Consider the following 72089-nt stretch of genomic DNA (forward strand, 5'->3'; position numbering starts at 1 on the left):
ATTGAAGACTGGATACTCTGTCATTTAGGATAGCCAGAGAAAAGGATTGCAAGTTCTTGGAAGGATTCAAGAGCCAATAACTCAAGTCAAGACCAGGAGCCTTTGAAGATGGAAAGTAAGTTCCGCTGTGCATTAGTTTTAATTTCTTACAAAGGAGTAGATCTTGGTTGGGGTTTTAAAGTAATTAGGAAAACTCTCAAGTTAAGTCCATCATGTGGTACAAGAAATAAGTAACGTGATAACGAAAAACAATGCTGACTATTTAAAGCCTTTAATATTGTTCTGAATACTCTCTCACTTTAGAGTTATAGCGTATCCTATCTCTCACATGCCCCAACATGCCCTCACAGTTTAAATGCCCATCGCTGTCCAAAATTATTGCTAGTTAAATTACCGGCACATCTGTGATTGTGATGCTTCTTCCCAAACAAAGCAATGTATAAAGATCAACATTCCCCGTTTTTTACGTGTAGAAAATTGGAGTTTATTTCACATTTAATTAATTTTTTATGTCATTGACAGTTGAAATAGTTTAATAAATTTGGTTGTTGAAATGTTTTTTTATGTTATTAAGAATTGAAATAGTTTGATAAATTTGATTATCTTTCTTTTCTTTTTTTTAACTCAAATTGTAGAATAATTTTGAGGACAATGAGCATTTATTTTTACATTGTCATAGATCTGTCAACTTTTGGAAACATTTCACAAACAAGAGGCAGATTCCATTCACCCGATTTAGTATAGTTGAGGAGTGTTTAAAATGGTGGAGCACTCAGAGTAAAATCAAGAGAATGCTTGCTTTGGTCATTTTTGGGAAATCTAGAAAGACCGGAATCATCTAATTTTTGGTCACAGCAGAGGGGAGGAAACTTAATCTATGAATCCATAGAACAGTGGGTGGTTTTAGAACAAAATGAGAATACCAAGGAAAGTAAAAAGAAGAAGACACAGAAGGGGAGAGTTCAGTTCTCAAACTATCCGGTGGGATTTTTTGACGGAGTAGCTCAAGGAGGTAGATGTGGGAGTGGCTTTTGCTTAAAATTGATAGAAGAGCAGGAATTTTGGAGTCACTAGTATGGGGGAGAAGGAACAAGTATGAAAGCAGAAGTTGTAGCTTTATGGGGTCTATTATGGTTTATCAAGTTCTTAGATATCCCTCAAGTACAAATTTTTGGGGATTCCAAATGTATAATAGACCATGTTAATGGGAAGAACAACATTCAACAAACTTCACTACAAGGTTGGCTGAGACGTATAAAATGTATTTGGAGTTCCTTTCAGAATTCTTCCATTGAGCACATCAACAGGGCACATAACAAATCAGCAAATGAATTATCAAAAAAGGGACTACAGGACACAGAAGAAGGCATGCACATCATGATGAAAATGGGAGCAGAGGAGACAGAAGTTGAAAATCTAAAAGTGTCAAGATAGATCACTGAAGCGGGATCAAAAAAGCAGATCCTCATAGCAGATAAGTCCATATTAAATTTCTGTCTCTTTTTGTTTTGAGTTTTGTATAAATTTTGTAGCTAATTTTGTATAGAAATCATATAATAAAAGAGTACATTAAGTATGTGATCTTTAGAAATGTAAAGAATCTAATCCACTTATTAGACTTTGTGTAAACTGCAAAAATGGATGAAAGCAAATAGTACCATTATGTTTTAACTTTTAGACAATAGTACTAATGAATGTAAGTGGAGAAGCTTTTTCCAAAGCAATTTATCAAGCTGTGTATATCTCAAGGTTTATGAGGATAATTTGCCCATCATAAGAATGTATTCTTTTATCCATAATATTAAAAACAGACGGTTTTTTTCCTGCTCAAAAATAAAAAATAAAAAATTGTAGAGCAAATTAACAATACTCAAGGCTCCACTCCACAGACAACTTCAACCGTACGAAACTACCCAAACCAGGGTTATAACATTAAAAAATGACACAGACAACTTCAACCGTACGAAACTATCCAAACCAGGGTTATAACATTAAAAAATGACACAGACAACTTCGTCCGTACGAAACTACCCAAACCAGGGTTATAACATTAACAAATGATATTTAAATATTAAATTTTTAATTAGATGATATTCAAATTTTAAACTACTACTTCAAAATAATTCTTTTATTTAATTATGAAATTTGAGATATTCCAAGTTTAGTTTAGTATACACTTTTATTTATATTTGAGAAAGAAAAAGTCTCAAATAATTATTTTCTTATAAACTTGATCAAAGTTAGAGTGGAATCCTCTCAACTTAAAAACTGATCTATCTTAACTTTCTAATTTTTTTATATAAACCGGTACTTCCACAATTTCTTAGACTTAGGAAATTAAATATATATATTATGTGATATATAAAAGATGCCCCTTCCAAAATTATGAGAGTTGAAAGACAAAGATTGTATTCATGTTAATAATATAATTTACGGTTAATAGTTTTTGGGTTCATAGTTTGAAAAAATCTACCATAAAATGCTTCACTACCAAATTAGATCCATGTATATTGTATATCATTTGGCAAGACTTAAAACTTGAATTTCATTGTTATTACTACAATCGCCAATTTTTACATAATATTTCATATTAGGACCAGTACCAATTTAATCGCACTAGTGATAAAATTAATTATTAATAATAACTTTAATGAACTATTAGTTTTTATTAATATTAATGTTATTATCAATATTAATAAATATAAAAATAGTAAGAGAAAATATTTATGAACGTATTGATGGTTATTAATAATATTAGGCTAATATATATTAATAAAGTATTATTATAATATTAATTAGTTCTAAAACACATCATTGTTTAGAAGAATATATTAATAATATTTCTATTATTTTTTTTTTATAAAATATTACTAATTTTAATGAGCAATAATAATAATTGTATTATTAATATCAATATTTCATTAAAGTGTTATTATTTATTAATACAAATTAATGCTAAAGTTTATCTTTCTTTATAACAATGAATTAATAATATTATTATTGATCCTTGTTTATAATGCATTAGTGATTTTAATAAGAAATAAAGTTAATATTAATGTTAATATTAATAAACATTAAAATTAAGTATTCATGAAATGTTTATAAAAATGTTGAAAGTTAATTAATAATATAAAGTCAAAATATCTTATTATTATTATTATTATAAAATCATAAGTAATAAAAATTTATAAGTAACGATATAATGAAAAACTACCCTCACAATTTGAAACATTTTAAAACATGACTTTTAATTTTGTTATGAATATTATATCATTAAAGATATCCAATGATCACCTTATAATTATAGGAGATTTTGCAATTATAAATCCTATTTCTCATGTGCCTCAATATCATTGATTTATTTGATCTAAAATTATCACCATTTAAATGTCTAACAATTTCAAAAATTATTGTGCCAAGGGGTGCTCTATAGCCCAGTATGATGCGGTGTTGTAGTAGTGTAAATGTTTGTTTGTAAACATTTACATGAAAAATAATAAAAGTTTAAATGTAATATAAAGCCCAATACAGGGGAGATATTGTAGTATAAATAAATGAGTGTAAACATTTAAATGTTTCCCCGATTAATAACAAGAGTTAGATGCATCCATAACCACCCTACTCCCATACTTACCCAGTTCACCGGTCCGTGGGGTAAATATGTGACGTGGAGATACTATGATATGAATCAACCTCCTAGATCACCTTAAGGAAGTGGAATCGATGAAACCAAAACCTTACTGACTTCCCTCGAGTGCTACAGGACCCCCAAGAGCTAAACCACCCTTCCAGGGGTCCAAACCCCGAGTTAAACCTCTTTTTCAGTGACCTGGACTCCTAGGCGATGCCACAACACTGCAAAAATTTGACTATAACCCTCCAGTTGCATACATGACACTGCAAGGGAGCGCCTGCAGTAGTTTTCACCTAGTTCTATGCCTGCGACCGCACGATCTGAGGCATTTTTCTAGGGCTAGTATCCAGAAAACTACCCAGAACTTAATGAAACGTTTCAGTTACATGAATGACACCAGGACAAAGCCATCAATACAAAAATTAGACAAGAACTTGACCGAGCAAAGCTTAACCATGACAAACATTTCGTCAAACACATCATGAACATGTAATCTACAGGCCATAATTACATATGTAAACATAGGGGTCTCATACTTATTTGAAACTCATCGAGAAGGTATGTTTCCCTCTCATAATAGCCGCAACAACATCTATTAGGTCATGCATTCAATAACCATTCATTTACCAATTAAAACATAATGAGAGCCATAACTAAAGTTTGTCATAAAACTATGCTTATAACCAACATATAAGAAAAATAATAAAAGAAATAGAACAACCATTAAAGCCACATAATAACAATTACAATTACTCATGAAATACAAGAGGAAAGAGCTCTCATTAAAATATGCAAAATCCAACCAAGGGACTTCATGTACCACCCAACCATAGATTGGGCTGAACCAAAACTCTCTTTCAGCCAATCACCCCCGTGCCATATTCCAAGCATGATTATGGGATTTTATGGAATAAACCAAGAAAAACCAAACGAGGGCTTCTAGAGGCCAAACCAACTCAACCCTCAACCAATGATTCCACCTCACGGTCGGACATCACTAGCCATCACTAGATCAATCTCTACCAAAACTATCTAGAGCTCTAGAGAATTTGTTCCAACCCAGCTCCAGGATTAGTAACTCAACCCACAACTGTCGTAGGGCTCCAAAATGTTTGTCCAACCAAGGCTCCAAGATTAGTAACTCAACCCACCAAGGGCTCCAAAGCGTTTGTCCAACCAAGACTTCCAGGACTAATAACTCAACCCAAGTTGTTCCAGGGCTTCTAAAGTGTTTGTCAAACCAAGGCTACAAGAACTAATAACTCAAACCACATCCATAACGAACATGAGCACCAATCAGAAAACGAAAGGTAAAACCCACAACACCATAGTTATCCACGAAATGGAAAAGGTAGGAAAAATCATTGTCAATCCAGGCAATCCTCCATGCCAATGACAGACAAAAACCAAACAACCACATGCATACACGATGCATGGCAAAAAATAGCAAGTAAACCATACATGCAACTTGGTACCTGCAAAGTAATCCAACTGTATCCATTGATCTTGTTGTCCCCTTGCGCTTTCCTGCTTTCCTGTGCCTTCTTTCTCCAAATCTTATATGCTCTAAGATTTCTCTAAGTGTACAAGAGTGTGTGAGAGAGAGAATAGAAGAGAGCTCCAAACTAAAACTAACAAAAGTATGTGAATTGATCATGAGAAACATTTTTATCATTGAAACCTCTATTTTCTTCATAATCCTCTACTTTTCTTCAAATTTCCTCACATGCAATTATGTGATGTTTCACCTTCCTTTTCTCCTATTTTCCATTATTTCATAAATAAAATGTCAATTAATGCCTCATTTCCTTTCCAAAGTCTTTTCCAATTCATTTTCGAATGTCCATAACCATTTATTTACCACTAGTGATCCCCATCACTATGTTTTTTCCCAACATTCAGCTTGGAATATGTGTCCCGTGACCTTGGTCTCCTTTTGCCTTTATTAACTTTATTAAATGGATTTTTAACCAAGGTTGTTACAGAACCCTCCCCCTTGGGGGAACACCGTCCTTGGTGTTCAATGAAACTTATAAACCAACAAAACACATGCTTCCCATGGAGCTTTATAACACAACTCAATGCAACATTTACATCATATCATACTCCTGAAAATAAAACCAACATATCATGAACACCATATCACTTATTGGAGCTTTATAACACAAATCGATGCAGTATTACATACATATACATATACATAGACAACACCAAAACGCAACACCAAAACATATACCAAAAGAATGCTTCTTAACTAGAGAATAAATAAGGATACGTAGCCGGCATATAATCAACCATCTCCCATGTAGCTTCATCGGGCCCAAAGTGCTTTCATTGCACTTTCACTTGCTCGATTGTTTGATTCCGAAGCATGAGCATCTTTTGTTGCAAAATGCACTCAGGTTCTGAATGGAATTTTCCTTTTGGTTCCACTTGTAATACAGACCAGTCAATCACATGATCATCATATTTCACATACTTCTTTAGCAATGACGCATGGAAAACATCGTGGACTTTCACTGTCGAAGATAGTGCAAGTCGATAGGGTTATGATCCAATCCTTTCAAGAATCTGGAAAGGCCCACAATACTGAGGCTTCAGTTTCTCACATGACCCAATCCTCAAGGAGCTCTTCTTGGGCTTGATGTGCAAGTACACCTATTATCCAACCTGAAATTCCTTAAATACCCTGCGTTGATCTGCATATCTCTTCTGCCTGTCTTGTGCTACCCTTAAATTCTTCTTGATAACCTCCATTTCATGTTCCAATTATGCCAACATGCCTGGTCCAATCAATAACCTATTCACTAGATCACTCCAGTTTATGGGAGTATTACAACTCCGCCCATAAAGTTCCTCAAACAGACTCATCCTCAGTGAATCTTGATAGCCATTGTTATAAGGAAACTCAACCAGTGGAAGATAATCTTCCCACTTCCGTTGTTGATGCATAACATACATTCTCAACATGTCTTCTGAAATCCTATTCACCCTCTTTGTCTGTCCATCTGTCTACGAATGATAAGTTGTACTGAAGGCCAACTTTGTACCCAAAACTGCAAATAACTCTTTCCAAAACGTAAAAATGAACTTTGCATCTCTGTCTGACACAATGTTCTTCGGAACACCCTATCGTCACTATCTCCCTGATGAATACTTGTGCTACCTCACTAGATGAATGAGTAGACTTCATTGAAATGAAGTGAACTACCTTAGTCAACTTGTCAACCCCAAACCATGATAAAATCATGTTGTCTAGATGTCCTCAGCAAACCTGTAAAGAAGTCCATAGAAATGACCACCCATTTCCACTCTGGAATAGAAATCGGTTGTAGTAAACCACTTGGATGCTTAAACTCTACCTTAACCTATTGACAATCCAAACATCTAGCCACAAACTCTGCCACCTCCTTCTTCATATTCGGTGAGTAGTATAACTTCTTCATCGTTGTCAATGTCTTAGGATATCCCAAATGACCTAAATACGACTTAACATGAAATTCCCGTAAGATAAGCTTCTTGATCTCAACAATGTAAACTTTGAAACGGGAACTCATATTGTTACCTGTTTTGTAGAGATAGCAAAATAGTGACCCGATTTTGAAAAGGGGTGATGCAGAACACACATGTTTTTTTTAGAGCATAGTTTTTGGCACTATAAATTTTTTTATGTACATTGCGTTTTAGAATGGTAGTGTTTTTTATACTGATTTAAAAAAGTGGTAATTCTACACCAGGCTCTTTTTTTAAAAGGATTTTTTTTTTTAATTTTTTGATTTTCTAATGTATGAAATGTAAATAATTATTTTGTAAATTTAATAATTTTTGAAGTGGTCTTTTCTTCATATTTTATTGTTTTTATTTTAATTTTAATTTTTTTGTAGTGAGGTTTTTATTGTTTTGCATATTTAAAGAAGAATGTCAATATTTTGAATTTTCAATATTCTACATATTTATACATCGTTAATTAATTTTTCAATCCACATGAAATAATTGTTTCTAAAAAACAATATTTTTTGACGATTGACATAAAAATAGCCATTTTTAACATAAATATAACTAAAAAACTACACGTTTTGATAATTTTTTGCTAGAAATGACATGTCAAAATCACAATTTTTATATGAAAATTTTAACTAAAAATGGTTAAATAATAATTTTTTTTTATGAATTTCATGTCAAAAAATAATAATAATCACATTATTTTTCAAAAAATAATGATTAACTTAAAAATTAATGCGAAAATCACATATTACAAATATTGAACGCATAACGACCTTAATTGAGTGTATATTCTTCTCATAAAATGTCAAAATCAAAACATTACAAGTATAACTATTTAATAGTTACAAAAAATAAGCTTGATTTCCAAGCATAACTTAAATTTAATCAACAATGTCACGTAATCCAAACTCTTCGTCCTCTAGAGTTTCATCATTGTCTTCTTCCACAATATTTTCTGCTTCATTTTGCTCATTTTCCTCTTCTAATGGATCTTTGATGTCTGTGAATCTCCCAATGTATGTCTTTCCAAACATTCCATGTAATGGTGGTTGGGGTTCTTTTGCCTTTTTTGCCACACGTGATTCACTAAAGTCCCCTTTCTTCAACCCAATTTCTTGCATTGCATCTGGAAGAAATTGAAGAGCATTAATTCTTTGCTAAATGAAATTGCACTGTATTGGATCTTTTTCAATTGCAATGAAATTTCTTCCTTTTTGAAGGCAACATGCTAGTGTTGTACCTAATTATCAAGCACAAAAGAAATAATGAAGTAAATTAGTACAATGACATATTAATTAAAAAATAACATATTGAAATTCAATCCCATATAATAAAACTTACCTGAGCCAAAAAATAAATCCAGAACCCAATCTCCTTCATTTGAACATATGTTTATAAGATAGTTAATCAATAATTGTGGTTTTTGATAAATGTTAACTATCTCTCCTTTTGCTTCTTTGTCTTCATATGTTAGTTTTCTCACAACAGCATTATAAGTCAGTATTTGGCTATGACACTTTCCGTCTACCCGATTGAAAATCATAGACATATAGCTATCATCTTTTGCCCAATTATCAATATGAATGAATTCACAATCATTTATAAATAGTTGATCTTCACGGTTAAGAATATTTTACTTTTTCCTGTAATATGAAATAGCAAAAGTTCAATTAATTTGTACATAAATGAATTTTTCAACATTAATCAAATATACATTTTAAACGTCTTACCATGTAAGCTGCATCCTTGAATTTGTTTTCCCCTTGAAGCTTGACAATACCATTGCCAATTGTGTGTCTGAATGAAATGTCACAAATCTCCATAATGGTGATGACGTGACTTCTAGAAATCCTGCAACCACTTTACTAAGAGCTTGATAAGTATAAGGGTCACTATCATAGTCAATGTTTGGAATATTGAAACCATGGGGAATATCTACAATAACTAGGGCATAATCCCTTTTAGGTATGAGTTTAGCAATGTCTTCACAGTCTCCTTGTCTTACTTGATATTGAATAGTGTCTAGCCCATTCCAAATGAAATGAGTAAGAGTTGGATCAAGTTCAACATTCTTAATATGTTGCTTCTTTAGTCTTTCGATCTTTATTTTTTCAATAAAGGTTCTGAAACTATCTGGTGCTCCATTATCATCCTTCTTTATCTTTTATAAAATAAACAAATATGTGTAAGTTATAAATTAAAAATAGTACACCGATGAATAAAAATGAATGTATAAATCAAGATACCTTTTTAAATGCAAGATAAAAAACTTTTAATGTTGATGTAGAACATGAATATGGATAGTAGCGTACAACATCATCCCAACTATCTTCATTCAACAATTTAACCATTTGTTCTTGAATTTTCCTGTAAACTTTGTGACTGCATAGATAAAGTAGCAAATAGTTAATATAATGATATGCATCACAAATACTACCAAGAACAATATGTTTTATTTAAAAGAAAATTATAATCTAGAAATAAATAAAAATAATTCAACAAACTTGCTTTTGAAATTCCTCAAACATTTCCTCCAATGATAATTCCCCTGACCTCACACGAGATAATATTGTTTTGACAATTTTTTCATCTTTCACTCCTTGCATTTCTCTCCAAGGTGTGATAGTCATATCTTCTGGAAGCTGCTTCATTTCAGGACCTGATTTACTGCTGCTACATATCAATGGCTTAGATTTTTTGACCTTCTGGTTTTTAATGCCAATGTTTTCCCACATGCTAAAAATCTCATTAATCAACTCCCATACATCTCCAGTTCTAAATGGCAATTGGAAAATGTTATCAACACCTCTGAATAAATCACTAATTTTGTCGCCTTTTCCACCTTTTGAATTGATTTTCTCTTCAATTTGATAGCCTATTTCTATACAACATTCCTTTCAGAAATCTACAGTAACATTTATCCTATCCCCACCACATTTTTCTTGAAATTCTCTATGAATAAATCTAACCCTTTGGATGAAAGTCATAGACATCCTATATTCATTATCTGAATTATGATCCCATGCCACTAACTTTGCTTCTATATCTGATAATCCAACATAAATGATACATTTCATTTTTTCAAAACGTGGGTTATTAGGATATTCCTCCATCAATTGTCTTTGAGCTTCTACAGAATGGTTCCCCCTAAGCACATAATAATTATATTCAAAACATTTTGACTTATCAAATGCTTCTTTGTTGGGAACTTGAACTGGGTCAACAAGAAGCACATAATTAACCACATGAGCATATGGATTGTACCTCATCAATGTCTTCAAGTTGTGAACATGCAGATGATGTGGCTTTCTCATTTGATATTGACATTGTCCTTCACTTGCCTTATAGGTTTGTCTGACATTAAACTGAAATGTACAGCCACCCTCAATTAAGTTTCTCTTTGTCAAATTCTATCGAATAGCATTTTGTTTTGTTTTGATAATGCCATCCTCTAAATTAGCTCCTGGTGTAATGATTTATCTGCTTTCTTTTGAAGTTTCAATAGGTTCTTGACTGTTGTAATGACTACTTCAAAATATTCAATTTTATTTTTCTTCTTCATAACATTCTCATCATTAACTGTAACATATTTATTCTTGGGCATTGTTACTTTTGGTCTTTTACGGCTCTTCTCAGTTCCAATGTCATCTTCAGTAATGACAACATATGCTTCACTGTCAGTTTCAACTTCATCGTCTTCAAAAGTAACTTGTCTACCTTTGCTAGATTTATCCACTAGAGGCCTTTTTTTCTGATCCCTTAGATGTAGTTTTGTAGCATCATCAATTACTACATTTTGCATGTTTTCCATATCTTCTTCTAACACTAAGTAGAAACTGCTGACAACTTTCATAATATCATGCTCTATGAAATGAATGTCTCCCAACCTAATTGAACAATTTTCAACAAAATTATGCCAAACAAAATATCATATGTCAATAAAAACAAAGTTAAAAAAATATAGTGAGACAGTTAGAAGAACGCAAAATACAAATATAAATAACAATACTTACGATATTTTGTTTCATCTCATTTACAATTTGTTTACACAACTTTGTAGATACCTCTCTCGTGTCATACAATGAATATGATAGCCGGTATTTAATCCTTTCATGTGACTTGGGCGGTTTTGTAAGTATGTAAACAACTTCACTGTCCGGTATATAACACATATCTATGACTCTTCCCATCACTTCATAAATTCCATTATCATTCGGTATATCAAAATATAGATATATATTCATATTTTGGCTTTCTCTTTCTTTCACATACTAGATTCTTGATGGAAATTTCACTTCTTTTGAATTCTTCTAGTATGAAATCATCTTCTTATCATTTGAGGCACTTGAAAGATTTGTAGCCATGAGCTCAAGTGGAGTTTGTTCACCAGTGTTTTTTGAAGATCCACCTTTATGAGTCTTTGGTCCAGAAAGATTCACAAAAATCTTCTTTGATGTCATTTTCCTGAAAAAAAGAAACACATAAATCAGTAAATAATGAAAACATATTAGCTTAAATTAACAATGAAAATATATCGTAAATTTTTAATTTGTATAATCAAATCATTGAAATTAAAAAAATATTAATACTAAGAAAATCACCCGCCACCCCGCGGGCGGGCGGGCCGCCGGGGTGGCGCGGGGGGAGGCTGTGGCAACAACTTCTACCATTTCTCCCCACATTGATCTCCTTCTCCATCTTTAATCTACCCCTCAGGGGGGGGGGGGCTGAGGGGTAGATTGAAGATGGAGAAGGAGATCAATGTGGCGAGAAATGGTAGAAGTTGTTGCCACAGCCTCCCCCCGCACCACCGCGGCGGCCCGCCCGCCCACAGGGTGGCCGCCAAGGTGGCATGGGGGGTTGCCACAGCCTTCCCCTACGCCACCCCGGTGGCCCGCCGGGCGGGGTGGCATGAGGGGGGCTGCGACAACAACTTCTACCATTTCTCCCCACATTGATCTCCTTCTCTGTCTTCAATCTACCCCTCAGCCTCCCCCTTGAGGGGTAGATTGAAGATGGAGAAGGAGATCAATATGGGGAGAAATGGTAGAAGCCCCCCGACACCACCACGCCGGTCCACCCGCCTGCGAGGTGCCCCACTGGCGGGCAGGCCACCAAGGTGGTGCGGGGGGGCTGTCACAACCCCCCCTGTGCCACCCCAGCGGTCCACCCGCCCGCTCGCGAGTGGGGTGTTGGGCGATTCCCGGGGTGGCGGGCCGCCGGGGTGACATCGGGTGGGCTGTCGCAGCCCCAACCGCGCCACCCCGGCGGCCCGCCCGCCCGCCCGCCGACGGGGTGTTGGATGATTCCCGAAATCACCCAACACCCCCGTGGGCAGGTGGGCGGCCGCCGGGGTGGCGCGAGGTGGGGCTTGGTGGCAGGCGATTCCAAGAATCACCCTGCCACCCCGCGGTCGGGCAGGCTAGCCATGCTCATTGCCCCTAACCTACGGGCCTGTTTGGCCGTTGTGAACTTTACCGGGCCCACCATGCTCATGACGGACGTATTGGTTAATTTGGCTCACAAAAAATTTTAATTTAAAAAAAAAAATCTACTTCATTGTGAGAAAAATTTAACTAACCTTTTAATTGCGAGAATTCTTCGTTGAATATGTTGTTGATAGTAATGTAGTTGCTCCACAAATTCGCTCCAAGTCTTTCAACGAACCTCAGAAAAACTTGATGTGATGTGAGTAATAGTGATAATGAAATTTATTATATAGATGAAATTACGGAGATGTTTTACCGTACGGTTAACGTGGGATTAATTTGTTTTAAAAAAATTTAACATGTTAATTTTTTTATGGCGACAAAAGAAAATATGATAAAGTGAGTATTATGGAATTGCTTTAAAGTGGGGTGAATGTGGGATTAATTTGTCTTAGAATGTATTATAAAAATTAAAAAAAAAAACATTCAATTGTTTAGTAAATATTATATACTTTAACTATTAAAATAATTTAGGTATAAGTTTTAGTTTACAATTTTAACTTTAATGATTGATTTTATAAAAAAAATTAGTTTACAATTTTGAATAAATTGTAGAATAAAATAATGAAGGGAAATAAATCTAACAAACTTTTTGGAGGGAAATATTTTCGCAAAACTTTTTGGAGGGAAAATTTCATTCTCTAAGCTATATAATATCTTTAGGAGACTCTCCATTTGTATCATTCAACATCTTCTATTTGTAAGGGATGGATTGTCTTGATAGTGAAGTTTCGATTTGTACAGCATCAACATCTTCATCGCGTAACAACTCTATTCATATTAATGAATATAGCGGGAATTCTTCCACTATGAATAGAAAGTCAATTCTTCCACTTAGTCCTGATCTTAAGGACTATGAGAGCAGCACTGATGAAAGAGGGGATGGAGAATTTCAAATAAATATAGAGTCACAGATTCTATTTAGTCCTAATTCTAAGGACTATGAAAGTAGCAGTGATGAAGAGCATGATGACAAATTTCAAAAGAATGGAGTGTCACGGTGTCCACTTAGCCCTAATTCTAATGACTATGAGAGCAACAGTGATGAAGAGCATGATGGTGAAGTTCAAAAGAATGGATTGTCACGGTGTCCACTTAGTCCTAATTCTAAGGACTATGAGAGCAGTACTGTTGAAGAGCATGATGACGAATTTCAGAAGAATGGAGTGTCACGGTGTCCACTTAGTCCTAATTCTAAGGACTATGAGAGCAACAGTGCTGAAGAGCGTGATAACGAATTTCAAAAGAATGGAGTGTCAAAGTGTCCACTTAGTCCTAATTCTAAGGACTATGAGAGCAGCAGTGATGAAGAGCATGATAACGAATTTCAAAAGAATGGAGTGTCAAAGTGTCCACTTAGTCCTAATTCTAAGGACTATGAGGGCAGCAGTGATGAAGAGTGGGATGATGAATTTCAAAAGAATGGAGTGTCACGGTGTCCACTTAGTCCTAATTCTAAGGACTATGAGAGCAACGATGATGAAGAGCGTGATGATGAATTTCAAAAGAATGGAGTGTCACAGTGTCCTCTTAGTCCTAATTCTAAGGACTATGAGAGCAGCAGTGATGAAAAGCGTGATGATGAATTTCAAAAGAATGGAGTGTCACGGTGTTCTCTTAGTCCTAATTCTAACGACTATGAGAGTAGCAATGATGAAGGACAGGATGATGCACTTAGTCCTAATTCTAATGAGTATAAAGGTAGCAGTGACAAAGGACAGGATGTAGTATTTTCAGTAAGTAAACAGTCACATTTTCGATGTAGTCCTAATTCTATGGACTATGAGAGCAGCACTGACAATGCACATGAGGAAGAATATCCAACAAACATCGAGTCAAATTTTCCATTCAGTTCGAATTCTAAGGACTATGACAGTAGCACTGAAGAATGGGAAAATGAAGAATATCCTCCAAGTCAGTATTTGAAAAGCACAACTGCTCATAGCGTGGATAACATTCCTCTTAATGATGATGAAAATCCTTATACAAATGATGATCCAATGATGGAGATGTTGCCAAGAAATATTGTATCGAGGAGTAGGAGCAAACCTTTTCGTATCAATGCAAGATGTTCTAGTTATACAAGGGGTAGAGCAGAATATCTGACGAGAAGAAGTTCTATCAGCGCTCTCATTTCAAGTGAATGTTGCCAAAAAGATTGCTTGAAACATATGGATTTCAAATTTGCATTAGAGAGCAGGAAGAGATATTTGTCAATGAATAAAAGCATGCAAAATTCATATTTAGTTGGGTGCATGCAATCTACATTGTCAGGTTATGATTATCATATTAGGACTTTATTTATCTGTAGAAAAGCTTTCAAAATGTTTCATTCGATTGGGAATTTTCGTCTCTCAAGAATTCAAGAAAATTTGGAAAATGATCCCACATTTTATTCAGAAGTACATCATAAAAGACAGTTTGGGCCATTATCAAACACTGCAATGTCATGGATGAAAGATTTCTTTTCAAAGCATGGAGAGTGTATGCCAAATAGAGAGACAATACATATTCCAAATATTTTTTCAAGACGAGAAATCTACAACTTATACAAAGAATATGCAGAAGGTGCTAAGGGACATGGCCGGTTTATTACATATCAATATTTTGTGAAAGTATGGAAGAAAGAATTCAACAATGTCTGTATTCCTAAGAAGACAAGGATGGGGATTTGCAGTACATGTGCTTCTCTTAAATAAAAAAGGGACAAATGTGAAGGTTCAGAAAGAGGTAAGCATTCATAACTTTAACTTTTAAAATTGTATAGTCATCAACTATGAAAACATATTTCTTAATGGATTTCTTTTATGTTGTGTAGATTCAATTGTCAAAGAACTTCAGGAGCATCGCGAACAACAAACAAATGAAAGGAAAAAGTTGTACAAACATCGAAAGAAGTGTTATGATAATCCGAATAAATATTTGGGTTTGATAATTGAAGGTATGGACCAGAAGAAAACACTTTTACCACATTTTGTTCGCACACTCAAAAATTTACAGGAGGAAAATTTTATTCAGTATCATTTGGTCGATTGTATGGTCTTCAATGGGAAAATGTTGCCAAGGGTGTACTTCACAGCTCCAAATATTCATAATGATGCAAATCTGACCATAATCATAATTCATGATGTGCTTTCTCATTGGTCTGGTAATCTTCCTGAAGTTTTGTATATACAATTGGACAACACTTGCCGTGAAAGCAAAAATCAGGTTGTTTTTGGATATCTAAACATGCTTGTTGAATTGAGAATTTTTCAGAAGGTAAAGGTTGGTTTCCTTCTTGTTAGGCACACTCATGACCATATTGATTAGATGTTCAGTCGTTTTTCAATCACATTGAGGAGGAAGGAAGTTGGGAGCTTGCCATCATTAATTGAATGTATTAAGAAATCATACATGCCAAAGCCTACTTTTGATGTGTTGGAAGAAACTGTTGACATGTGAAGGTTTATTCTGGGATCATATGGTGAAGGGAAATGCATTGAACAACTTAATGACATTAACTTCCAACATCAATTTCGCATAAAAAAAATTGATGGGAAAACACTAATATGGGGCAAGAAGTATTCAACTACTGTAGAATGGGCACCGTCATCAGGTTTGCAATTTTTGAAGTTCATTCCAGATCATCTAATATTTGCATCAAAAATATTGTTACTACAATCAGTTGGTGAAGTTCATAATGCACGCAGACAAAATAGAGATATAAATTATTCTGATTGCCTAGAAGAAATTAAAAAATGTATTAGATACACATATGAGTACTTTGACATTGCTGATTCAGTTTGGTGGGAGTCGTTTTTCAATAATCAAAGTGATATCATTTCAACAACAACAAATGAAGATATACCTTTGAAAAATCCATTTATTTGGCCACAAAATGTGTCGAATGAACATGAGAAAATAAACATTGTTAAACAGCAACAATCTCAAGGTATTATTAATTCTTCACAGGCAGAGGAAAGAGATATGTATATTGGTTCTAGAAGATCTCTGCACAACATGAAGCCATGGAAGACCTTTACAGGAGTTCAGTACAGGATATTAAGGAGGGTTGCATGATCGCAGTGCTAGCAGATGGAGATCCCAATGGCTATCTGTTCTAGGTTGCTAAAGTTATAAAGGTCTTTACAGAAAATGAGGATGTTACAGGTGTTGAAGTACATTGGTATGCCACAAATACACACCCATTCAATGGTGTGTATAAGCTAGAGATGGTAGTTGGCAAAAAAATGGCGAAAAGAGAAAAAGAAAAGGTAAAAATATAAATCGTCGCCGCACAGACATATTAAAATTGAAGGATGTTGACATACTTGTTTATGATTTCAATTTAACAAAGAGAGGAACTCTTCACTTCAAGACAATAGGGATTCTGAAAAGGTTGTTACCAGAAGGAACAGTGTTGAGATGGGAGTCTGCTGAAACCAGTCGTAGATCTAGAAGAATTTTGAAACCTGAAATGGTGGGCATGCATGTGGACTCAGATGGGGCAATAGTTGATGAAAGAGAAGAATATGGAACATCTTCGTGAGCATCCAGCCACTCATATGAAGATGTGAATTCTGATGGTGTGCAAGAAAATATGAGTGATTTTGAATAATTTTTTAAGACAGTTTATATAACTGATGTTTGCATCGTATCTTGAAATAAAATTTTTGATTTCCATATGGTGTTAAATGAGAAGTTATGAGTCATTTTTATGATGTTGGATTATATGTTTTAATTATGATAATTTTTATTGTTTAGAATATCTACAATGCAACATTAAATTAGAGATATAATGTATGTTTCATTCAATATACAAATAATGACTTTTGAATTCATTTAGTGATGTAATTTGTTCATAATGTCATGATTTTTTATTTCATGGTTGAAAAAATTTCAATTTCTTTTGTATCTAGCATGTTATGGTTGAGAACATGTTGAATTTATACTTAGGAAAGAAAAATGTTATTCTACCAAAAACATTAGTGTGTTTTTTCCTCATAAACAACTTTGTTTGACATATAAAAATTTAGTTTTACTAGCATTTTTTAAAAATGTTGAAGATTGACCCTAAAAAAAAATCATCATTCTAGTATCATCACTTTTTCGTTTTCAAGGTGTTTTTTGCACGAAAATTTTGTTTTCACTGCCATTTTTAAAAAATGTTCAAAATTGACCCTTAAAAAAACCATCGTTCCAGTAGCCACACTTTTCATTTTTAGAACTGTTTTTGATGTTTTTTCGGGGTTTTTTAGCCAGAGTTCCCGTTTTGAGTTTATAGTTCTCGTTTCAAAGTTTATATTGTTTCTCATTGTTGTCTGACACATAGATATTATCACTAAATCTCACCATACCATCTGTTTTGAGATGATAGTCCACATCCTATTCACCTATACCCTAATGTTGTAACTCGTTCCTAATCTCCCTATACCTATCATCCAGTTGTCCTTCCTGCAAGATATGATCCTGTAAACCTGTACCATAAGAACTCATAGCTACAATGTGATATACATGTATCATTTTTCTAAGATCATCTGCAACCTTGTTCTCTTTACCCTTAATGTACTTGATCTCAAAATCAAACTCACTGATTGTAGTAAACCTCCTAGCTTGCCTGGAATTCAGATTAGGTTGGTTAAACAACTATCTCAATCCATTGTGGTCACTCATAAAGATGAACCTCCTGCCAAGAAGATAGTCCCTCCACATCTTCAAAGCATGAATGATCGTTCCCAACTCAAGTTCATGTGTTAAATAGTTCTTCTCGTGCTCATTCAATTTCCTTGACTCATAGCATACTGGTTGTCTTTCTTGCATTAGAATCCCACCAAGTCCTCTCTTGCAAGCACATGTACACACCACAAACTCTTTATCTAGATATTGAATCTTTAGAACTGGATCATTGTCAACAATTGCTTCAACTGCTCAAAACTTTTTGCGCATTCTTCTGTCCATTTAAATTTCTTTCATTTTCTCTACAATGATGTAATAGGGTAGGAAATTCATGAGAAATTATTGATGAACCTACTATAATAACCTGATAACCCCATGAATGATCTAATCTCATCCACATTTCTAGGAGATTCCCATTCCATGACAGCGTTTATCTTTTATGGGTCCATTTCTATGCCTTCCTTAGAAACCACATGCCCGAGTAATGTACCCTTTTTTGAAAGAAACTGCATTTTCTAAGCTTGGCATAAAATTGATGCTCTCTTAGCAATATCAATAGTGCTGCTAAGTATTCAACATGCTCTTCCTCATTCTTATAATATATCAATATTTCATCAATGAATACAATAAAAACTTGTCTAGATAAAGGCATAATAAACTATTCATCAAGCACATAGAATTAGCTGGAGAATTATTCAAACCAAAAGGAACTACAACAAACTCATAATGCTCATACTTGGTCCGGAAAGTATTCTTGTAGATATCCTCTTCTTTGATGCGTACTTGATGGTATCTCGATCTCAGATCAATCTTTGAGAACATTGTTTCTCCCTTCAATTGATCAAACAAGTCATCAATGCTCAATAGAAGATACATGTTCTTAGTCATCAACTTGTTCAACTGTCGGTAATCGATACACAACCCGAGACTACAATCCTTCTTCTTCACAAACAATACTGGTGCACCCTAAGGTGAAACACTTGGCCTAATGTATCGCTTGTTAAGAATTTCCTTCAACAATAAATTCAATTCCACTAGCTCTAGCATGCTCATCCTGTAATGTGCCTTTGATGTTGTTTCTACTCCTGGTACCAACTCAATGGAAAATTCCACTTCCTTGTGAGGCAGAAACCCTAAAATATCTGTTGGAAACACATCGTAAAATTGTTGCAAAACTAGGCACCTATCAAGACCTCAGAATCCTCCACATCCTTACCTTTTTCTATGGAAATATGCACTGCAAAAAAGACACATCCTTTCCTACAACTACTCTTTTCCTGCATAGCTGTGACCATTCTAACTGATGTAGCCTTCTTCTTACTTTGCAATATTATTTGTTCCCCATTGTCATCCACGCACTCAATAGCTTTATCATAACAATCTACCTTAGTCCCGTGAATGTATAACCAAATCATACCCAATAACATATTGTATCATGCCAACACAAGAACATTTAGATGCACTGACGTAGACATACCATTAAGCTCAAATGCACAAGCTCTTATGCAATGATGAGCTCTTTTCTTTGTGCTTGTAGCCAAGTGCACTAAACAAGATTTTTCATGCACTTCTTTATTCAAACCATACTTATCCACCAGGTCAGGATTATCATAGCTATAATTAGTTCTGGGGTTAATTAAAATATAAACAACTTGATCAAAAAGCTTACCGTCCATCTCGATAATACATGCCTCGATCATAGATGCCTAATGACTAGCTTGCCTATTATCCAATGTTGCATAGATTCATGGAATACTCTGTCCAACATCCCCAACTGTCTGTGCCTCCTGAGCACTGTAAATTTGTGGTCTGCCACCCTGACGCTGTGGACAATCTCTCCTACGATGATCCTTTCCACAAGTCCAACACTGTAAAGGCTTCCCACCCTCACCCTTTCTTTGTCTTCTTTCTCCAAATCCAATGTGCTCCAAGAATGCTCCAAGATTTCGCTATGTGTGCAAGAGTGTGAGAGAGAGAATAGAAGAGAGCTCCAAACTAAAACTGACAAAAGTCTGTGAAATGATCCTTAGAATCCTTTTTATCATTGAGGCCTCAATTTTCTTCATTTTCCTTTATTTTTCCTTCAATTTTTCTCACATTCAATTTTGTGATGTCCTTTCACCTTATTTTTCTCCTATTTTACATTATTTCATAAATAACATGTCAATTAATCCCACTTTTCCTTTCTAAATCATTATTCAATTTCCATAGCCATTAATTAACCAACAGTGATCCCCATCACTATGTTTTTTCTAACATTTAGCTTGGAATATGTGTCCCGTGACCTTGGTCTTATTTTTCCTTTATTAACTTTATTACATGGATTTTTAACGAGGGTTGTTACAAGATCATAGTCCCTACCAAATGATTTTGAATATAAAAATGCCTAAACTTATGCTAATGATTTGAATATATCTATAAATTTATTGTGCAATTATATATATATATATATATATATATATATATATATATATATTCAACACTACTCGTATGGTAACTATAGCTTAGTAAGTGAAATGTTAATGACACTCCGTTGCACTTATAGCAATTATGGAAGCAACAAGAAAATAATCAATAATCTAGGGAATGTCCTGAATTGCATGAGGAGTAGGATAGTATACAAAATTCATGCCATGATCTGATAATGAAACAAACAACTACCTTTTGGATTGATAATTTGCCTTCATAAACCTTGTTAGCCATCTTTATTTAAAGAAGCTAAATGCAAATATATAATAATATTAGTTTAATCTAATTAATAGATAAAAAAATTCCCTTTAGAAAAAAAGATAAAATGGTTTTCATGCTAACAAATAAAATATTATATATTTTTTTAATCCAATACAAATTACCAAAGTGGAAGGAATTTAAAAATACAAAATCCAAATCCAAATCTGATTAGGAATTAACACATAATAATTCTTATGTCCTTACCCATATGAGAAGCCCTTCCAGTGTGCCAAATTTGGCATAAGAAAATGCCTTGTTTCTTATATATGACATTGATAATTGGCTTCTAGGATTTCACTTGCTCTTCCTTCCATATTCCAGGTATTTCTAAGAGACTTCTTAGAAATGTGTGTTTCTTCTTGGATGATATTGTTTCACGTTTGGTAAGGTGGAGAAATATGTCCTCTCTGATTCAGACTCTGAGGAGACAATAGATATCCTTGTTATTGTTAGTGATCCATTAGTTGTTACTTCTCCACCCTCTCATACTTCTCTTTTGTCACCAATCATCATATCACACTAAAATGAATTTTATATTCTCAATTTTTTGTCTATGGTTTTCTTAAAAATATTTCCAGCGCTTATTGGATATCTTTGACTTAAATTGACATATACAAAGTGATGTATCTCTCTGGTTTCTAGTTTAGTAGATCAACATACTTAGTTTATTCATTTTGTTAAAGACTTGAGTTCCCAAATCAATCATTGTGAGATTCTACTAACTCTTTTTTATCATTAGAAATTAAGCCTTTATTAATAGAAAATTTTGTACCGGCTTATAAAAAAGACATTACAAAAAAGATATTGATCTTTCTACTATAAATTTCAACCACAACACCATTTTATCAGAGTCCTCGATGTGTCGTGGGTTGTGCTCCTTACATGCTCTTAGCCAAGCTTTTATTTTCACTTTTGCCTTCAAACAGGATATTGAATGTTTAATAGAAAATTTTGTACTGGCTTATAAAAAGGACATTACAAAGAAGATATTGATCTTTCTACTGTAAATTTCAACCACAACAACATTTTATCAGAGTCTTCGATGTGTCGTGAGTTAGTGCTCATTACATGCTTTTAGTGAAGCTTTTATTTTCACTTTTGCCATCATATAAGATATTGAATGTTTAAATGAATAAATGGATTAAAATTTAAAATTAAATTCAAGTATATAAATGGATTCAATACCTTGAAAATCCCCATTGCCATTTGGATTCTGTAGCTCAGGCTTTGCAATTACACCAATTCTTCCACAGATTTTAGACAATATACACTGCAATACATATTTGAAAATAAGTCAAATATTAAGACTATTTTAAATATTTTAACTATAAAAATAAAAATTTTAATTAAATTTATTTATTTGTTTTATTTTATAATTTTAATTTCTTTATATAATATACACATAATTTTTTTTAAGACAGGTATAATATAGGTATGATTAACATTAAAATATTTTATTTAACATGGACATTGAAATATTTTATTTATAAATCACATTATTTTATTATTATTATTATTTTGTTATTAATATGTATTGAAATGGATATTGACATATTTTATTTATGACTCTGTTGAAATTTATGTGTTTAGAATTGAATGAATTAAACGTCTCTTTGGTATTAAAGAGTTGTTGAACCTTTTTACTTTCAATTAGTATTTTTTAAATATTCAAATATTTTATTATGGTAAATATTAAAGTAATTTTTTATAACAAATTCAAGAGTGATTTTTTTTTCTAGTTTTAAATACTTAATCTTTCTTAAAATTTTGATATAAAATTATCTTCTTTAAGAACTCAAAATATTTTATCTATAGCTATTAATCAAAATGAAATATTTTTACTGGTGTGAAATATAGCCCCTTTAAAATGATTTTAATTAAGACTAATTATTTTTTATTTTGTTTTCTGTTATAGCAAACATGTTCTTTTATTTAGATTTTTTTTAATATTACATGATATTGGACATTATTTTACTTTTTATTTAAAAAAATACACTTAAGATTGAGACTTCCAAAATTACACAACAGTGTCATACTAGGTTGTAGAAAGTGCCTCTTGACACAATTATCTGTCTGCTTTTGTAATTATGATGTCTAACAAATAAATAACTTGAATATATATCAAGAAATAAAAACATTAAATTTTCCTTTACACAATTACAAAAAGAAAGAAAATCATGATAAATATGTTATTTACATCATTTAAAATTTAAGAATAAAAATTGGCTAAACAAATATATAAAATTAATGGATAAATATTACAACTATATCAATAAATTATGGCATAAATTATATCCAAGAAGTATTATCTTATGCAAAACTTGTGATAAGACATTTAAGTTCTGGGACAATCAAATGTTTAAAAATTAAATTTTTAAATAATATTGAAAAAAAAATATTTTCCAAATTTAAAAATTATAAATTGCATTGGTTAATACTAAATTAATAATGGTCCAAAAAACTAATAATAATAAAGTAAAATCTTTGTAACCATTAATTAATTAAAATGTAAGTTATTTATTTTATAATATTTAAATTACATTTTAAATAAATATTGTGAATTAACAAATTCACAAATTTTATTTTATAATATTTAAATTACATTTTAAATAAATATTGTGAATTAGCAAATTCAAAATTAATAAATATTTTTAATTAACAGTTTTAAGATTTTGTTAGTCAAATTATATCCTTGATTTGTACTCCAAACTCAACTGATATATCATTTGTATTATCAGATAAAATCAAAATCAACTGATATATCACTTGTATTATCAGATAGCGGTCAACTATGGAACTACATATCCCGTCCGGATCCTCGTTAAAGTGCACATTTTCTGAGTACTGAAGCTGCAATTATATACATCAGAATACAAAATAACCTTCTACTAAACACTAAATATAAGGATCAAACTACTAAATAAGTTTCTACTCGACATAAGGATCAGAATATAGAATAGCTTTCTACTTCTGCAATCTATATCATTCCAAGTGTAAAACTTCTGAGTACTGAATCTGCAATCAACATATACATCACACTACAAAATAACCTTCTACTAAATACTACATAATACAAAATACAAGGATTAAACTACAAAATAACCTTCTACTCGACATCAGGCTCAGAATATAAAACAGCCTTCTACTTTTGCGACAGATATCATTCCAAGGGCAGTAAATCAAAGAAGAGTGATCTGTATGTGGATGGGCTGCATATCTCTTTCAACATTTTCAACTTCCCTTCCAATACTTTGGCCTTCGCCCACTCGTTTTCCTCTTAACCATTCCTCTACACTGCTCAGCATTTGCTCGATAGCTTCCAACCCTCTGATGTTCGCCGCCCCCTTTGCTTTAACCTCTTTCACTCTACTTGTCATGTTGTATATATAACTTTCCAACTTGGATTTGGCAGTGCGATCCCTTTTGGCTTCTTCATCTTCCCTCCGGAACCGCTCTGCGTCACGCACCATCCTCTCTATCTCCTCTTTGCTCAGCCGACTACAGTCATTGGCTATAACAATGTGATTACTTACCCCACTACCTTCCTCCCGGGCTGAAACTTTCAGAATGCCATCGACGTCCACTTCAAACACCGCTTTAAGCTTTGGCACTCCACATCTTGCTGCTGGACTTCCACGCAAGGAAAATTTGCCCAGAAAATTGTTGTCTGCTGTCATAGTTCTCTCACCTTCATAAACTGAAAAACATACATTTACTTGATTGTCCAACCTTGTAGTAAAATTTCCCTCCCTTCGAGTGGGAATAGGAGTATTTCTGGGAACGACCACTTCCATGACACCACCCTTAAGCTCGATTCCAAGACTCAAAGGCGTGACGTCCATAAGGACTAAATGGACGCCTTCATTGTTCATGGACGCCGCCTGAAGTGCAGCACCGTATGCAACAGCTTCATCGGGATTGATACTGTTGCAGAGTTGCTTTTCCCCGAAGAATTGCCGCAACAATTCCTGTACCTTCGGAATTCGTGTTGAACCACCCACTAACACTACACTGTCAATCTCTTCTTTGGTCATCGTAGCGTCTTCAAGACACCTCTCGACCATTTCCATGCATTTTTCGAACAATTCAGCGTTGAGTGCTTCGAACTTGGCCCTTCCAATCTTTATGTGAAAGTCTATTCCTTCGTAGAGAGAGTCAATATCAATCACAGTTTCCACAGCAGAAGACAGACTTCTTTTTGCCCTCTCACATTCTGAGCGGAGTCTCCGAAGAGCTTTTGCACTCGTACTCAAATCCATTTTGTGCTTTTTCTTGAACTCTTGGACACAATAATTAAGCACTCTATTGTCAAAATCTTCACCGCCCAGATGCATGTCCCCTCCAACATTGTTTTCTTATGATTGGACAAGTAAAGGTCAGTGTCAAACCCATAGGCCATAGCTCCCGCTGTCGGTTCGTTAATGATTCTCATGACGTTAAGTCCAGCAATAAGAGCAGCATCTTTAGTAGCTTTTCTCTGAGAATCGCTGAAATAGGCAGGCACAGTGATCACAGCATCCTTGACATCAGAGCCAAGATATGTTTCAGCTGTGTTCTTCATTTTCACTAAAACCATGGAGGATATCTCTTCGGCTGTAAACTGCTTCCGCTCGCCTCTGTAATCAACTTGGAGGAGAGTTTTGCCATTGCGTCCAGAGACTACAGTGAAGGGCCAAAGTTTCATGTCACTCTGCACAGAGGATCGGTGAATCGCCTTCCAATGAGTCTTTTGACATCGAAGACGGTATTGTGAGGATTTGTGGCGCTCTGATACTTGGCACCGTCCCCCAACGAGCCTCTCAGATGGGGTAAACGCAACGACGGAAGGAGTGGTTCGGTTTCCTTGATCATTGACAATGATCGCAACTCTGTCATGTTGCCATACTGCAACGCAGCTGTAGGTTGTTCCAAGATCGATACCAATAGCCTTCCCTTTGCCTTTACCATCCATCTCGACGGTAGAAATCACGCTAATCGCGAACCACAGGAAGCGTGGTCACCCAATAAAGAACCAAGACTCTCTGCATATAGGAGAGGGGCAGGCAATTTAAACCGAAAAAAAGGAGTCACAGTGGAGATGCAATAATGAAAATTAATTGGAGATGCAGTAATGCAATAATTGGAAAATTAGTTGTAGTGTGCTATGCGGGGATTTCATGAGCGTGGAAGTGGAACGTGGTTTATTGCCTACTGTTGAAGCAATAGGCAACGTTATGACGAAAAGCTATACCATTTAACCGTTTTGAACTGGCGTAATTTTGTTCCGTATGTGATCCTGCCTTTATTTTTTTTTGGTTTTCTGTAACAAAATAACCAGTTCGTTTACCTAACTAAATACCATGGAAATGAAATCCGTATGTGATCCTGCCTTTATTTATTTTTTGGTTTTCTGTAACAAAATAACCAGTTAGTTTACTGAACTAAATACCATGAAAATGAAAGGTTGTAGAGGCGATACGTAACGTTATAACGAAAAGCTATGCTGACCATTTAAAACGTTTTAAAACACGGCGTTTAATATTGTTCCCGATACTCTCACTTTATAACGGATCTTGCAATAATGAATCCTGTCTCTCACATGCCCCCAAGTTCCAACATCGTTGATTTATCAGATCTGAAATTATCACAGTTTAAATGCCCGATCTAAAATGACCACTGTTTAAATGCCCGTCACTGTCCAAAATTATTGATAGTAATTAAATGCCCGGCACATACCCCAAAATAAACATACCCCAGTTTTGAAGTGTACAAAATTGGAGTTTATTTCACATTTAATTAAATTTGTTTTGATTTAATTAAAACAATACCCTAATTTATGGTTTCTGCATATGCATTTCAGAATTGAAATAGTTTAATAAATTTCATTATCGTATTCAACTTTTAACTATATTTTATAATATAGGCAATATATTGGCAAATTAAAGATAGGGTTCCATTACACATATTTGATATTTACTTTTTTGGTGTATTTATTTTAGAATAAGGGTGGTAGGGTTTATATTAATAGATAATTAAAGTTAATAAAATAAATATATTTATGTGGATAGTTATATCTATATTTTGAAATAGAGATAATGAAATTTATATTCTTATTTAAGTTGATACTTATATTTATATTTTGAAATAGAGATAATGAAATTTATATTAGATATCATTTTTTGGAATTCAACTGCGTTAAATAAGTCATTCATCTATGACTATTTCCATGAGAGATAGTCGTAACTGACTAATTTCTCATGATTTTTGAATAGTCCATTTCTTCACCCCTGTGAGCATCACCTAATACAATGAATTCAAAAATCATGAGAAATTAGTCAGTTACGACTACCTCTCATGGAAATTGTCATAGATGAATGACTTACTTAACACAGTTGAATCCCAAAAATGAATATCTAATATAATGCACTACGAAAACCCCCAATACTTAATTCAAAAGAGTGAAGGGAACTCTACTTGAATGGTTCATGAGGCAAAATATTTGCTAAGGTTTTGCAAATGGCGTAGCAAGCTAAGTGGGCTTTATTGTGGCGGAAAACTCCACAGTTAAGCGTGCTTGAGCCAGAGGCGATTTTGGATGGGTGACCTCCCGGGAAGTCCTGGTTACCGGGTGCAAGCCCCGGAAGTGATGATTGATGCTATGTGATTTATTTCACTAGTTTCAATCCCACTTCTTCACCCCTGCGAGCATCACCCGATGCAATGAATGTTGAGTGGACTATTCAAAAATCATGAGAAATTAATCAGTTACAACTACCTCTCATGGAAATGGTCATAGATGAATGAATTTCTTAACGCAGTTGAATCCCAAAAAAAAAGATATCTAATATAATGCACTGTGAAAGACCCTCAATACTTAAATAAGTACATAGTTACGAAAGCATTTCAATTTACTTAGATGTTTATTGAATATCATTGTTTTGGCTTGGTAACTAGTTAATAACAATTCCATTCATGGGAGCTAACAAAAGTGAACAAGTTGGCTCGTGATGAGACCTCTTGTTCTTCAGTTTTATGACTGAAGGTCATTACCCTGGCTTAGTTACCAGTAGTGGTAATGTCACTCTATTAGAGCTCGTGATGAGACCCCGTGTCCTCCAGTTGATTATTTATGTTTAAAATTCAAGTATGGTTATTTTTAATCAACAAAATATTACTTAATAGATGGGGTGGCAGTCGAGCTCCTTAAGAGCTAGGGATGGCATTAAATGTTTTGTAGTAACTATTTTCAACTTGGGTAGTTTTGCTTCTCAAAAACTAATAACCTTTAAATGATTGTTGATAAATATATTTTTCTTTGCTAAGATTGGGATTGACGAATAGTTCATTAGATAGTGACGGAAATATTTAAATACAATTTTGTGGTCATCATCATAAATTTTACAAGATCAGAGACTTGACCAATTAGGGAAGTTGAAAGTTGGCATGATGAAATCATCTTTGCATAATTGCTCTTTAAAAATAAGATTATGTTTATAGATAAACAAAGATAAATTGACTACCCAATCATTATATCAAAGAGGACCTAGACCATTGAAAGTATTTCCCATTGACCAAGTTAATGTCGTTGTACATGATTGAAGTTCCATTGTGCGTGGATAGGTGTGCAAGGTATGATGATGTCATAAGTGAAATACAAATCAAATCCATGGAGTCGGTCAGGGACATACCTGACAACTTACATTGGCGGAGTATCATAATGAGTGGAGTAACGACATTGGTGGAATAAAAGCACCGGCGAAGTAAGAACACTGGCAGAGTAACAACACCATCGAAGTAATAGCACCGGCAGGATAACATCGGCAAAGTCACAACACCAGCAGAATAATAGTATGGCGAAGTAACAACACCGACGAAGTAACAACATTGGTTGAGTAACAACACCAACGGAGTGACAACATCGGCGTAGTAACAACACCGACAGAGTAATAGCACTGGCAGAGTAACAACATCGGTAGAGTAACAACACTAACGAAGTAACAAGACTAACTAAGTAACAACACCATAATAGTTTTTGATATTAGATCTGAGTAAACCATATGCTCATAAGACTGGGGAACAAATGGATAGAAGCATCATGAAACTTAAGAACTTCCTTCTTTTATTTTGAGAACAAAAAAAAATTGACTTTGAGGTAAACAATACCTGAAACATAAAAACATAAGAGAAATCAGAAAATAAACAAGCTTTATTAAAAAAAAATAAATAAATAAATAACTTAAGTTACAACGGTTGTGATTTTGGTTGCAGAAACGTTTTTTTCTAAGGGAATCATCAATATGTTTCAATGGTGAATAAAAAATGGTCTTTTGGAAAAGAAGAAAAAAAATGAGTTGGTGGAAATGACTTCGATCTTCAAATGGAAATAAATTCCCCTTTTCTCCTATTATAAATCCCTTAAGTGATGAAAAGTCTTCATGTTGTTTTCTCTATGTTGGTGAACAATAGCAGGAACAATTTGTAACAAGCTCATATGATCTAATTTTTTTAGATCATGGCACTTAGAATGTCTCAAAATCATACAATATCAGATTTCTTAATGGATGCCTCAATGAAATGCCCTTATTTAGTTAACATTGTCTTCAAGAATCACTTTTTCATAAATGAACCTCCTTTATTCTCCTTGGACCTGAAAAAAACACGAGCATCTACCTATAATAAAACATAAAATCATGGAAGAAGAGAGGTGCGTGGGCTCTCTTAATCCAAGAACTACGAAAAAAATAACAAATAATTACTTGGTAAAACAAATCCACGGGAAAAATGAACAAAGGAAACTTTATTTGTTACCTACGGGAGAGCAGTGGTCGACCATACTAACCAACAATGTTTTAATCATAAATACTTTGTTTTTTGTTCGCTTTGAATGATTCCAAAGCCAAATTAAAGTTCATTCAAAGCAATATCACCAATAAAAACAAGTTTTAAAAATTGCATGATATGATATGTCAAATTTTCTTAGAACAACCTGCATAACAGATCCATTTTCGATTTCCCAACTTAGACCAACAATTTGTATTTTAAGTATAATGTTTCTGTTTGATATTGGATTGAACTGATTAAAATTGGAGATTAAAGTAAATTCATGTAAATATATCCAATATAAACGGGTTTTGAAGACATGAAGAATTGAAGAGTCAAATGTGCTAAGGTACGACAAGAAAAACATAGTTTTAAGGGTGCTGATTTATGATAGACAGACAATATTTTGGTCCTACATTTATTATATGATATCGAAATTGAGTGATTCAAATTGAGTTGTAAGCTAGATTAGTAGAGGAATATATTATAGAAACTGATTTCCAAAATCTGGTCATTTAGGCCTCCAAAAACTGACTGTCCCAACTCTGTTCTTGAGCTGCCTACTAGACATCCTGTCAATGTTTTGGTCATAATGTTTTCATTTTAAATCCAATTGGAGTGATTCAAAGTGGATTGGAAAGCATAAATAAGCAGTTATTTAATATAGAAACAAGTTTGAAAATATTCCCATTTGGTCCCTCAAAACATGACTGTCCTGACTGTGTTTTCAGTGATTTTATGAAGCCCACAAGCCATAAGATTTGATAAACAAGAATTTTTTTCCAAAATGATGATTAGTGTTTTTAGAAATATGATTTTCAATATAATATGTCCACATACACAAATAAATTCAAATATCTACCACCGATATTGATTTACTTAGCATATTGCAGCAAACACAACTCTTTTTACATATAAAGAAATTTATTTATTTATGTACTTATTTATTCTATTTTATACACTAACCTACCATACCTTAAACAAATAAAATATACTTACGTATAAGAGTACTTCCAATGGAACCATTTTTGAAATAAAATCTCAAGTGTGTATATACCCGAATTTGAGAAATGCATGTCAATAAATACTAAGGTATGAGATACCAACTTCCTCGTTAATGATGGTGCCAAGAATTGTTTAAGTAGGGAGTAATGTTGCAAGCAAACAATAGAGTGAAACTCGTCTTCAATATAGTCTTGATTTCCCATAGTTTTCATATCATGAAGTTCTTTGGCTGGGTTCCAGATTTTGTTGATGGTTTCTTCCTTGCCCACAACCTGTGAGTTTTGGGGTCTTCCTCTGCCCTTTTTGTTTTTTTTCCTATTCATACAGTCATGAAATAAAAGAGAAACATTCAAGAAAATTAAAAGGTCAAGACCTAGAGTAGGATAAGAATTTCCCTCCACAGGATGAGAGAGTGACCCCTAAATAAAACGAGAGAAAGAAAATAAACAAATCACAAAAATCAAGCTTAGGACCTGAAACAAGGCAAAAAATAAAACTTCCCTTCCAAGGATGAGAGAGAAATACTTATGAAAGAAAAACAAAGCAATCTAAATCTCCAAACCTGAAGCAAGGTGATAAAAACTTCCTTCCCCAAGACGAGAGAGTAATCCTAAAAAAACAAGAAAAACAAGAAACCAAAAAACCAAACGATCTAATACTCAGGACCTGGAGCAAGATATAAACTTCCTTACCTAGGACAAGAGATCAGTATTATGGCCAATACTGGTCGTAATTTCACACCTTTGATAGCCTCCCCGACAACAACACCAAAATGTTGGTGTTCAGATATGAATTATAGAATTCACCCTTCCCCACATTAATTTTCAATATAGGGCTTGTCTTGTTATTTCAAGGCTACCGTGCAAAGTCTATGCAGGCCACAGTTTCCCTACCCAACATTGAGCATTCAATCAACAATATAACAATGTGTAACAACAAGCAATAACAGTAACAACAATCAGAGTAACAACAAATTAGGATTCACAGCAACACAAACTTAATGAACCATTACAATGATAAGGAAATAATCACAACAAAAATAAATCTATACATACCACTAATCCAATAACACCTAATAAGGAGAGTGGGCCCAACTCTCCGATCAGGGCTACGGAAAAAATATCGAAGGCTAGATAATACTCAGAAGATCAAGATTGCATTAATCAAAAGGAAAATATTTAAGTTTGCTATTACATTCTCAAAGGAAACCTTCAATATCTAATCTACTCTCTATATGCATTATCTCCCTTTTATTTCTAATTTGTGTCTTTTAAATATATAAACAACAAAGGGAAATTTACAACAAACTGATTAAAAAATGATTTCCCATACAATTTAGGTTGGTTACAAAATCTCAACAAGAAAGATGATATCTGAGAGATCATCCCATCACATTTCAGCTGGAACAATTCAAATCTGGTTATTGCAATTGGGCAATTTGGAAAACAACCACAACAGAAAATTTGTAAATATGTCCTTCAAGGAACCTTGTTTTTCTCCCAATCCATACCTAATTCTGGAAATATGTCCAATCAAAAACTAATTTGGTCTGTTCTACACAAAACCCATGTTTCAGATTTTCCATATTATTCTTCGTTTTCTAGAAACGTCCAACGCAAAACTGTCACTTTTTATTCAAGTGAATTTCTCAGTTGGAATATTTGATTATGAGCTAAATATAAAATTTGCAATCTATAAGAGATCTTGGAGGCTAAAATCATGAGTGATGTTATAAAAAAATCATCAATAAACCATCCTTGGTAAAATCATGCATAATAATCACCAATTTATTAAAAATAAATGAGAACAAATATTACGTATCGACAAGATCATAAATAATTATAAATGGAATTATATAATAAATTATGATAAATAAGTTGATAAAATAATAGTATAAATGGATGAAATGGACGTTATGAAGTGACAATAGTAATCACAAATTAGTAGCCCAACACACGCTACAACAAGGAAGGGACCAAGATGTGCGAAGTTCACAAATAATTTACATACCCTTCGCATGAAGCTGGGTATCAAGAATACTGAGCAGAATTTGGTACTCAAGTACCACAACTGTTTATGCAAGTACATCCAAGATGAGATGGAGTTCCTAGACATTTCCTCGCTCGGCACGACATACTGATACACTATCAAGATTGAGCATAATTTTAAACAAAAGAAACAAGACTTTGGATATGTGAATCCAAAGCAAGGAAAAGGCACCCCCAAACCACAGGGAAAAGGATAGAGCCAAGGCGGGGCTACCCAAGACAACCCGTCGAAGTCACAAGAAAAGAGAAACAATATGAAGCCAAATAAGGACATGAGAAAATGGTGTGAGTTGCATAAGAGCTCTACTCACAACACAAGTGAGTATTGGGCCAAGCAATCACTGATGGCTGAGCTGAAGGCCTCTGAGTCAGACCCATGTTCTGACTCTGAATCAAAACCCGATAAGGGGAATGATAAAGGGAAGCATATCATTGATGCAAAGCCCAATGCCACTTCGGTCACCTCCAAGATCCAGAAGATTGAGCCTGAAGATCTAGAGGACAGGGAAAGCCTCTTCCACTCACATATGTGGGTTAAGGGTTCTCTGCTGCAGTTCATTGTCGACAGTGGGAGGCAAAAGAACCTCATTTCAGTAGAGGTCATGAAACGGATGGGCCTAAAGACTACAACACATCTACAGTCATACGCCATCGGGTGGCTTCACCAAGGATGAGATCTTTGCATCAGCCAGCAGTGTCGCCTTCCCTACAGCATCAAGCCCTTCACGGATGAGGTACTATGTGATGTTGCTCCTCTTGAAGTTTGTGATGTATTGTTATGACAACCATACTTGTGGAAGTGAGATGTTGTATATTAGCTTATAACTCACTCTGTGATTAATAATTTGGTCAATAAGTTGTATAGGATACCGAAGGTTTCCGTGCCTATTTCCATCTCTTTAATCACTGCAAAGCAATACAGTGAGATCATTTCCTAGATTAGGAAATTTATTTTTATTATGATTTTACCTCAAGGCAAGAAGAAGCTTGTGGCCACGACTTCTAGGCAGGGCTCCTCTACACAGCAATAACAGATGGACAAGATCGTGGAGGAGTACATGGATACTTTCCCCTCACCTACAGGGGTACCTCTGCACTGTCAAGTCAAGCACTCCATAGATTTGATCCCGAGTGTGTCAATGCTAAATGGAATGATATGTTGATGCTTTGTTCTAGAGAACGATGAGGTCAAGAGGTAGATTCAGGAACTATTGTAGAAAGTGAACATCAGGCCAAGCTCATCACCCTCTAGGAGCCCAATTGTAATGGTATAGAAGAAGGATGGGACCTGGAGAGTCTGCATTGACTATTGGACACTAAACAAGATCATTGTTTAGAATAGGTACCCAATCCTACAGATTAATGACCTTCTAGACCAGCTTAAGGTGGGGGAATATTTAAGCGAGACTGATTTGAAGTCATGTTATCAACAAGAGCCTATCGAACCCTCCAATGTCTGGAAGACTACCTTCAAATCCAAGGAGGGGCTTTTGAAATGGTTGGTCATGCCGTTTGGATTGATGAATGCCCCTAACACCTTCATGAGACTGAAGGATGACATGATGCGACCCTGCACCAATGCATTTTTGGTGGTGTATTTAGATGATATCTTGATATTCAGCTGGAGTTGGGAAGAACACCTCCATCATATTCGACAGGTCCTTCAAACCCTGCGAAAACACAAGTTGTGTGCTAACTTGGACAAATGCACTTTTGGCTTGAACCAGGTTCAATATCTAGGGTACATCACTGATGAGCAGGGTGTACATGTGGACCCAACCAAGTTACAAGTCATTCAGGATTGGCTAGCCCCGTCCACTCTAACAGAGATCTGTAGCTTTTTGGGTCTTGCCAATTGATATCACAAGTTCATGTTAGGGTTATCTCGTATCACTTGGCCTTTAAGTCAAGTCACCAAGGGCAAAGCGAAAGAAACATTTTTTTGGTCTGAAACCCAACAACAGGCATTTTCTGAGTTGAAGCATTGCCTCTGCTTTGCACCAATGCTCACAATATTGGACCTGCAACAACCATTTGAGATTGAGACAGTACCTTCGACTATGTTATTGATGTGGTTCTTACTCAATATCGACATCCGATGGCTTAACATAGTGAGACGCTTTCAGACATAGTCCAAAATTTTCCCACTTACAAAAAAGAAATGTATTCCATTATGCAGGCTTTCTGTCAATGGAAGCGTTACATTCTGGGGAAGGAAACAATCATCCACACAAACCACCGAACCCTACAGTTCATATAGACACAAGGAAAGTTGCAGGATGATTGCCATCAGAAACGGTCCACCTACCTACAACAGTTCCATTTGAACATTAAGTATAATAAGCGCAACACCAATAATGTTGTTGATTGCCTCAGCCGACCACCAGTGATGGCACTGAGTGCACGAGACTTCGGGGTGGCCGCATATTTACAAGAGTGATCCATAATTCGGAAGAACATACTAGACACTCCTGGAAGGGAAGCGAGTTCTAAATTTTCACCTTCAAGATGCATTGTCATGCCATCTAGGACAAATTTGTGTTCCTTCAAGTGATCGTGCCAAGATGATTTGGGAGGCACACTAAAGTCGGGTTGCTGGACATTTTGAAGTAGATAAAATAGTGGTGGTATTACAAAAGTATTTTTATTGGACGAAACTTCGTCAGTATGTTGGGAAGTACATTAGATCTTGCACCACTTGTGCCATTTCCAAACCAACCATCAAGAAGCAAGGCCTGTATACTCCTCTACTTACTCCTACTCAGCCTTTGGAATCTATCTCCATGGATAACATGTCAGGCTTTCCTTCTACTACGGATGACAACAACTAAGTTTTCGTAGTCGTTGACAGATTCTCTAATATGGCCATCATGGTGGCCTATAAGAAGACTATCACAACAGAGGCCACTACTAAGATCTTCTTTAAGGGAGTTTGGGTACACTTTTGGATCCCACAGTCCATTGTCTCAAATCGGGACAACAGATTCCTGAGTGCATTTTAGTCTAGTCTCTCGTCGATTCTGGATATAGAACTTACTAAGTCCACGACTTTCCATCCCCAAACTGATGGCCAAAGAAAGGTTTTCAACAAGATGATTGTACAAATTCTATGAATTTACAACTCGAAGCATCCACACACATGGGATGAAAGTCTCCCTTATGTCCAAGACAGCGACAACATAGCTCTCCACATCTCAACAGGTCATAACCCCTTTCAGGTAGGGTTGAGATTTCAACCATTATGTCCCATTGATGTGGCAATACCATTTGCAGTGACTCAAGCAGATTCGACTCATGTCCAGTCCGAAGCTAAAAGGGCTAACAACTTCATTGAGCACATTTAACACATCGGTCAACAGGTCCATGATATATTGGATAGATCCAATGCTAAGTACAAGCAGCACCATGATCAGCATTGAGTTCCACACATGTTCCACGTGGGCGACAAAGTTTGGCTACATTTGTAGAAGGAGAGCCTCACTAGACCCCACCACAAGATTTTACCTCTCTAATATGGGCCATACGCCATCCCCAAGGTTTTCTGTAACAATGCCTTCAAGCTCAGCATCCCACAGTTCCTTGGTCTACACCCAATGTTTAATGTAGACCACCTTCAGCCATACTTTCCACCATTGTTGGACACATCCAACATTATAGAACAACTCACATCAACAAAGCTCAACCCAAACTACATGGAATATGCCACAATTAATCAGATCATGGATACACATATTAATAACACTCGCCAACAGAAGATACATTTATATCGAGTTGTCAAATCAGGCCAACTCCTTCACCCGGGCAAGTGGTTTACCAGGGACCAGGTTCAACAAAAAATTCCTCACCTCATGGAGGCTCTGCATGCAATGGGGACCATTACTTCCTAAGGGGGTAGGAATGATACAGGTGGATATTGGCGGCCACTCGCCTATTCCACCTAGACCCTCCAGTCAATTTCATATGTTTCCTTGTTTATTTCAACATTTACTATTTATAGCAGTTCTTCGTGTCCTAAAATTTCGGAGTAGTTTTGACCCCCTAAACGGTGTTTTTTTTAGCCTGTGATGAAACCTATAGTACTCAAAGAGACCTTTCCAATAATTTATCTTATGTGCCAAATGGAGATAATATGACCAAGTTACGACCCTGGGAACTTGGCTACCAAACTAACCCCAACAGGGCCCACAAACTCTTTGTGTTACATCTCTTGGGGTTAGGGTTTTGGTTGTTTAGGGTTTTCTCATGCTTTTCAATAATAAATAGGTCCTTGAGCCTCATTGTAACATATTTCAAAGGCATGTAACCGTCACATCTCTTCTTAGAGATAAGCGACCATTGCCCGAGCTATCTTTTTTCCATTTTGTTTGTAAGCATAGTTCAATATTTTTTTTGTTAATGAAATGTAGTGTTTTCTATTGCATCTTTGTATTTATAATTATATCTATAATTTATTTCATTATTGTTTAAGTTCAAATCAACTTGACATATTGAAATGTCAAAATATTAATGAATTCTTCATATCATACAACTAAAATTAAGGACTATATTTTAAAAATGAAGGAATCAATACACAAAAACTATACAAGCATTTTTTCTAGCATAGAAAATATACATTGCCACTTAAAACAATTTTTATATCTCCTTATCCTTTGATCTAAATTTATGGAAATAACATATATAATTTACTTGGGAAACTTAAACTAGTTTTATTCAATTGGGCGATAGTAACCACTATGTCACCAGATGACCTGCATAAACAAAGAAAATAAAACGTCAACATAGAAAAGAACACCTAAAAAATTCACATCCAATAATGAAAAAAGCTATTTAAATTTTCCCATATATTAACTGATCATTGACAATACTAATATGTACTTGTAGCCGAAAAGGGCATATATTTACTGAAAATGTGAAATGTAGGCATAATGTCTTCTTAAGCTAAGACCCTTAACATATTGAAATGTCAAAATATCAATGAATTCTTCATATCAGACAACTAAATTTAAGGACTATATTAAAAAAATGAAGGAATCAATACACAAAAGCTATAAAAGCCTTTTTTCCGACATAGAAAAGATACATTGTCACTTAAAATAGTTTTGAGATCTCTTTATCAGGGGATCTAAATTTATGGAAAAAATATCATTCATGCAACTCAGGGGAAATTTACCTATGTCACTTGCATTAAATATCTTATGGAGCGTAGATGACCATCAGCCAAGTCTACCACATGAGTTAGTCTTGAACCTAATACCATTGCAAGTACAGCAGAAAGAAAATAAATAGTTGCAAATAGAAAATATAAAATGCATAAACAAATAAATGAGTGAAGAGTTAAAGTAGCATAATAAAGAGAGTTGACAAGAATCAGAAACATACATGCAAACTTCAAAAGCAATAGGTTCAATGATCTATGACCTATAAAATGGTGTCTTAAAGTTCTCCAAGTATCAATGTTCAATAAGTAGCAAGTATTGCCGTTCAAAATCAATATTTTCTAATCTATAATATTCTCATAAATTATCCTAAAAGACTGACTCTTACGCATACTAATATGACATTTTGGGAAAGATATTATACTGCTAGTAAGTTCATGTGTGTAGATTCAAAACCACAAATTTGTATCTTATCTATAAAAAAACTAACATCACTATAAAAAATTATAAAAGCATCAGATATTGAAGATAGTATTCTATCCTACCATTGTTCCATCCTTTGTTGGGTAATCATTACCATATATGTTCAACATTGGTTTCCTACCCACAACCACTTGTTGGATGAAAGGCATGAGGTTATTTGGAATTCCCTTTGGATCTTCACCAATCTAGCTACTTGGGTGAGCTCCAACTAGGTTGAAGTATCTCAATAAAACATTCTCCACTCTGGATCTACCTTATAAATATCATGGGCTATATCTTCAAGGAAGATTTGAAGAAACAGATGGAAAAGGCATTAATTTCTCTAGCTACATGGTCCATCTAACCACTAATAACAAAATTATTTTAAGCGAAAAAGATGTAAGAATCTACTCAGAAAATAGTAATAGTTATTGAAATAACAATGGCACTCAACAAATAAAAAGTACAATATGGAGATATAACTATTGGTGCAAACATCAAGTTGAACAACATACCTTAGTTCATCCATAGGGATTTATTGCAGAATGTTGGAAGTATTCTACACAAGGAATCAACTTGGGTTGTCCATAAATTGTAGTTGATGATGAAAAAACCATTTGATAAACATATTTGAGTAAAACATGATTACACTTCAAGTTAAATTACTAAAAATAATTTATGAAATTAACATCTAGTAGTGTCATAACTGAGAAACATACCACATTGATACCCATATCCTTGTATGCAATGGGCATACTAAAATGGATCACAATCACCCATAAATGAGCAGCATACAACACCTATACACATATCCTTGTATGCATACTAAAATGGATCACAATAATCCCCAACTATCTTACTCACTTGCATCAGCTTCAATGAAAACATTTTATATATTGATCTCAGAGCAACACTAAACAAATATGTTATCCTTCCTTATAATTTTCATTTTTTTCTCTATTGACCCATTTATTATGCCACTAGGGAGGAATTGGAAGCATCAAGATGATACACATCTTAATTAGAAAAAATAACAAAATATATTTTGAGATTCTACATCAAATTAAACATGCAACTTTCACACAATCAAAACATATGACAAATTTGCTTAAAATAGGGAATTTTTGTGTTGGTATGCTATGAAACACAAGTATTTTGAAAATCCATACCATTGCATATTTCATATCTGTAATCATAGTGAAGCATGAATCATAAAAAATGGCGTCATTTTAACCAAATGGATGACTTATTTAGATCTATGTGAAACAATGTAAATTTTTGAAAGAAATTCTCAAGTCAAATTGGTTTTATAATGCCCATTTTGAAAAATATTTGGGAACTGATTTATGTACTTGTAATAAATCAGATAGAATATCACAATGATGATTTCATCTACTAAAATACCTCAAATAATGCCTTGATAACTCTACTATCATTTGAACTCATGAAGTAGCTTGCGTTGGCACCACAAATAACCACCAGGATAACAAATTGTATGATCCACTGCAATTTTTGGTTGCACAAGTTTATTAGTTATTTCAGAATTGTTTCTAAATTTGATCCAATTCTTACAAGATAAGAAAGTATCTACTAAAAAACAAAGCTAAAAAAGAAATTAGGAAAATCAAGGATATTTGAAATCCACATACTTCAACCTTCAAGGAATCCGATATGAATAGAATGAAGAAATAACCATGCAATCACCATTTTCATCAATGTACACTAATATGTACATCAAGTACTTTGAAAAGAAGTTATTAGGATCCATTCCACTTGATCCAAGTCCGGGTGTGACAAAGGACTCTTCCAAGACCTTTTACTTTCGTGATGTGTTAAATTGCATTTTAAAAGAACATTAATGAATACATCTGCATGTTGTAAAGAAGAGGAACATGAAAATCACCAACACATGAAAACATAAGCATTGATAATGGAATTCATCCAGGAGGGACTACGTCTCTGGGCCCCAATGTCAAGATGGTGTAGGCCACTTCATTAAGTGTTGTCAATAGTGATGATGTACACAGAGATGATGTCTCGATCATACAAGAAAAAATTCCCTCACGCAGGAGTGGCTCTAAGAGATGTTCCACAATTAGAACTCTCAATCAAAATCCTATCAGTATGACGCAAAAACATGCATGGTGAGCATCCTGCCAACATGGCACAAAAGGGATGTCAAAAGAAAACACATGCACAACGACAACAAGAGTATCCCAGCAACATACAACAAGGGATCTCAAAGCATAACCTGATGAGTTATGACAACAAGTACATCACATAGAAGATTCCACATCAAATCAAGCAGGGAATCATGACAACATGTAATAAACAAGATCCTGCATCAACATCAATCAAGGATCTGTGCAACATAATGAAAAAAGAAGAAGTACATAAACACTGCATATACCTCCCAACCAAGGGCCATCTGAAGAAGTGGATGTCACATTGCTGAAGCTGCTCAGACCATCAATCTCAAGGCATCAATCGTATGAAGTTGACTGCTCACCCATCACTGTGGACATCTGCACTGGCACTTAGAAAAGTGAGTAGAAGAAGAAATGAGAGAATAAGAAATCAAAAGACACCGTAAGATTTGCAGCGTCGAGTAGTGCTGAATCGACTGTCCAAAATCAGAATTCTGAGAAGTTGAGAATTCTGGGCTCAAAGATTTTGTTGCATGGATGGACTGAAAATCTGCAACTTAGATGGCGAATCTGATCTCACCATTGTGATCCCTGTGGAAAACCATGAAAAACAACTATAAACTTGATTATATTCTGAAATGTCAAAATTTTACCTCCTTGGGAAAATTTCATGGCTCATGGTTCCGCTCCCTGTTTCCGCTGAAATCATGGTTCCACGTGCATTCTAGAAATGACCAAAAAATGTAGACCTCTAATGGAGAAATGAACAACACCATTTTGTTTGTGGCGACGAGAGGTGTAAAATCCATATCAAATTTGTCAAATTCTGACAAAGTGAAAATTGTGCCCTCCTACAAAATTCATGGTTCCTGCATTAAAATATTAATTAACTCACTACCTCGAAATCCATGCCCACATTCTTCCTCCTCGAACTCCATGCAGAAGTAAAAAAATTCTGTTTAAATAAAATTCCTTTAGCAGATTTACCAAGGGAAAGTGGTTGGCGCATTGGTAAAAGAGGCAAACGGTTGAGGAAAGGTTGGGGGATCAAATCCGCCCCTCTACATATATGTTTTATAAAACCGCAATGATGTATTAACGGGGGTCGATTTTGCATTGGGCAGCCCACCCCTTAAACCCCACATTAACACCTTAATCGACACATTAAATATCGACGATCGACCTTTAAAATCGGCGATGGCAATGTATCGGCGGACTGTCATCGCATAAATCAGTGATATAAAATGTCGGCGTGATATAATGGGTTTCACCGATATCTATATCAGCGGTCGGCGCTATATATGGTGCTGCCATCGGCGCATTACAATCGACGCTTTTATCAGGGTTTCGCCGATATGTATATCAGCGATTTGTTATCGCATGTATATTGGGTCGGGGCGATAGGGTGTGGGACAGGTCCACCACCGGTGGCCCGTGTCCGCCCCAAATAATGAAACAATATATATATATCTATATATATATATATATATATATATATATAGTCCGCCCCAAATAATGAAACAATATATATATATATATATATATATATATATATATATATATATATATATATATATATATCTATCTATATATATATATATATATATATATATATATATATATATATATATATGGTCATAACATAACATGCAGCGGTTTTGGAGGGTTCGGTGAAGGTTATGGCCGCCAATCCCAAATATATTATTGTTGCAATTTGATTGTTTAAAGGGTTTGGCGGGGGTTGTGGCTGCCGATTCCGAAACCATATGTTTTATTGTTTTATTGTTTTTTTATTGTTTTATATAGTTATTTTAATATTAAAATCAATAACCATTTTCCATATTTTTGTCTCTTATGCAGGTTTAGGAGACAATGAAAGAACACCAAGTGTCAATGCTTGATGGGCTGCCATGTGGGTCCCGCGTGCTTATTGGGATGCCATGTGGCACACTATGGGCCCCTCTTTTCCCCTGTCATGTCAAACTTTGAAGAGCTCTATCTTTCGCATACGAACTCAGTTTGACGAACCGTTCACACCTCCGCGATCAGGACGACGAGATCTACGATCTGGTCCTAGGTCAAGCATAATCCAAACACTTTGATTTTTGAGCCCTCTTTGTCTTGTGTCTCTCTCTGGAGCCACCTGGATCAATCCTCCCCACTGAGGAGCTTTTGGTCCTCCAAAAGCATGAAAAAATAATCTGCAACTTTCTTTGTACCCTGTCAGCATCATGAGTGTCCTGAAAAGGTCTTGCTTCCATCTCCTTCACCTTTTTTCTTCGGAGCCTTAAGTGACGAGCTGACACCTACTACTTCTGCAACCTGTAGTACATTGTTTTGCAAATTACATGCTTTGAATGACATGACCAACTAATGACCCAACATCCCATACTTGCCACAAGTTTATAACACATACTTGGTGGTCAAGTTTACAACAAGATGGACATAATACTCTAGCTATGACAACAAGGCCACATATCATTGTTGCTTCAAAAAGTGATGGAAAACAAATCATCACTGCAACATATGATTTACATACATAAGGCCAAACACTATTGTTTTGACAAGTGATGGAAACATAACATCACTTTAAGAGTGTAACATACGACTCCAAATATGAATCAAACATGACCATACATCATTGTTGCTGATCAAGTGATGGAAAACACATCATCACTTTTACACTTTAAAATGCAACAAATGATTTACAAAATAATGACCATGAAATGAAAACATGTCTAGAAACCATTTTTCACTTATCAATGTGAATGGGTCACCTCCTTGTGGCAGTTTTTCTTGTCGAACAACTGCTCTTCCTGGTTCACACACCAACTCTTTGTCTTTAAGGCGCTGCTCTGGATGGAGCCTCCAACAAGTGGTTCTTTGATGGCCATTTCTATCGCAATGATTACAGTAGGCTTTCTTCCTCCATATCTGCTTAACCTGTTTCTTTTCATGCCATTGACAGGGTCTTTCACGCCTCATGAGTGCTGCCCTTCTTTTCCAACACTTAGAAAAGGTATGGTTAGGTAAACCACAAAAGGTACATGTTTTTCGATGCCTGGATCTTCGTTCATTATTAACAATATGATCATAATCAAAATGAACATTTGAAGATAAAAAATGGTTATACCTTCCTTTTCTATTTCTAATGTCAGCATGGCGATGAGAGCTTGCCTCAGCTCTCTCCATACAATGGAAACTGCCATGGGATGATGGGGATGTTTTCCCATCATTCTCTTTCCTCAACGATTTCATCGATGTCTCAGATGACTCTCACACCTTCGAGCACTCTCCTTTAGTGTATCTCGAGCCTGCAAATCGATGTTCATGCACAACTTCCAAAGGTTGAGTTATCCCTTGGTTATTAGCACCAAGTTCTTTCTCCTCATGCCTTGTCTTTGTAAGGAGCCTCATGTTTGTCCCTGTAATTGGGATCTCCAAATCTCCAATAGACATCATACTATAAGAAGATGAAATCGAAATGAAATGAACATCTTTTACCTCCTCTTTCGATTTGGAAAGATCTGATAAGGGTTTCTCATCATCCGTTGTTGGTGGTTCGCTCGCTGTCTCAGCGCATTCCCCAACTTCTTTCCTAACATACCCAAGTCCTGCTCGACACGGTAATTCCTCTACTTTGATGGGATTGAAAATGCCTTGGACATTAACACCCAATCCTTTTCCTTCATACCCCATTATCTTTAACAGGTTGGAGCCAATTCTTGTGGTGTGATTTTTAAAAACAATGAAATCACTATCAGGAAATGTACATGAAGATGGAGAACTACTTTTTACCTCATATGGGTCACGCTACAACTTTTCCAAGGACTCGTCCTTTGCTTGCAGCTATTGTAGCAAACTTTGTTTCTCCTCTTTCTCTTCATGTAGGCACATCCTCAAGTCATCATTCTCTGTTTGAAGATTACGCTTGTTTTGCTTCAGTTCCTCCATGGCCTTCTCTGTGGCTTGCAACTGAAGCTGCAATCGCTCCTTTTCCTCTGTCTCTTTCTGTAGAGTTTCATATACAACTTCCACTTTCTTGGAAATGTCAAGCATGGTCTCGTACATCGCTCTTTCATCCTCTGTCATTGCACATTCCATTGTTCACACTGCAATTCACATCAACGCAAAGACTGCTCTGATACGACTTGATCCAGGTCCAGGTGTGACGAAGGACCCTTCCAAGACCTTTTACTTTCGTGATGTGTTAAATTGCATTTTAAAAGAACATTAATGAATACATTTGCACGTTGTAAAGAAGAGGAACATGAAAATCATCAACACATGAAAACATAAGCATTGATAACGGAGTTCGTCCATGAGGGACTACATCTCTGGGCCCCGGTGTCAAGATGGTGTAGGCCGCTGCATTAAGTGCTATCAATAGTGATGATGTACACAAAGATGATGTCTCGATCATACAAGGAAAAATTCCCTCATGCAGGAGTGGCTTGAAGAGATGTTCCACAATTAGAACTCTTAATCAAACTCCTATCAGTATGACGCAAAAACATGCATGTTGAGCATCCCGCCAACATGGCACAAAAGGGATGTCAAAAGAAAACACATGCACGATGACAACAAGAGTATCCCAACAACATACAACAAGGGATCTCAAAGCATAACATGACGAGTTATGACAACAAGTAGATCACATAGAAGATTCTGCATCAAATCAAGCAAGGAATCATGACAACATGTACTAAACAAGATCCTGCATCAACATCAATCAAGGATCTGTGCAACATAATGCAGAAAGAAGAAGTAAATAAACATTGCATATACCTCACAACCAAGGGCCATCTGAGGAAGTGGATGTCACACCGCTGAAGCTGCTCAGACCATCGATCTCAAGTCATCGATCATATGAAGGTGACTGCTCGCCCATAACTGTGGACATCTGCACTGGCACTTAGTAAAGTGTCTAGAAGAAGAAAGGAGAGAATAAGAAATCTAAAGACACCATCAGATTTGTGGCGTTGAGTAGTGCTGAATTGACTGTCCCAATTCTGAATTCTGAGAAGTTGAGAATTCTGGGATCAAGGAATCTTTTAGATTCACTCGGGATTCCTCAAAGATTCTGCTCCATGAATGGACTGAAAAATTGCCTTCTCAAATGGCAAATCTGATCTCGCCATTGCGATCCCTGTGGAAAACCATGAAAAACAAGTATAAACTTGACTATATTCTGAAATGTCAAAATTTTACCTCCTTGGGAAAATTTCATGGCTCATGGTTCCGCTCCCTGTTTTCGCTGAAATCATGGTTCCACATGCATTCTGGAAATGACTGAAAATGCAGACCTCTGATGGAGAAACAAACAACACCATTGTGTTCGTGGCGACGAGAGGTGTAAAATCCATATAAAATTTGTCAAATTCTGACAAAGTGAAAATTTTGCCCTCCTACAAAATTCATGGTTCCTGCATTAAAATATTAATTAACTCACTGCCTTGAAATCCGTGCCCGCATTCTGCCTCCTCGAACTCCATGCAGAAGTAAAAACTCCTATTTAAATAAAATTCCTTCGGTGGATTTACCAAGGGAAAGTGGTTGGCGCATTGGTAAAAGAGGCAAACGGTTGAGGAGAGGTCGGGGGATCAAATTCCGCCCCTCTATATATATGTTTTATAAAACTGCAATGATGTATTAATGGGGGTCGGATCAACATTGGGCGGCCCGCCCCTCCAAACCCGCATTAACACCTTAATCGACGCACTAAATATCGGTGATCGACCTTTAAAATTGGCGGACTGTCATCGCATAAATCAACAATATAAAATCGGCGATATAAAATGTCGGTGCGATATAATGGGTTTCATTGATATCTATATCGGCGGTCGGCACTATATATGGTGCTTCCATCGGCGTGTTACAATCAACGCTTTTATTAGGGTTTCACTGATATGTATATCGGTAATTTGTTATCGCATGTATATCGGGTCGGGGCGATGGGATGTGGGCCGGGTCCACCGTCGGTGGCCCGTGCCCGCCCCTAATAATGCAACAACATATATATCTATATATATATATATATATATATATATATATATATGGCATATATGGTTATATAATACCATGCAATGGTTTTGGAGGGTTCGGTGGAGGTTATGGCCACTGATCCCAAATATATTATTGTTGCAATTTGATTGTTTAAAGGGTTCGGCGGAGGTTATGGCCGCTAATCCTGAAACCATATATTTTATTGTTTTATTGTTTTATATAATTATTTTAATATTAAAATGAATAACCATTTTCCATATTTTTCTCTTATGCAGGTTTAGGAGACAAATGAAAGAATGCCAAGTGTCAATGCTTGATGGGCTGCCATGTGGATCCCATGTGCTTATTGGGATGCCATGTGGCACACTGTGGGCCCCTCTTTTCACCTGTCATGTCAAACTTTGAAGAGCTCTATCTTTCGCATACGAGCTCGGTTTGACGAACTGTTCGCACCTTTGTGATCAAGATGATGGGATGTACGGTCTGGTCCTAGGTTGAGCATAATCCAAACAGTTTGATTTTTAAGCCCTCTTTGTCTTGCATCTCTCTCTGGAGCCACCTGGATCACCACTAAAACCAGATCAAAGGGACCAATTCATATATGTCTGACTATCGAATGCTCTTATTGAATGAAAATCGTGAATGAATTTCTCAATCATCTCAACAACCAAAATGAAAGCATTAGATTCATGATGGATGTGGAAAATAATAGGAGAATTCCCTTCGCTTACATTCTCATAAAAAATAATGAAGATGGATCGTTATTGGCTTATCCTATCAATTTTACCAAAATAAAACCCATACCACTAGATACTTGCATGTAGATTCTCCTCATTATCCAGTGCAAAAACAAGCTACAATCAACGCTCTAGTAATGAGCCACTAAGATCTTTGAAGATGAGCACAAGTCAATAACTACAACACTTGGCAAAGGTATTCAAAATAAATGGTTAAAGTGAGAGATAATATAAAAAAACTCTCCTAAAGGCAAGGATGATCCCCAAAAAATGCAGGAAGAAGAGAATGTAATATCAAAAATAACATTTCCTTACATCAAGGGAGTGACATAAAATAACATAAAATATGAAAAAGGGTAGTGCAAAGGACACCATCTTCCCCACAAATACCATACCAGGCAAGTTAGACTATATAAAAGGCCCAATCAATCCTAAAATGCATAAATGCATCCAAGCTATAACATGTTCTTTTGAAAAGATTTACATTGCATAAACTGGTAGGTCTATGCAAAATAAACTTAAGGAGCACTATGCTGATATCATTTCATAACTCTATTATAATGTCTCTACTTGTCACAATTCTATATAATACATATTTATAAATATCATTAACAGTTGCAAGGTTTAGAATTACCTTTTTGCAACCATGTTTGGGCATATAGTCTAATATAGATTTGAAGTGCCAACTAGATTGTTCTTATAATAACTTTATGGAATTGCTACACTTTAACCAAAAACCTTCAATCCAACAAAATGTATCATGACATCAAATATACACCATGACAAAGAAAAGATTCTAATTAGATTAAAGAATTTACTACTCGTAAGGGTTCTGGTGCAATAAATTGAAGGATAGCACACAAAAGCAAGAACAAAGAACTCGTCATCAACAACTCAACCATCGGAATAAGTAGTCTAAAGATAGATAATATTCGGCAGTCTGCAACTACCTCTAATTTATATATGGTGCTAATCAACATATTGAATTGTAGATGATGAAACACAAATTATGACCTAAGAAATCTTGAAACAAAAGATAGATACAAATGTAAATAAAAAAGGGCATACAAATGGAATAGATAAAGGAATGATTCAGAACATTTTATACACAATAAAAACATCAAAATAACAATAATAGACATATAACATTTGATTCAATATCTATAATGCAGAATGTAACATGCATAACCAAATATACTACTTACTTGGCCAATTAAAAATCCTTCGTTGTATCCTCTTTGTTGAAAATATCTCCCTGCAATCATAAACACAATTCACTTTCATTATTCTTGTCTTTTATAGTACCATTTTTTCTATCATTACACCCTAACCACAATTTAATATATATTCAAAGATATAAGTGATTATTCTAAAAAAATAAAATACAACTAAGTTACAGAGGAGACTTCACTATTGCAAATGACATGCAAATTGAAGGTTTTTTGTCCATGATGATGGATGTAATGTCCTCTTGAAATATCAAACATTTTACAAAATTTATACACAGTTCAATATCCAGAATTCAAGCATCATGGTCTTTTGTTGAAATAAATGCAATCCAAAGGAGGTGAAAGGTACAAATAGTTAAAATGATCTATCTAAAAAATGAATCTTCCCAAAAACCACAATAAGACAAGCCTTGACAATTTAAGAGTAAGTACATATTTTAAGAAAATATGAAAGATAGATCAGATCATCTAAGGACTTATGCTCCGTCACCATGCTTACCAATTTGATTTGTTGAAGTTAAAAATTCCTAAAATATCAAAGCCTTCAACTAAAATCATAATGTTTTATAGGAATTTGTTCTTTTAACATGACTTTTTTGGGTTATATAAAAGTATATTAAAATAAAATTAAAAAATTGATACCTTCACTCACCATACATTCTTGTCAATGATGCCAATACATTCTCCCTTTATTTTACTGCTAAAGTGACTATCATTTGTGTCCCTAAACACCAATGGAAGATGAAATTTTGTGCCTGAAGCAATAAAGTCAGTGCCTTTTCCTGAACCAATGCAGTTTATTCATGTGCTTGAAATAGTGTCGCTGCTACAAACCTGGAGATTTGGACAATTCCCTATGGATGTGTGTAAACCTAAATCAACCTGTCAGAACATTGATCTGTGTGGCTCTCGAAAAAACTACTGCAGCACTGGAACTCCACAAAATAAACAACTTAAAATTATAATTCTTAGAAATCTCTACCAAATTTCAAGTAAAGGAACCATTTCCTCCTACACCAATTAAACCTAGCATTGAATCGTTCAAAGAATTCATTTCCATATACTAGCTAGCGAGAGAGAATAGTATAGCAAAATGATTGTGCCATTATTGGCTCAATTCATATCTAAGAAAAATTATCAGGACTTGTCATAATTAAATATTGACTACCAACCAATCCTCAACCCAAGGTTAACTACTTCCTTCACTTGTCATCCCTAAGTCATATTTTTATCCATGGAACATTCAGACAATGGCTCACTATATTATTCTTATTATCGGGGCCACGTGAATATCATTACATGCAAAGAAAGAGGACCCACATGTCAATTTTTCTGTTTCTTGTTCAATCTGTGAGCATGACACCCTCAAATCTAAAACACTTTAAACCCCAACAATGGAGTTGTTGTAGTAATAATCTTACCCATCCACCCCAGTTACAAACAAAAACTTGTAGTTTGAACACATTCAATCCAATGGAGATGGTAGCTTCCAAATTTTGAAAGAAAATAACATCCGTCTAAATGAATACATAATACATAGACGTTTTTTTAAAGAGATGGTAGTTTCCAGCTCTTGGAAGAAAAAAATATTCATTTACTTGAATATATAGATGATTTTAAAGAAAATAAATAGCTAGTTGTGTATATCTAGCTTGAGTGGTTTGGTGAACAATCCCTTTTCAAACGGTATACATTCAAGTATCCGTGAATAATAACTTTTCCAATGGCATAGATTCAAGTATCCAGAAACCCTTTCCCCAACTGCAGAGGTTCAGTCTCCAAAAACATGTGATATTAGATATTTGACATGTGATATTATCATCACAATTGTCATCTAAAAGATGTTAGAGATGATGTCTGAAACTAAATTTAAAGAGTGAATTTTTATGGGTTTCTACTCTAGTTGAGTTGTAGGAATCTTCTTATGTGTCCTTTTCAGAGGGTTAAAAATTTGGGACTGAACCATGCCAAGCAACTTGGATTTCAAATATTTTTCCAATGAGTCATACAGTAAAAAATGGGTCGAAATTGTTCACTTTGATTTTGCAGATGGATTCACAAATAATAAATATGTAGAGTATACGAATTATGTTGTTTCAATCCTTGAAATTCTCACATGATTCCAATAAAAAATATGTCAGTAAGCCCTTCCATGGAAAACAACTAGTGTGATGTGGGAACTAATGAAGGGTAAATTCCTAGTCTACCACTGGAAAGTCATAATATTACAAGGATTTTTGGTCTTGTGTAAATGCAGAAAACCACAGGTCTGTGAAATTTAGAATGCCCGCACTGCAATACAGGAATGCATGGGATTTTTACACTATATAATTTGGGGTCTAGTCCTATGGAGCTTTCTTACTGTTATCACGCCAAGAAACTCTCCTAGGTTGTATCTCAGAGATGCTCAGGAACATTACAATCTCAACAAAAATGTTGGAAAATGGTGGATGAATGAAAGAAATGCTGCATATTCAAGCCAGATAACCACCTCTACTGTGCTTAACCCCAGACATGGGTGAACACCCCCAAACTACAAGGCTTTAGACCACCAATTACTCACAGTTTAAGAAAAATGTGATGATGGAGAATACTGATCACACCAGCAGATGCACAGGACCCTGTGATGGCCAGCTGCATCCAGTTAAAAGGTCTGTAAATCTATTCTCTAATGCACATATAGGATGACAGCTCTCTGGCATTAAAATAACAGAAACCTGCATACAAATTCAATGATACATGCTAGATTCAAACATAGAGGTGGGATGATAGCCCCTCTAATGCTAAACATCAACAACACATGAATAAATGCATAGCAGGCACAACCTGGAACAAAGAAGAAGTGGAAAGTGAGCAATTAACAGCAAAAGAAGCTTGCATTAGCTAAAAATGAAGACCAGATGTTGCAGGTATCACAGTAGTTACAGTCTCCAGAAGTTGAACCTTACATCAAAATAACATTCATCAACCTATTACATTCTGTCTTCTAGATATATATAGAAGTTGATTACAAAAACACTCTGTTGTGTTATACGAGGAAGGATAATAATGGGCCAACAACCATATTAACTCTTTGGAATGGTCCTCTGCCATGATCTGCTGCTTTAATGGACAAAATCGGCCCTTTTTGATATTCTGATGTCCTTCTCGGGCAGCTGGAGTAAATTATGGATGAAATTCCATGCCTGATAAATGCTTTTAACTGCTCTTTCCTATACTTTTCTTCCTCGGCCATGCTGCTTGTTAAATGCGGTTGCTGAGATATTAATTGTGCAGGTATAGGGTAGCTGATCACCTTGATTCTTTGGCAGCAGAGAGCATTTGGGATTATTACAGACAGTATGGCGAGGCAGACTTGAACGGAGGAACGAAGCTCCACTGTCGGATCGCACAGATCAACGGTGGGGATTAGTTGAAAAGGAGTATCGGGAGGTTATAAAATCGGGATAGATGAGAGCCGTCAGATCAGGGCACGGTGGATCTGACAGCCATCGCACAGAGGAAGATGCACGGATGATAACGTGCGGGAGAACGCTTTTGAGTGGCAGGCAGTATCCCCCACACTGCCCATGGGAGGATGGTGGTATCAATATATGGCCACGCGATCCAGTCAAAATACGACGTGTGGCGATTGAAAACCACCGCCCCCGTGGGTTAACGTGTGCGCAAGTCGCGCGATCAGGGAAAGCGTCAGCCATTAGATCGTTCGGTGGATGCGATCAATGGTGGGGAGGTGCACGATATTTAACGCGCGAGGAAAAGGCGGCAAAGGGTTATGGAGGGGCAGGTCACGTGGGTGTGGGCTCATCGGTTTAGCACCCGGGGCTTAAGGAAAAGGGGCCTAGAAGGGCTCTGTCGGATTAGGGGGTTTTAAACGGAAATGAAAGAGTTTTATGAAAAAACCAGAAATGACAGGGTAAAAGGAATTAAGCAGGGGAATAGGGAAAGGCGAGGAATGAAGATTTTTATAGAAGAAACAGAGACAGCAGAGGTGAAGAGAATATGAGAAAATGAAGGAGGGGGAAGGACAAGACTACAGCAAGCCTTCTTTTAGCATAATACAACATGGCGAAGCTGTCTTTGACCCTCAACTGTTCAAATTTGTAGCAGAGCTAACACTGGCTCCTTCTAGGGATGAGATCCTCCCTGTGAGGTCTCAAGAACCTGCAGACCAATGCCTTCATACAAAACCAGCTTTAAAAACATTGCCTAGTATTCCATTGGGCATGGAGTCACACCAAGTCTACTCTAAAACCTGAAAAAGAAACTGCTTACAATCATTAAGGCCTGAAAACTTAAAATTAAAAAAAAAAACTGCCCATCTGTTGGGCTACCAAAATTGTTCCTCCTGCTCTCGACCCCTTCATCATAGAGCTGCAAAACAGGATTTATTTGATCCTCCACCTCGAACAGTTTAGGACACTTGAGCTTAATAGGTAGAAATGGATCAACCTTCATCTCCCTTCTGTGTATTTTCCTCCTTGGATGTTCCTCACAGGAGCCTTTGTACACCTGCTGAATAACCACTGTTGCTGTGTACTTATCTTTGTCACCTGTGGCCTGCACAATAAATATGAATGGTGTACCAATGTGTTCATGTGTGGAGGACACAGAGACATTATCTGCTCCTGAATCTTTGTTTGAACAATCCTCATCCAAGGAGGGATTCCAAAACTGTGCACCCTCTTCCTCTGTCATCTGGCAGGCTGCCTCTTCAATCTGTGTGGGGGCCATCTGAGTAGGTTTAAGAAAATCAAAACTGAGGTGATCAGTGTCAGCCTTAAGAGTAGAGCTAATTCCTACTTCAATGTTCAAGGTGCAACTTTGAGAGGTTGTCATTTGAGCAGACAGAGGGACAAAAGATGATGGGGAACTTTCTTCTCCCTTATTGATCACTGGACAACGGACAAAAGCAGGCTGGAAAATTGGCAGATCTGCATAGCCATGTGAAGATGAGCTGGCTTTGAGCACGGGTTCTTGGAGGATGAGGGGATTAGCTGCTGACTACTTCTGCTAATCATCTTGTTGTTCTACAGCTACAACAAACTCATGAGCAGTGCCTCTGGATATTGCTTTCTCATAAGCAACCCTTGTTAGGAAAGGAGCACCTTCCAAAACATGGACCTCCTCCTCTTCATCAGGATGCTCTTCTTCCATGACTATATTCTGTAAAAGGGTCTTCACCCCTTTATCTTCATTTACATCTCTGTTTCTCTGCAAAATCTGCAATTGCTTCTGTGCTCCTCTATGTGGATTTGGAGCTGGAAGAGAAATGGAACAAGGAGCTCCTGCTTCCTTAAAATACTACTCAGTTTTTAACTTGGAAACTTCAGAGGCCAAAAACTCAATCGTCCTCGCTAATTCATCCATTTCAGTATCATAGGATGATGAGAATTCACCTCCCTGCCTTCTCCTTTCATCATCACCTTCGAGTCTTTCTGGAGCAATAATGTTTGCTTCTACCTCAAAGGCTGCATTTTGCATATCAGCCAAATAAGTACATCATCTTTCTCTTAACAGCAGGAAAAACTGGGAATCGAAAGCATTGGCATAGGTAATCATAGCAAAAGTAGGGGTAGGAATTACTTTAGCTAGCATTCTGCTATACATATGATTGAATCTGATGTTGAAATCAGACAGTAGTTCACCATCTTCTCTCTGCAAGTTCTCGAATTCAGTATGATAATATAGCAGATCTTTATTATTCCCCCAATGCTTTAAAAATACATCATCTAAGGCCTCAATGTCCGCAATAGACCTAGGGGGTAATTGTCTAAACCATTTTCTAGCTTCCCCATCTAGGCTTTGAACAAAAACCCTCATCCAGACATCCTCTTCATTGATATCCAGGTTATCAGCCTAGCTGTAAAAGGACTCTAGCTGCTCTTCAGCTGTTACTCCTTCTGCACCAGTAAACCTAGGCATAAAATCTTGATAATCTCCTGCAGGCATGGAATTTAAAGGAACAGGCAAGACCAAGGCTCCATACCTAGCAGCAACTATTTGTTCTATCTTTGTAAGGGCTTGCTGGCCTGCCATGACTGAGGAAAGTGGAAGGATACTGGTAGACTGAGTGGAATGGATTAATGAAAAGAATGACAGAAACAGCGGAATATGATGGACAACATGGATGCTTCTTTCTTTGAGCTGGAATCTGAAAGGGAAATGAATGACAAGGAGCTGTATGAATCTCTAAAGGTATTTCTTCACTAGCAAAGATACATAAAATTTCAAGGCTTACCTGATCTTGGTGCTCCTTACTGCAATATTTTCTACTGCTAAACGATCTTCTCAGGACCAAGAACTGGTTCAACTGATGGTTTCTGAAGATATCTCTGAACATGCCTCACAAACTAAGCCAGAACTTCAATGTGGAGTCACCAAAGGATGGTCTTCCTCCAGTGGAGTCGCCAGATAGATGATTACAACCAAAAACTGTGTTCAAATCTTGTCTATCATCAAAGCTTGAAACTGTGTCGTTCTCCCAGGGAAGCTAAGCTTCAATTCTCCTCTCCCTGGCAACGGCGCCAATTAATGTTATCACCCCAAGAAACTCTCCTAGGTTGTATCTCAGAGATGCTCGGGAACATTGCAATCTCAACCAAAATGTTGGAAAATGGTGGATGAATGAAATAAATGCTGCATATTCAAGCCAGATAACCACTTCTACTATGCTTAACCCCAGACATGGGTGAACACCCCCAGACTACAAGACTTTAAACCACCAATTACTCACAGTTTAAGGAAAATGTGATGATGGAGAATACTAATCACACCAGCAGATGCACAAGACCCTGTGATGGCCAGCTGCAACCAGTTAAAAGCTCTGTAAATATATTCTCTAATGCACAAACAGGATGATAGCTCTCTGGCATTAAAATAACAGAAACCTACATACAAATTCAATGATATATGCTAGATTCAAACATAGAGGTGGGATGACAACCCCTCTAATGCTAAACATCAACAGCACATGAATAAATACATAGCAGGCATAGCCTGGAACAAAGAAGAAGTGGAAAGTGAGCAATTAACAGCAAAAGAAGCTTGCATTAGCTAAAAATGAAGACCAGACACTGCAGGTATCACAATAGTTACAGTCTCCAGAAGTTGAACCTTACATCAAAATAACATTCATTAACCTATTACATTCTGTCTTCTAGATATATATAGAAGTTGATTACAAAAACACTCTGCTGTGTTATACGAGGAAGGATAATAATGGTCCAACAACCATATTAACTCTTTGGAATGGTCCTCTACCATGATTTGCTACTTTAATGGACAAAATCAGTGCTTTCTGATATTCTGATGTCCTTCTCAGGCAGTTGGAGTAAATTATGGATGAAATTCCATGCCTGATAAATGCTTTTAACTGCTCTTTCCTGTACTTTTCTTCCTCGGCCATGCTGCTTGTTAAATGCGGTTGCTGAGATATTAACTATGCAGGTACAGGGTGGCTGATCGCCTTGATTCTTTGGCAGCAGAGAGAATTCAGGAGTATTAAAGACAATATGGTGAGGCAGACTTGAATGGAGGAATGAAGCTCCACCGTCGGATCACGCAGATTGACAGTGGGGATCAGTTGAAAAGGAGTATCGGATAGACGAGAGCCATTAGATCAGGGTGCGGTGGATCTGACGGCCATCGCACGAGGAAGACGCGTGGACGATAACGTGCGGGAGAACGGTTTTGAGCAGCGCGTGGTATCCCCCGCACTGCCCACGGGAGGATGGTAGTATCCATATATGGCCGTGCATTCTAGTCAAAATATGATGTGTGGCGGATGAAAACCGCCGCCCCCACGGGTTAACGTGTGTGCAAGTCGCGCAAGGGGGGAAAGCATCAGCCATTAGATCGCACGGTGGATGCGATCAATGGTGGGGAGGTGCACGATATTTAACACGCGAGGAAAAGGCGGCAAAGGGTTATGGAGGGGCGGGTCACGTGGGCGTGGGCTCATGGGTTTAGCGCCCAGGGCTTAAGGAAAAGGGGCCTAGAAGGGCTCTGTTGGATTAGGGGGTTTTAAACGGAAATGAAAGAGTTTTATGAAGAAAACAGAAATGACGGGGTAAAAGGAATTAAGCAGGGGAATAGGGAAAGGCAAGGAATGAAGATTTTTATAGAAGAAACAGAGACAGTGGAGGTGAAGAGAATATGAGAAAATGAAGGAGGGGGAAGGACAAGACTGCAGCAAGCCTTCTTTTAGCATAATACAACATGGCGAAGCTGTCTTTGACCCTCAACTGTTCAAATTTGTAGCAGAGCTAACACTTACATTGCGTTGCATGCTCTGTGAAAAATATTTGCATTCCTTCGGTTGGAACCTGAAAGAATTTAATTTCGATGAAATCATTTTTTGGAATACATTTCGACACAGTTGTCTCAAGGTTTATCCATTTTTCTACTGGTGTGTGAATAGGCATGGATTGGCTGGATGAGGCTGAGCAGTGCATGGAAAACATCCCAATCCTACTTATTTTGGATAGGAAGGTGAGTCACTTGAAAAGGAAGCAGAGTTAAGATGAAAACATGACCCAAAATAAAATCCAATAAATGTGTATGATTTACTAGTGGCATTTGAAAAGGGAATAGTAGGATCTAAAGAGAATTATGTTTTCCCTTTATATGTATATCACCATTGAACAAATTAGGACTAGGTAATGAACTCTGATTCAATGTTGCAAACATCACGATCGGGATTAAATCAGCGAGGGTCTGAAATGAGAAAAAATCGTAAAAATCAGGGTAAATCGGTGAAAACTAACAAAAAATCAGCAAAATTAAAAAAATACAAAAATCAAGTGATTTTTTCAAAAAAATCGTGAAAATGAAAAAATCACCGATTTAGCCATTTTAGGCAAAAAATCACGATTTTTGTAACACTTCTCCAATTATACTAAGATGCAGATGCAACTGTAGTGATAACTTAATGATTTATCCTGTCATTAAAATGCAAAGGTATTGTAAATGACTAAAATGAATCTCTAGCAAAAAAACAAGATGATGAATTGAATAGCACGACCTTCATTCTCGGGTTAGCTATAGGCTGGGAAGATGAGATGAAATTTTGAGGCAACAATTCATCTCCACCGTGACCAAAAGTGGGCCCATCATTCAATTCAAAATATCTCAGAACACACGAAGCTCCAAGGGATGATGCACTGGTGTCAGTGTTCAAAGTCAATCCAAAATTTTCAACACTAATACCAAGAGGAATTTTTATCAGTTCATTCTCCCAAATATCATCAATGTGATTCAATTCTAAATACGACTTCAAATGACTACAAGGCCTGGTAGGAGAAAACGGTTCAACAATTGAAGATATAAAATAATTTCCTCTGATATCTCTGCATCCAAAGATTATTGACGGTCATATTTGAGACGATAAATTAGTTGTTATTACCACATCTTCAGATGTTTTCTCATAAGACACCTTAATATCAATATCTAATGAAGCTCTATTTCCTTTTCCAACTAAATTAAATGCATTAGAATATGAAATTGGTATTTTGGAGAGAGGATGTTGCATATCAATTATTTCTCTAGGTTTTGTTGGTCGAAAATCACTTGTTGCTCCAGATCCTTTCCAACCTAGTTCTCTTATGCTTTGCACTGGATTTATTGAAGGAATGAAAGGTAGCTTTGACCTAGCAACCACTAGAATTGGTGTTTCTAAGTCAGTGCACGATACAGTAAGTGGAACATAAGCACTTGTGTAAGGCACAACTGATAAGTGATATGTTGACGTGGATAGTGTTGTGTCATAATGACCTGATTCATCCAGTTCAATAGATTCATTTAAGTCAAAAGCATGTATTTCTGATGAATCGTTGCTTCCATCATACTTTGCTAGAGGGATGTTCGTTGCCATAATTTGGTCAAAAGAATGCAGTTCATGTCACCACGCACTCTGTACTGTTGTTTTCAAACAAAATTCTTGATGTTCTACAAATGTTGAAGATACAATTGTAATTCTTTGTGGACCTTCATAACTGATATTAGAAGATACCTATGAAATCTCATTATGTTTTATTTAAACTTTCCTTTCAATGTCACAAATATCAAGAACAATACAAGATCCCATCTCTGTAGTAAAAATTTTCTTGTTATAAATAGTAGTCACACTGATTCCTTTATTTTCTACTTCTCGAGATGTCACGGTCTACTCTGGTTCCATGCACTCTCTTTTTTCGATCAAAGTTTCCTAACTATCATCCTTATATGTGATTCTCCTGGAAACAAGAAGATGATAATTACCTTTGTGTTTACCCTTCACTTGGTCTTCATGTTCAATTCCATAGTTAGAATGATGTTACATGGCATCAAGCACGTCATTACTTTTATTTTGTTCATAAGACAAACTTATATCCTCTATATCTTTATCAGACATCTTATTATAGCCAGACTACTTGTCATGGCCCTCTTATTTTTCCAACCTTGTTTTCCACTTGATGTGTAATTTGCACAAAATCGTTGTCAAAAAGGCCTGAATGACAATTATTTGGCTCCCTAACATTAGAATTAGAGGCCCCATTGCATGGAGCATATCCTTCACTTGGCTTTTCTTGGTTTTCATTTCCAACCTCTTTTTCCTTTTCCAAGCAATGTTCACTACTTCCTTGGTTGTCTCCTTGTACACTAATTCCCCTGACATGTACCTTTTCTTGTTGTAAATTAATTGCATCCTGTATTTGTTGTCCACCAAGTCCCTCTTGTTCGTCTCTGTGCTCTAGTTTAGATTTTTTTCATAGTTTGAATCAAATCCATCTTTTCCTCTGATGTACAGTTCTTCAACATCATAACACAACTCATCCTTTTGTTGTTCCCCACCCTTGTTTGAAAATGATTGCTCCTGTATGATGTCTTCAATAAGGCCATTTATACCATCCCCTACCATAGCAACATTTTCAGTTTCAAAATCCCTCATAGAGGAATTCAATGCATCCTCCTTTTTACCAGTAAATTTGACATTTTGAAATGTATCCAAGTTGGTTCTGGAATCATCTTGATGATCCATGGAATAGTGATAGTTCTTGCCTTTCTTCATATTCAACACATTTTTACCTACTACATCATCACTACGAGGTGAATTGAGTTTGGATCCATAACCTGATAAACCATCCTGGGCTAAATTCTCTTAGGTTCTCATGAAAGTTGTTACAAAATTTCCTACGACATTTGCATTCTCATATTTTGAGATTTCAGTCACAAATATGCTTGCTAGTAAATTCATCCCATGTTCATCCGTGCTATAATTTTTTCTTGAGAATGGATGGAGAAGCCTTAATGGTACCTTTTGAGTTCTCACTAGGTTTAGAGTATTTTTTTGTTTCTATCTCAACGGTCCCCTTTTCCAAGTCTGCCTTTCGCTCTTCCCTTTCACCAAGGTCTGAAGTTAAAATTTGAGTTGTATTTCACATAATTTCCAACATTTTTTTTTCACTATTTTCACCATTAATGTTGCACTACTCAATAGTTATAGCACTTACGGATTTGGTTTGATTTCTCTAGAAATTCTTTGTATTAACCTCCAGATAGGAATTACCATCAAAAAGAATATTTTGTTATTTTATCTTCCCATAGCGTAGATCCTGTTTTTCTTGTTATCCAAGAGAAAGCCCATCCTTCTTAGGAATTGCTTTATCTGCATTCAATCCATAATTTATGGCTTTGGGATTTGTTAGGAAGTCTTAGTATCAAGTATCAACCTTTGAATGCCAACCCCTCAATCAATATTTATTCCCTTGTCAGATAATTTTCGGGGTGTGAGTCTTTCTCACGTGATGTATTTCTACTACATAACTATGCTTTCCCAACCATGGATTCTTCGTGGCTCCCTGATAGAAGTGAAATCTAGACAATTTTGATTGAAATCTTACGTAGTAAACTAGAAAAGAGGACTTCTTACTAACTAAACATACCATATAAAATTGAGTATCTTATTTTTTGAACTCGACTAGCAACTTTTGCAAATATATAATGAATCAAATACAAACTTTACTCTTAATTATAAAATCAAGCAACAAACTTCCTTTTTTATTTATCAAAAAAGCATTGTTGGAACATGAACAAATTTATTTGTTCATTTAAAACATTCGGAGCATCTAGGATCAACTATATCATTAAAACAATAACATAAGAAAAAAAGAGCAAAAAAGAATGACAATCTATGGTGAAGTTTGAGTGTCTTTACGAGATTTTTGTACTGCAATCATAGCAGCTGAAGAAATCAGTAGAAATTGTACACATTGGCACAGGATTTGTGTCCCATATTTTCCCATGTAATCTTGTTTGCCCCATGCAAAATGAAGAAATATAACATAAAGTTTCATTCTTCACCCATTTTGATTTCTAATATATTTTCAACAACATCTTTAATGTCATTTGAAAATCAAGAACTAAATTATATTAAAGTTTGACTTGTTTAGGATGTAGAAGTACTCAAATATAGAGTAATCAAGTACAAACTGAAAACTCATTTATACTAATAAGGTGCACAAGGCTTCATTACACTTTTAAACTTGAAGAATATAGAGATAATAAATAAAACGTTACTAAATTCACAAACCATGCCAGTTGAATATGAACTATCAACTCAATTGGAAAATTGGAAATTTCTGGAGTGGGAATGAGAGCAATTTAATGACACATGACAATAGCCATCCAATACTTCCCTCTGAGTTGATTAGAGGAAAATATATGCATAAAAAATTCTAAAGAGACACACAATTTATTTATCTATAAATAATGGAATGTCACTGATGAGATGTGAAATAAACTCATAATATTACAATGTCATTGCAAAATGAAATGACAAGGTAATCCTTGATAATTGATTTCAAATCCATTAGATGAACTTGCAATTTTTTTTAGGAAAATGCATTTAGCATACTAGGATCCATATGTTGAGAATGCCAAACCTTTCTTTTATGCCAACAAAACCATTCATAGCAACAACATGTAGCTACAACAATTTCTTTTCTAAACATAGAAACCCAGTTGTTGTCTTTGCATTTCAAAACATGTCTCGAAGTAAAGCATATTTTCTCAAAGGATTTTGTTCCCCATTAAAATATCCTTTTCAAAGAACACTAGAAATATCACCTTCATCAAGCCTCCTAAACATGTCCCTCACTTCACTTCTTTCACTATCAGACTACCATTGTGCAACAACCATAGCCTTAGCATCTGCCATGGAGTCCTCCCTGCTTTCTAGAATGTCAATGCTTCAAACAACTTCTCAAAGACCACTCATCAATGCATTACCAATAGTATCTGGATTCTCTTCATAGGTTTCCTCCCCAGAAAAGGATAAGAAATTTTCTACAGGCCTACCCAAATCATCGTAGTCCTCTCCATAAGCACCAAAGACAACATAAGAATAAGCACCCCTACTGAATCAGTCACTACCTCAGTTTGTAGCAACAAATGTAATGGGGTCTGGCATAGTATTTTCTCCAAAAAAAATTTAGAGGATCATGACGACATGTTTAGCATGATCAAGGGTTTCTAAATCCTGACCATCTATTGCAACCTTTCCAACTACAATAACAATCAGAACTGGTGCACCAACTATTTTCTTCATATTCCAAAACATAAAACATCAGCCTCATAAATTTGTGCTCTATGCAGTTGCCCCAAAATAATCCATACTCTTATCCAAAAAGACCATCGAGAATCCCATAAATACCTTGTTCAAGACACCAAATCCAAGTTGTTAAATGGAGGCTAATTTCCAATATGGAAGAGCTAGTGAAAACTCTATTGTATTTTCTTTCAAGCAGCTAAGGGGTACAATTATTAGAACTACATCACCAACAACTTTTGATTATTCTCAATGAAAATTTTCCCCTCTCTCTCTATTCCACCTTTTGACTTTGGGTCCTTTGTAGAGTATGAAATCTCTGTTACAACATTACCTGGTTGAATATTAAGACCTTCAGTTAATGCCTCCATAATAGTGCTATAACCTCCTTTAATTATACAATGAGCTCCTAAAAATTCTCCATAAGTATCATCCCGATTCCAGTAAGGGAATGAATCCCAATTAGCAAAATGTCAATCCATAACTCATCTCTCAAGTGGATTAAGGCTCTATTATTCCATGCTAGATTTATCAGATAAATTTAGTTTATCAGTATGAGATTCCATGTTAATTCCATTTTCCATACCTACAACTACTAAAACGTTACTCTAGGAAATTGCCTTTATGCTAGAATCAACTGTTTCACTCAATGCCTCTAAGTCTCCCGCTAAGGAATTAAGAATCATGCTTTGATATTCAGAATTGTTAAGAAGACCTTTACTGCTTGCCAACTCTGAACCAGTTGAGCTTGATCGAGCATTGTTTCACTTTTTTTACAGCATATTCTAACCCCTCATCCATAGAAGTGTGCATTTCTACATCTCCACTCTAAGTAATAAGAATCACCGTATCATCAAGTGGGATGTTATACTCTGCTTCAAGTGGCTCATCAAAGGTGGCAGTAACTTTTGACCAGTCACAGAATCATATAGAGGGAAGTAACTATTTAGCAGTGTCAACTCTAGACCAAGCTGCGTACAAAGCAATGCAGATGGATCTAGTTTTCTTTATGTTTCCACTTATGCGTCAACACCAGTAATAATGCTAACACCTAGATCCATTGGCACTAAAAGTGATGAAAAATATGTATAAACTCTTCTGCCTACCCTATCTCATGCTTCCAAAATAGTTACATGACAATTTAGCCACTACAAATGCCTAGCAACTGCTAGCTTAGAAGGCCCTACACCAATAATAATTATCCTTTTCTGACTTTCTTAAACATAATTTCTATCATTGGCCTCTAATGTTGCATTTCACTTGGATTCTTGTTTATCAATTTGTTAGCCCACTTGCAAATCATGCTTACGAATATTATGCAGAAATTTTGCTTTGTCAATATTACTAAACTCATATTCACCATAAAAAAAAAAATTATCTGGTCCATAGCATAATGAACGTTGAGTAATGGATCCACTTAAATTTTTACTCCATGATCCCTTCCTAAAAAAACTTCATTTTCATTCCGAACTAGAAATGTCTCTTGTTCCTAGCTTATCATCTTTGTGGGCAACAACAGATTGAATTTCCACCTCATTTTTCGTAGTAGGTCATCTTACAACCTCCATAGTTAAATTCCTTGTTGTATTGGGTACAACCATCGAGGACCTGTCTATAGAAAAATACTACATTCTTTATAGTCCATTTTATCTGTTTTTGTTGACCCAGAGCGATTTTCTACAAGTTTGTTTCTCTTCACATATTCCACATTAAGAAACATTGTTTATTTTTCACATTCTACCTAAATTTGATTCTTCCCAAGTGAAAGGATATCCTCATAATCCTTAATCTAACCAAGAATGAAAGAAACCTCTTCTTCTCCATCAATAACTTTATGGCCACAATTTTCTGTCTGCATACTCTCTTTTGAAAGATTCAACTTTGGCTTAAAATCATCTTTCATTTTTGGTTTTTCACTGCAACACCGGCATTTATACACCCTTGCAGTAATAATCATTCATATTGTAAGCCAAAAATTCTCTTCTAATTAGATTTTTTTAAGGTTATAACAGATGCATGGAAATACATTAATGACTACCAAAGATGAAACTCCTTTGAAGCAAGACAAATGAAATAAGTTTATCAAGAATTATATCATAAATCAAAGAAGAAAAGAATTTTTTAGATAACTCATAAGATGACATCAAAAAATTGTAACAACAAATATAGTATATTCATAGGCTAACCTCTCCACAAGTCAGTTTTCTAATTGGATGTCTAGCTCAGGTGGTTATTTAGGTAACACCCACTTAGGTTATTACACATCTACAAGAGACTAAGACTAACAACATTTCATACTCCATCATCCCATTCATTATGTGATTAAAAGGGGGCTCTAATGTCTATTCAAGGATCACAAAACTCATTCTTGACCTTCTTCCAATATTTGAATTAGATGCACCTATCTTTGTTCATGCAGGGGACCCTTAGGACAATCACATATTTTTTCTCGATGCTCCCATATACTAGAGGCACCATGTGGCAAGCCAAGTGCAACACCTTCTTTGATTCTAGATCCATGAGACCTCAATGGATTATATGCTCTTCATGAATGAGTTTCCCCACCCTCTTCAGGCACCCTGTAGAAATATCATCTCAGAGCCTAAGATAGTTCACATCATACCAACAAGAATTCAATTTCCTCTAAACACCATTAGTGAGATGCCTCTTCCAAGCAACAACAAATTTCACAAGTTGATCTAGTCAGCCATCTATACAGGATTTCTTTTGTAAAACCTTGGATGTTAGTAGAGATGTATATACAATGATTGTTGACTTGGAGGAGGAACATCCTTCTCAGTATTCCTCCAAAATCCCAGATAATAGCTCCAAGAATTCATGATATTCTCTTCCTTGTACCCTTGTACATGAAATTTCTCCTAAGGTTTTAGCTCTTAATAGTATGTACGCATTAGTATTTGTTTTTGACACCCCCTCTTTGGGTGGTTTTCTCTATAACTATACTATTATAGATGATGTTTCCTCTATGATTTCTTTGAATCATTGTATTCTTGAAAAAGAGGATAAATGAAACTTCAATTTTAAATTTGTGATCTCTTTCCATTATCTCATGATTTATTTATGCAAACTCTTATTGTAGGAAAGAAAGAATTTAAGAGTTCAAACATATAATACAACTTTAAGAAAGCGTGAAGTTATGGGATGGACAAAAGTCTAAAACCTTGAGAAGGTGAAGTCCTATGTGTGGAAAGCTTCGCTTGGAAGAAAATGTAGGCAAAGGAGATAGAGTCTGTGAAGGAAGCAAAGCATGGTTAGTGAAGGCAACATAATCCAGCAGCTTACTGATGGAAGATTGTCAATATAAAGGCACGGTCTATTTTCCAAAATAAAATTTGAGCCCCCACTTTGACAAATTTTAAAAACGAACTAAAAATGTGGACTCATTTAATGCATGTTATTAGAATGTGCAAGAGATTAATACTGCAGATGTGAAAGATAATTCAAATGGAAACACAAAGTAGTACATGTCTACTTAGCAGACACCAAGAGAAGTTTCAATGCTAGGATATTAAAGTATCAAGAAGCATAGAGCCATAGTCACTGGGTTCAAGAGGAGCCGTGAGCATTGTTTTCTCTAGTTTTTTCACAAAAGCCTCTTGTCTCAACATACTCCACCTAATAATAACCAAGATCAATCAAAGCAATGAAAGTGTACTCCCTATTTCTATGTCGCATGCAACACCTTTTCTCAAGAAGGATCTTGAGGAACACACAATACCGGTTGGCTACCCAAATAGTATCAGGTTGGAAAGTAATTACAAATTAAAATTCTCGCATCTCTCAGGAATCTCTACCAGTAACGCATTTTATGAGAAGTTTATGAACTTGAGGCCAAATATTTTACACAAATTGGGAGGAATGATACCTTCAAGATGATTGGAGGACAGGTCCAAGTACATCAACGAGGCTAGGTTATCCATATCTGCAAGATTTCCTAGTGAAGATAGATTTCCTATAATAAATTTGTTATTTCTCAAATCCAAAAACAATAAAGGATTTCCTAGATTTGGAAAAGAAGATGGTAAGAGACTGTCAGTGAGATTGTTGTTGCTCAAATCTAAATGAGTGAGCCTTTTTGGATTTCCAAGCATTGTAGGAATGGCGCCCGTCAGTTTGTTATGTTTTAAAATAAGCTTCACAATGGCTAAAATCCTTCCTAACCCCATAAGAATACTTCCAGAAAACTGGTTATGAGAAAAAAATAGACCTTGAAGGTTTTGGAGTCCCTTCAAATCAAGTAAAATGGGCCCGCTAAGAAAATTGAAGGACAAATCCAACAAAGTTAGATTTTCAAGCCAAGAAATTTTACGAGGAATGTGACCAGTAAGTAGGCTCCCTTGTAAACTTAAATAAACTATCATGCTGCAATTCCCAATATGGTCAGGAATGTTACCAGTGAAATTGTTCCACGAAAGGTCTAATAGTCCATGGTGTTGTGTAAACTCAGAATTAGGTAATGGGAATATTTCCTTGTATCCAGCACAAATTTCACCTGGAATGGAACTAGAAAGCTTGCTATAAGAAAGGAAAAGGTTATCCAAAATTTCTAGCTACCCAATCTTTCTTGGGTTGTGCCAAACAAATCATTAATTCCTAAATCAATAGCCATAAGATTGACACAGTCAAAAATTTGAGGAGGAATTTTGCTTGAGCCTATTTCCATGAAGTGATAAATTTGTTAAATTCTTGATTTTTGTAACCTCTTTAGGAATAAATCCTTGTAAATAATTGTTATCAAGGTGAAACCTCTGGAGATTAGTCACAGTAGACATGGACAGAGACAACCCACCCACAAGGAAGTTATTGTTGAGTGATATTCCAAGCAAAGTCTATGAAATCCAAAGCTCATCTAGTAATTTTCTAGAGAAATTATTGTGTGCCATGTCTAAGGTGACCAAAGGCAGACTTGAAAGATAGCCAGGGATTCCACCAGAAAAATTGTTCCCATCCAATAACAAGTCTGTCAAATTCATGCACTCTCAAAAAGTGTCCTCTATGCTAGTTGTAAATTGATTCAGTGACAAAGAGAGAGAGGCTAGGCTCTTGGCATGACAAAGCTCTGATGTTATTGATCCATAGAGCCTGTTAGCATCAATTCCCAATGTTCTGAGAGATGAACAGTTGCCTAGTTCCTGAGGTAAATGACCTTCAAACTGGTTTTTGGATAACCTTATAGAAGTTACTCTTCTCCATCCACCAAGCCAGGATGGAAGGGGTCCTGTCAAAAGATTTTCCTCAACAATAAAACTCTGAATTGACTCCAGATTTTTGAAATCATCGGGGAGCAGCCCAGTCAGTGCGTTGAATAACAAATCTAGTACCTGCAATTTTCTACAATTGGCAATTGTGTTTGGAATCCACCCACTTAGTCCATTAATCATAGTAATTAGATACAGAAGGTTGTGCAAACTGCCAATGTTGTCTGGTAATGATCCTTCAAGGTTATTCTCTGAGAGGTCAAGTTTCGTCAGAGATTTAAGGTTTCCAATTTCTGAGGGAATGTGCCCACTGAACTTACAACCCTGAAAATCTAATATATTAAGCTTAATAATTTTTCCAATTTCAGCTGGTATTTCATCACTAAATGAGTTTGATCCTATCCATAGATAGACCAATTTTCCATGCCCCCAATTTCCTTTGGCAACAATCCAGATAGTGCATTATAACTAAGATCCAGAGTGACTAAATTAGTAAGATGGCCGAATTCAATAGGGAAAACTCCAGAGAAGGAATTTTCACTGGCATCCAGATACAACAATTTTAACAAATTCCCCATCAAGGGGGGAGGGGGGAATGCTACCAGAAATATATTGGAAATGAGATCAAGATACTTCAAATTTTCAAGATTGTTGAGCTTGGTAGGAAGGCTACCGGAGAATGAATTAAAATTTAAAATAAACTGACAAGATTAGCAATATGAGGGTGCAACATACCATATACATCATTGATGCCTAAGTCTAGATATTATAGTTTTGGAAGACCACAAAGTTGTGAAGGTGGTTTCCCTGTTAGTGCAGTATTGCTCAAATTCACAATCTGCAAAAATGTCATGTTTCCTATTGCAGGGGATATGGTTCCCCATAGAGCTATGAAGGATAAATCTAGGGAGAAAACACTTCCCTATATACATTGTATACCCGTCCATGCATAACAATTGGAGTCTGCTTCTAGCTAGTCAGTGAGGACAGTTTCGTTTGTGAAGCCTTTTTTCAGGCTTGTCAAAGTTTGAATGTCTTCAGAACAACCTGTGCTAATGAACGATCTGCACAAAAATATAATAAATAAAATCCATATGAATTCTCGAGGGTCAGTTCTGAGGAAAATATTAGGCATTGTGCATGCACCACTAACCCATGCCATTTGAACAAAATTGTAGTATCCTATGAAAATATACACTGACTTTAAAAATATGGAGAGTTATTTTTGTTATGTAAGCTTTTCTAGACTTATAGGAAGCATAGTTATACTTTCACAAGAGCCCAAATGGAGTTCTTGGAGACAATTCAAGTAACAAAGAAAGAGAAAGGAAACCAGAAGGCCAAGTTTAGGTACTCAAAGTAAATCCTGCCCACTTCTAATCTTCGTACATGTTGTCATCAAAGAGAGCACATGTGTCGATTGTATCTAGAATGAAAAAACCTCTACATTAAGCCATTAAGAAACTGTTTTGATTACTTTTTGAACATGGCCATTACGCACCCTAACTATTAGTTGTCTCTTAACTATTAACTATTAATCCAATGGTCTAAAAATCTTTAATCGTTTACCATTCCATTTGATGGTGGAGACTAGTACACAATGGCAACTAGGGGAATTTTTCTCAAAGGGAACACCTTTTGGAATAAATATTATTCACAAGCTAAAGCACCAAGCTGGTGAAGAATACCTCTTGAGCTACCGTATCTCAATAGACTCAAGACTGTTATTTTGCGAAGGTAAAGTGGTCAAGCCTTTTTCAGTGTTGAATAATAGAGTGATTTTCCAAAATAATCACAAAGCTTTGGAGATGTTTCTCCATTTTAAGCATAGATCAGGAGACCATTGTTTTTCTCATAACAGGAAAGTGATAAAACCCCAAAAAAAATAGACAGAAGAAGAAAATAAAAACTGTTGGAAATAATACTCAGAGGGGGGGGTGAATCAGTATTATCAGATCAATCAAACTTTTCAATTTCATACTCAGAAACATATACACTACTTCAATTAAGTGAACCCGCATGTACACGCTACTGTGTCTAATGAAACTCGCGTATATCCAGAGATCTTATAATTCAGTTAGCTTAATCTTCAGTAAATGCATCAGATCATTATTAAGCATATTAACAGTAAACAGGTGCAGAATAACAGAACAGAACACCACACAAGAGCCACACACATGAACACAAAGATATAAGGTGGAAACCCAATGTGGGTGAAAACCACCTGCTGCAAGTCATCTCAATCTTCTTCTTAATAAGAAAATCCTTTTACAATATTTGTACTGGTGCAGTCTTATACCAGTACGGGAGCTACAACCCCCTTTGCTCTTGTACTAGCCGATCCATTTACTAGTACACAGGCTGCTACCTACTACAATGCTCCAAAGATCTCCTTTAGCTTTTGTACTAGCTTAGATACTAGTACGTAGGTGCTTGCCTACAATCTTCTCACCTCCAGGTACCACGTTTCATCAATTTTCAGACTGGATACACTGAAGCACAACACATAATCTGTAAGGCCACTTTTCATCCAATTTTCATACTGGACCCATAACTATCATTGAAGCTCAAAACAATCATCAAACCCTGAATCACTGAAACCCTGTTAACAACAGTCACCAGAACACAGAGTAGACACAGAACTCTGTAATAACCATCAGATCCATCTGCAACTTCAAATATCAAGCTTTACAATGTATACGCTACTTAGATGAATCAAACCCGCGTGTATACGCGCTTTTGCCAAAGACAACCCACGTACAGATCTAAAAATAATTTCTCATAACTTGCAGCTGTACCAGACATCAGTCATACTCATAACACTTATAGAACAATACATGCGTCAGTATGTAGATCTAGAATAAGCATCATAAAGATAGTTCATTTCAAACCATTTGATCCCGATCTCTCCTTAGATCTTGTTCTCCATCAACCGGTGAGATCTCTCCTTAGCTCAGATCAAGCAATGCATCATCAACCCATAACCCTGCATACTGGATCTAATGCTTCATCAGATATTCAAGACATTTCAGATACTCTTGCCTAATGATTTCCTTCTCCTTATATAGCCTTAGGCCTTGTTCAATACCAAGGGCCAAAACCATAGAGATCCAATACCATCAACTTCAAAACTAGGGATCAACACGTCCGTCGAGACACCAAGGTCCAAAACCATAGGCACAACTTCCAAGGAATAACCGCCGTGGACCAAAGATAAGATTTCCACATACACGCTCTTTTGATGAAGCCAACCTGCTTGTATACGCGACTTGGTATATATTGAACCTGCGTATACGCGACTTGGTATATAGTGAACCTGCTTGTATACGCTACTTGGGATATAGTGAACTAGCGTGTATATATTTTTCTTCATACTTGTAGACTGATCATCAATTCCTTGCTGCTGACCTTCTGCACTATGATTTGTCATCAGTGTGGTTTGCCATCAAGGACAACACTTGTCTCATAATGCCAACAATCTCCCCCTTTGGACTTGATGGCAAAGCTAACTTGTCACACTTAGAACTATCATTTGATTCCTTTGAGCCATCCTCCATCAGTCACATCTGATATCTCTTCTGAAGATTCATCCAGTTATACATAAGTGAGATATTCTTCTATGAGAGGGTTTCCATCAAGTACAACACATGCATCATAATGCCAACAATCTCCCCCTTTGGACTTGATGGCAACAACACCAAATCACTCTCCCCCTTTGACATCAAGGGCAAAGGGTGGACCAAGATATTCTCTTCCTTTGCTGAATCATTCCACTGTCCATACTCCCCCTGAGTACCTGCTGAAATCTCTGAATAATCTCCCCCTTTGTATATGCCAAGGTGTACCAATCTGTCCATGCTCCCTCTGAGTACATGCTGAATCTCTGTACCGTTGAAGTGTGCTGTTCATGCTCTTCCTGACTGTGGGCAAGATCTGCAAAAGATGTTCTTTAAGAAGAACATGACTCTATACATCATAAAAGACCTTCCTATCACCAAAGACTCATACATACATCCATCTCTCAACTAAGTGAGGATATACAAAAATTGACTCATCCACCCAACCGAGTGGGGATACATCAAAAGTTTACATATGACAACCAATCATATTGCATCAATCATCCCAGGCATAGTGGGGAAACCAAAATAGGCCGTTACATGACCTTGACACCATGAAAGAGATACCACAAAAGAGATATATGACATTGAAACGAAAGAACTAGACCAAGACTTATGAAAGTCACCAATAATCGCCAGCATCTTGTCAATCACCATTCAGATCAGCAACCAAGAGATCCTTTTGTTCTCCCTCTGATTTTGACTTTGTTTCACCTGAAATCAACAACAACTTGTGAACTAGAACCAAAGGCTTCTAAGATAATGCCAACAATGCATCATTGGAAGATTATCTGCTCCCCCTGAACCTGTGCCAGATGGTCTCTGTCAGACCCATATCAGAATCTTCTCATCCTGAGTTTGACCCACTAATTTCCTTCAAATTATCATATACGCGACTGTATCTTCATAAACAAGCGTATATACGCGGATAGGCCTTATGAAACTCGCGTACAACCATTTTCACATCAACAACCTGTAAATGTCCTGCAGCAAGGTATGTCTGAACATAGATGTCAACTTCTCCTTTTAAACATCATCATGAAATCATTCACATTACATGT

General features: G+C 35.9%; 2 pseudogenes; both read right to left on the minus strand.

Annotated features, from left to right (window-relative positions):
- Nucleotides 1-24175: 24175 nt before the first annotated feature.
- On the minus strand, nt 24176-25966 carry LOC149266488 (heat shock cognate 70 kDa protein-like; annotated as a pseudogene).
- Nucleotides 25967-38037: 12071 nt separating this feature from the next.
- Nucleotides 38038-51839, minus strand: LOC149266489 (UDP-glucose 4-epimerase-like; annotated as a pseudogene).
- Nucleotides 51840-72089: the final 20250 nt, after the last annotated feature.

This window comes from Pinus tabuliformis, chromosome 6 (assembly GCF_031772625.1).
Source record: "Pinus tabuliformis cultivar Carrire ecotype Pingquan chromosome 6, CPIR1, whole genome shotgun sequence".
NCBI classification, from domain to species: Eukaryota; Viridiplantae; Streptophyta; class Pinopsida; order Pinales; family Pinaceae; genus Pinus; species Pinus tabuliformis.